Source organism: Salvia miltiorrhiza, chromosome 1 (assembly GCF_028751815.1).
Source record: "Salvia miltiorrhiza cultivar Shanhuang (shh) chromosome 1, IMPLAD_Smil_shh, whole genome shotgun sequence".
Lineage (NCBI taxonomy): Eukaryota > Viridiplantae > Streptophyta > Magnoliopsida > Lamiales > Lamiaceae > Salvia > Salvia miltiorrhiza.
Genome location: NC_080387.1, coordinates 44,204,241 through 44,265,188, shown reverse-complemented (window position 1 = coordinate 44,265,188; position 60,948 = coordinate 44,204,241). Strand labels below are relative to the sequence as shown.

Below are 60,948 nucleotides of genomic sequence, written 5' to 3'. Positions count from 1 at the left end.
TCTCAAGATAGGTGAGACGCCCAAAAAGTAAAGTGTCTCGAGATAGGTGGGACGGATGGAGTAATATTTATTTAAAATTGACCTAAATTAGATGTCTTATTATCGACCCACAAAATATTAAGAGAGAAACTGATTTATTTGAAATTTACTTAAATTAGATGTTTGTAGTTGCAATCAGTTAGTCAAAAATATTAAAACAAAATGAATTAAATAATATTTCAAAGTGTGAACAAATTATTAAATTTGCAATTACCATATAATCTATCGAAAATTTCATCATACACACGTTAGTTGTTGTGTCATGCGTATGACCACTCTTATCAGATACAAAAATCTATAGACCTGTTTTTCTAGTGACTCTTAAGATTCCCACATACAGTTGTCTGTGACTGTTTCAGGTTTCAGTAGATATAATCATACACTCGAAAGAGATTGTACCTTGACTCTTATTTATTATCATAGCAAAACAAATATTTACAGGGAATTGCCTTATCTGAAACCTAGCTAATAGAAAATTTTGCGAAATCGGATGGACTCATCATCATTCTAGCTATAAGAAACTTCTTGCCCATTTTTTTCCTAAAATTTGTTTGGCTTTAGTTACGCGTTCCCCAAGTTGAATTACTATCAGTCTAGTGTTATTGCTGTTGGGAACTTAATGTAATAGCATAATCCTAGTTTTGATGATACCAAAATCAATAGGTTTCATTTGTAATAGACTAGAACTGTTCGAACTCGTCTGTTTGAGTTCTTTCTCTAGTTTAAATGTTGTTCTAAAGACTGAAGACTGAAGAACGAAGTACTGAAGACTGATGACTGAAGACGTCGACTGTTGGAGAAGTCAAATACTGATATTTGACTTATCAGTCGAAGAATCCGTTTCGACTGATTACTTAATGTGCGCTACGTGGATTCAACGGACTGATACTAAAGTCAAGTATCAGTTAAACATTCTTCCTCGGACTGAACCTCTAAAGTTTAAAGGAAGCCACGCACTCTAGAAGTACAGCCGCATTAAATGCAGAGATCTCAGGATCATCCTTTCTCTGCAGAGGCCCTTCCTTTTGGTGATTGCCTTTTCAGAGATGTCCTATCTCATGCTTCTTAAAGTAGTCGTTCTCACCAAACAAAGGAACCTCGAAGATTAAAGCCTCAGCCCAAATTCAAATTACTCTCTAACGGAAGAAATCTTGAAGACCATCTCCGCCAACGGATCTATTCAAGACGTCTCCTATAAATAGAGCTCGAGGATCACTTCAATCTTCACCGATTCAACAACATAAGCTGAAACGTTGCCGAATTCGTTACTCAGCAAACCAAGCCTCCCCAAAGCTTGAATCGAAGAAGAGAATCACAAAGCCAAAAATCAGTTACTACTGATTACATATATTCTCTTAGAACTTAGGCAGATATTGTTTATCCAAAGCCTAGGTAAAACTGACTGCAGAGAACTTGTTCTTTGTGGTTTAGTTGGCAAGTGTTCAAACCTCCTTTCAACGGAACGAATTGAGAGTTTGTGTCGAAAAGGAGTTCAGGCCAGTGTTCTGTCTCCGTGAGATCTTAGTGCCCAGTGTGCGCTAGGAGTGAGAAATCCAACCCAGTGTGTTGGTATTGAAGATAGGCTCTTCAGTTATTTCGGTTTGTTGTGCACCCGTAAGCACATGCCCAATGAAGTTTGTCAGTCTGATCAACTGACCGTGGATGTAGGAAGTGTTTTCCGAACCACGTAAAAATCTCTGTGTTATGTACAGCTTTCAGTATTTACCTTCTTACTTGCTCAATCCTTTCGTAAACTGAAAAACTGATTAACTGCAAAGAGAAACTTAACTACTGACAACGTGTTTAATCTCACAGGCTATTTCGAAACAAAAGTTTTCCGTTGCGTGTGTTATTAGTCTAACTGATCTATTTCCGGATAGTCAGTAAGATTCATAACATCTCTCTGTTTAACAAACTCGACTGAAGCTTTACGTGTATCAGTTAAACTGATAACTCTTTACTAAAGAGTATACAGTATCAGTCGTCAACCTTCTTTTGATAAAACTCTTTTAATTAAAAAGGTTGAGTCAGTTTGTGTTTCAAGTTTCTTTTTGAAAAATAGCCTATAGGTGTATTCTCCCCCTCTCCCCCCCCCCATACACCTATTCGAGACCCTCCGGGCCCAACAATTGCATAGATTAAAAAAAAATACACTTGATTGTTTATTTATACTGAAATAATATTCATTTAATTGGAATAAAGATAATTTCAATAAATTATGCATGCTGATATAATTTATTAAATTATAAATTGAGATGAAGAGTAAAATACATGTAATCTCATATTTTTAGTTAACTTTGAAACTTGACACGTATTCCAAAGTTGAAATGAAGTTATGAAGGCATGCATAATATCATGCCGACTTCCCTTAGGGATGATCACAGAGAGTATCTGTCGAAAGTCCCATTGGCATATCTCATGACATCTTTGAGCTTCTCTTGGACGCTTCAAAGCAATATTTGTGTATATTAGTAGTTTTTTTAGATATTTAATGATTTAGAATCACATGCAACTAAAATTCTGGTGGGGACGTATGTTAAATAGGATTTTAATTAAAATTTATTTGTGAGATATAATAGTTTTTAAATATTTAATGATTTTTTTAGATATTTAATGGTTCGACGGGAATTCTTTAATCTTATATAATATAATTGTATAATGTAGTTTTTGTTAATGAATTTCATTTAACTAAAATAAAATAATGAATAATATAGTTTTTAAATAAAAAATAAATTTTTTGGATTAGATGTACTATTATTCATTACACCAAGTTATGTGTTTTCCAGTATAGCTGCAATAAAATTTGTTGCATTTCGTATAAGAATATATTCTCACAATGTCACATTAGATTCTTCATCACCAAGACTTTTACCGACAGTACCGTCACCTACTTTAAGTATCTATTGTACAAATTCTTTGGTTTCTTCTTCTTTTCAAACCAAAAACGTTTGATGAAAAAAATTATGTATAATATGTATATGTAATGATTTTCGAAATCAAAATGTACATTTATCAAATGATTAAACAATCACTAATATTTAAATATAATATTAAATGCAATATTATTAATTCTACAAATCTTTAATTTTTGTAGTTTTTTTTTTATTAAAAGGCGGTATTTTATAAAAAGAAGAAGAAAACAAACCCATGGAGGCACAGAGAAGCCAACTATGGGTCGAGCCTCGTTAAAACTTTTTTACGAGAAAGACGTCATAAAAAGGAAAAAGAGTACTCAACAAAGCAAGAAGACGAGCGGGAGGAACTACTTCAGGAACTCCGGCCTGACCATCGTTCCCAAGTAATTCCGGCTCAAAAACAGAACACCAAACAAACTAAAAACAGCCCGGAGAAGCCAAGGCAGCCACAGGAAGAAAAAAAAAAACGAGGCCACAAACAAGGCTCGACTCCAGCAAAACACCAGCACCCACGGCAAGGATTAAATGCGACGAATATGACTGTGACTAGCAATGTCTCGGATGACCGCATCCTCGATGACCGCAATTCCATAATTCCAACATCCCTCTTGTCTAGCAGGGTTTGCCATAAGATCCGCCACTGCGTTCCCTTCCAGATATATATGTGAAGCACGAAAAGTGATTTCCTGCAGACGAGCTAACGTCTCCTTCCAATAGTTGATGAAACGCCAAGGTACCTCCATCGAACGCTGCTGACGAAGACCAACCACATACAAAGAGTCCGCTTCAAGCCAAAGCTTGCGCCATCCACGGTTGTAAGCGATAGCAATGGCTGTAATTGCCGCAAGAAGCTCGGCTTCAAAAGCAAAGCCCGATCCTCCTTTAGTGTGAAAACAGCCTTGGACCATAGCAGTGTGATCCCTGAACACCCCACCACCAGCAATTAAACCCGGGGAGCCGGACGCAGAGCTGTCAGTGTTCACTTTAATCCAACCAATATCTGGCGGCCACCAATGCACAGAAACATAATCCGGAGGAGGTGCTAGCCGAGAAGAGACTCCAATGGATCTTAAAGTGAGGTAATCGCTCCACTCATTGGCTATATACCCTAGCTTCAAAGGCAACGCCTCTGCATCCTTGAAAGCAGTCATGATAAAGCTAAGAACCTTAGTTCCATTAAACTTTTGATCTTCAAAAATGCAGGCATTCCTGCTAGTCCATATCATCCAAATAACGCTGAGAATACCAATCTTCCACAATCTCTGCAGTAAAGAGCTAAAGGTCGCGTTCCACGCCATAACCAAGAAGCTATGAATATCAGGGCAATCTAAAATATGGGACTGTCGGAACTAACCCAGAAAAGTTGCCCAAATCGGCAACACCTTAGTGCAATCCCAGAAAATATGATTGATAGACTCCGCAGTAATGAGACAAATAGGGCAAGCATTGGGAGCAATAAGTCCCTGTCTAATCAAGCAATCAATCGTGGGGAGCCTTCCGTGAATGAGGCGCTAGCAGATAAGTGAGCGGCGTATAGGCACCGCCGGATCCCAAATCCACTTTCCCCAAACCACTTTGGGATATCTATTCGAAATATTAGCAAAGGCCAGAGAAGAGGTGACATCCCCGCGCAACGAAGGCTTCCAGAAACGTTCGTCCGGCGCATTACCCAAAGGAATGAGTAAAATATCGCACACAATATCCGGAAAACTTTCAACAAAGTTTGCAGAAAAATGCCAACAGCCATCAAAAAAGTAATCGGAGATAGATTGCTGCATAAAACCCCATAAAAAACTTGGGATTCCAAGTTTGTCACTAATCTTGTACCCCAGCCAATCATCAAGCCAAAAGAGAGTGAACATTCCATTCCCCACCACGGCGTAAGAATTATCCACCAGATCATTAATCTCATGTTTCACACCAATCCAAACCGAAGAGTTCGCCACATTAGCTTTTGCATAGCCATGAGGTGTAAGATAGCGAGAGCGTAAAACTTTGTGGGCAAAAGAATTACCTTTGATCATGTTCCATGCCAGCTTCATGAGATAACTCTTGTTCATTAAAGTAAACGAGCGTATCCCCAATCCACCCTCCTCTTTAATAGTACAACATCTGCTCCACTTAACCGAACAAGAGGGTTTTTGTTCAGTATTCCCCGTCCAAATAAAGTTCCTACATTTTCGATCAATCTCATGGAGAAGAGACTTCGGCCAGCTGTAGACCATCATGGTGTGAGTTAAAGAGCTCCGGATGACCGAATTCACTAGGCAAATGCGTCCGACCATAGAAAGATGCAAGCCAGCCCATCTGGAAAACTTTTAAACAATTCTATCTTTGATGCTTGTGAGATGAGAGACCCTCGGCTTCCCCACAAACAAAGGCGCTCCCAGATAAATAATACGATCACTTCCCTGAGTGAAACTCAAAACATGATTAATTCCGCGCTTCATAGAAGTAGAGACCCCTTTCGCAAAATAAATGTGTGATTTCTCCAAGCTACAAACTTGCCCTGACAACTCACCATAGTACTCCAGAATGTGTTTTATCGTTTTAGCATTACGAATGAAGGCCCTACAAAAGATGAGAATGTCATCTGCGTACAGTAGATGCGTAGGAAATAACATCGTTCTACTGAAACTCATCGGAGTAAGACGTCGCGCAGCAACACAATTCAAGATCAGATGACTAAGCAGGTCTTCGGCTATACCAAATATAATAGGAGAAAGAGGATCTCCTTGTCTGACCCCTCTGGTGCAAGCAAAGTAGCCACTGAGATGCCCATTGTATAAAATGGAAATTCTAGCAGAGCTAAAGATGATGGAGAGCCACTGGATAAATCTTTCATGGAAACCCAAAACACGAAAGACTTTGAGAATGAAATCCCAGCTCATGGTGTCAAAAGCTTTCTTGATATCAATTTTGCAAGCCATGTTTGCGCTGCAATTGGTGCGATTCATGCAGTTAAAGCCTTCTGAACCGAGTATGATGCAATCGTGGATAGACCGACCGCTGATAAAGCCAAATTGATTCTGGGAGACAATATCAGAAGCAACTCTGTTGAGCCTGACCGCCATAACTTTGGAGATGATCTTGAAGAAGAAATTCGAAAGAATGATCAGCCTGAGATCCAAAACCGAGGCCACCGCCTCAACTTTAGGAATCAGGACAAGAGTATTAGCATTGCAACCATTAGGAAGATAGGAACTCAGGAAGAAACAACGCACAACTCTAATAGTATCCTCTTTAACGATGTCCCAACAACGATGAAAGAACACCCCCGAGAACCCGTCAGGACCCGGAGCACTGCTAGCCTCCATGTCATGGACTGCCGCCGTGATTTCCTCATCATAAGGGATCTCAATCAAGCCCCTATTATGATCTTCATTGACCTGCAAATCAATATTAGCTTCAATATCAACCAAATCCACGCTACTGGCAGCCCATTGCGAGAAAAGAGTAGTAAAATGTTCCACAATGTGACGCTCAATCACCGACTGCTCGTACACCACGGCACCCGCAATGTTGAGATGACTAATGACTAGTCCAGATTTCCTCTGACGAAGCGCCTTATGGAAAAAAGTCGTGTTTCTATCCCCGTCTTGTAACCACTTAATACGACTTTGTTGCTGTAGCTGGACGTTTTTTCTGGTAAGCATCGTATTTATGACAGCTTGCTTAGTAACTTCCTCATCGAAGCTAGCGTCCGTGTAGCCATCTCTAGAAATCCGAGCCTGAACCGAGGCAAGCTCCTCCTGGGCTTCAGCTAGTTTAGCATCCAAGCAGCCAAAAGTAGTTTTATTCCACTCCCGGAGAGCACTCTTTAACCTTTTCAATTTTATCATCACGTTATAAATTGGGCAAGGTATGTTAGACGCAACGCCCCAAGAGGCTCGCACCAAATCCGAAAAACCAGGATGTTCCACCCACATGTGTTGAAAACGAAACGGTCGCTTTCCTGGTGCCAAATGAGGTTTGCATTGCAGCACGATGGCCGAATGATCCGACGTAAGTCTCGGCAGCACGTGAGTATTGACAGAGTCCCATAAAATATCGAAAGACGAAGAGACAAGAGCTCTATCCAAGAGCGTTTCCACGTGGTTGGGGAAGAACCTTCTGCCCGACCAAGAAAATTGTAAACCCGAGGTGGAGGGTTCCAGGAAACCCATATCATCAATGAATTTACAAAAATCCTCACAAGAACTTCGAGAAGGAAGCACCCCACTAATTCGCTCATGAGCTCCTTTCACCGCGTTAAAGTCGCCAATAAAAACTGTGTTCCCATCAGTAAAATTAAGAAGACCAGCCCAAAGTTTCCGTCTGAGAACCGCATCATTGGCCCCATGTATGATTGCCACTCTGAAGCGAAGATTCTGCCAAGAACAATCAGAAATAATCACCTGATCAGAGGAGTAAATAATCGTGGTGGCAACAGAAGGCTGAGCCAAAAACCAAATATTAGAACGACGCGGCAATCTACAATTCTGATGTCGTGGAGTGACGTTCAAAGAATGCCAGAAATTCATATGTATTTTGCGAAACTTCGATTTAGGTTCAACGATACCCAAGATAAGAGGAGAAAAGAAGCGACAGTGCTCCTTGAGAAGTCGTTTAGACTCATCCGTAAGGCCCCAGACGTTCCAAACGAGTAAATTCATCAGAGAGAATTAAAAGTCTGGTGATGGGGTGTCCCCCATCTCCATTTCAGCGGCCCAACTCTTAGCTGCCATATTATGCATGGTTCGGATACTCGGCATGTCTGGTTGCTCAACAACAAAGTCATGCACCTTGTGACCCAAGTCAATGGATTTGCGAAGCCTGTTCTTGATTGAATCAGTTGCCGGAGTGTGTAAAGTTCTTCCTCCTCGTCCGCTTCCTGGCGGTCGTCCACGACCCCGCTTTGCAGCATTTCCTTGAGGAATCTCTTTAAAAAAAGATTCGAGTCTCTGGATTTTCACGGCATTCTCAAGAGCTAAAGCTTTTAAATCCGTCTCCTGTAACGTACCTCCTTTAAGAAAAGAAGAGGGTTCCCCTTCCGTCATCTCCGTTGCCGGATCATCTGCAATAAGGGCTCCTGAAGAGGAGTTCAGGTGAGATATCTCATTATCCATGTGGTCCGTAGTAGGAATAACTTCACTATCCTTTGCAGCCACCAAGATTCTCTCAAGCATATCAGGCCCAGAATTACCACTCCGGTCCTCCTGTAAAGACTCAGGATATTTCTCAGTTGTGCCATCCGTTTTCCCAACGTCCAGGTCTTCAATCAGGCCATCTACGTTGTCTCCCGATTGTGTATCATTCACCACTTCTTTAGGTTGCCATGCAGCCGCTGCCTTCTATTGCAAACTATTGTCCCTCTACTGCACAACCTTCTGTTGGACTTTATTTAACCCACCCAACGAATCCGGCTTGGGTTTGTCGTTCCCCCCTCCTTAACTTGACCGTCCTCCGCTTTCGTTCTTCGACATTTCTCGATAGAATGCCCTGTGATCTTACAACGAGTACAAAAGGCAGGTAGATTTTCATAACTGAATTCCACATATAGAGAGCTATCATCTTCCTTGTAGTTAACTCTATCCAATTCATCTTTCACTATTTTCTTAGTTAACTTGAGAACTTGACATGTATTTCAAAGTTGAGATGAACTTATGGAGGCATGGATGATGTTATGCACCAAAGCAGGTTTCAATACGCAAATTATAAAGCTATTATTACTGGCTCTTTATTTTCACTTAAACTGTTTTCCATAAACATTTTGAGTTCATCAGCATATTATTCCCACAATACGCAAGTTACTCGTGTGCCACTGCTATAATTAATAACATAATTAAACATAAAATAAATAAAAAATCTAAATCATTATTCAACGAATTTATCCTTGTCATGTTTCATTCTACACAATCTATATTAATATTTTCGGTCTTGTCCTCCCCATGAATGCAAATTAAATTCAAATTCATGAATGATATAAGCAAATTATATAACAAAAGCATAAATTTTTTTATGTTATATATTATACTTATCAAATACAAATTTGGTATCATGTGAGTGGATATTTCTAAAATGAATGAAATCAAATCCAGTAACAATATTTGGGCGTTCAATTGATTTAAAAACAATTGTTCTAAGGCTAAAACTAGATCTTCCACTTATGATTGACTTTTGCATCGTGAAAGTTAAGCTGGTTTTTTAGTACTTAGAAGTTCTTAATAACTCTTATATATCTCTCTTTAAGAAATTCATGAAACTTTCTCTTAAACCCTATTGAGACGGGTACTTAAATTTTGTTGCCCTACATTAAAAAAAAATGTTTATTTATAGGTTGTATAATTTGAAAAATAATGCTAACACTTACCCATCTCATCAATCACAATCATTTTCAATGCTTTCTTACCCAACTTTCTGAATCCATAAGTATAAAATTATGATAACCATATTTTTATTATTTATTTTTGGTTTAATGACATTTAAATGGATAGCTTCATTATTTGTCCATATTTTCTATATTTAAAATAAATATATATAACCAATATGTTAAATCAATTATCAAATACACACAAGAGATACATACATATATGCATCTAGCAATGTAGATACTAACGTCTCATACATTCTGAGTTTATCATGTCTTATATTGATTTTATGTGTTAAAATTATTATGAATCATTCTTTGTGTAAATAGATAATTTTGCTTTTAATAAAATTGTAATGACCCGACTTCTCCATGGCAAGAAGAAATAGGAAAATAATTGAAGAACTTAATTGAGCTGAATAAACTTGCCAATTTACCCGTTAAATCGGGTATGCATATCTAAATAGATAAGATGAAAGGAGATAAAATGAAAGGCATTAAGAGATGCTAATCAAATGACAATATTCGAACTCAAGATCGCATAAGTTTAGTTTCTTGACTCTGATCATAATCAGTGATAGCTTCATTAAAAGAAATATGGGTTAAGAGTCTAAGCCCAACAAGATAATATTATACCACACAATAGAAATTCTCAATTTAGGGGATGGAGGATGAGGTGACAAGATAGTTATTAGCGGAAGCAAAAGACATCGTGGAACCTTAGCCTCAGTTCAGCCTCGTCTGCACCAACTGATCAACCTGAAAACATTTGAAAATAATTTGGGCTGAGTACTAATGTACTCAGTGGGCACAAGTTTTTGAAATATTTTATGAAGTAATCGAAGCAATTTATCCAATATCACAATCATGACTTAGAAGGTTTTAAACGGAATCCCACTTCTAAGCATGACAAAACTTTTCTTCATTAAGTGGCGCGCCATGTACGTTCGATTGTTACTCACTTTCTCCCCCACGTTCACTGATCTCGGGACACACCCAGTCAGATCCAAAAATATGTTATTGATCTCGGGACGCACCCGGTCAGAATCAATAGTCTTAACTGTGCTCCGGATAACCTCCTGTCAAGCACCCACCCTTATAACGTTCTAAATCTGTTAGTGCGCGATGGCGATCAACCCATCGAGCCACTAACCTTGTGTACACAATCCTCATTTAGCGTGTTAGGCCAAATGAGAATCTCGATCGATGCTTAAGTGAGCCTTAAACAATTACAGAACGCACATAAAAATATTTATATTGGATAAACAGATAATTTTCATGAAATATCAGAGCTTATATAACTCAAGATACATTGTATGCAAAATATAACCCACCTCGAAGTGGAGATTCAGTGCTTGCTCTGCTTGAAGCTCTAATGCCCTTGGTTACTCGAACCTACAAGAAATCTATTCTTAAGTAGGTCTCGAGGTGTCATCCTAATTTCTAAGTAAAATGGGAATCGCTAACTATTGATACACTTTGCTCGAATTAAGGAATACATATTCATTGAGGATCAAAGTTCCAAAAATAATTAATAACTTAATGAAAATTAAATAAATAATGAATTTAAAATTTTTAAAATACTTAGTAATTTAATCAAAATATAAATTTAATCCATGAGGAATTAATAGACTACTTAAGTCTCATTTATAAAATAATAGAGTCCAAAGAATTTAATATAAGAAGCCTGCTTAATTTAAATGAGCCCAGGTAAAATAAATAAAGACAGCCCAGTCAAAATAATAAAATCGGCCCATTAATAATTAAGTGGGAGCCCAAATTGAAACCCTAAGTTAAACATCTCTCCTCTCAAACGGCTCTCCCCCTCTCCCTCTCTATCTTTCTCTTTCTCCTCCTTTCTCCCTCAAAACCACCGCCCCTCTCTCTCTCTTGGCCGGACGGCCATCGGCTTCTGCCTCCGCCGCTCCAAGTCCGGCGAAATCATCGCCGCAAACCACCTCCGGTCTTCCCTCCCATCCGCCTCTCTCACTCTCTCTCTCTCTCTAAAACTTCTCTTTTCCTCTCTCTCTCAAAACCACCACCTCTTCTCTTCTGCCTCCATAGATCCGCCGCCGCCGCCGCCTGCTCCAACCCCGGCGAAAATCGCCAGATCCGAGGCCTCCCTCACTCATCGCCTTCCCTCGCGTTTCGGGCAGCGGACGGCCAAGGAGGGCCGCCGCCGCCGCTGCTCCATTCACGCCGCGTTAGCGGCGCTTGGCCTTCGGCCGCGCCGCCCCAGCCTCGCCCACGACGCCGCCTCGCTCCGACTCCGTCTGTCTTGGCCGTGGGTGGCCGGCGGGCTGCTGCAACGCATGCAGCGCCGGCAGCCGCGGCCTTGACAGCTCGGCGTCGAGCGCGGACAGCCCGCACCCGTCTCCCTCTCGTCTCTCACATTCAACAAGGCAACGAAAAGAAAAAAATCTCAGATTTGGAAAGATTTGATTTTGAGTGATCTGTTTCTGAAATTTCTTAATGAAAGCTGTCAATTGTTTTTGTTTTGAACTGATCCTTCTTCTCTCATTCTTTGGTTTAAAGATGAATTGGTATGTGAGTTCTCATTGTGAATAAGTCATGGAAAAGTATATCTTAGAGTTGTACTGTGTGAGTCTATGCTCAAGAAGTGAAGGAGATGAGAATAGCATAAGACTGCAGAGAATTTTACCTGGAAGCTGGAGCATAAGCTGAAGCATAAGTGGTCTGTATGGTGAGGTGAAAATGAAGGTGTGTGGTGAGGTGAAAACGAAGGCTGCAGTCATTAATTAGGATTGATGAATAAATCTGAAAATAATGGCTGAAACAAGGCTGAAACTTGGCTGTAGGCCAAGTGTCACAACATGGTTGTTGAAGAATATCTTGGAAAGGAAAAGAATTTTCTGCAGGATCACTTGTCAAGATTTGGAGATAAAATAAAAATTTGATGTTGGTGGATTCTTGAGTAAAGAATAGATGTTTCATCTCACTTACGTAGGTAGAAAAAAAATATTAATCTGATCTTGGGCTCATAAAATAAAGTCTTCATATGTTGGGCTTAATGCCTCAAAAATAAATAAATAAGTAAATCAAACCAAAGCTTTTAAATATATAACTATATATATTGGGCCTTAGACTCAGTGGAATAAATAAATACAATGATAGATACTTGAATAAATAAAATGAAAAATATTTGTAATAATATTTCTCATATAATTTAGTAATGTCTCGAAATTTTGATTGATCAAAATAATTATATTGAATATAAATCTATATCAATCTTCTTGATATAATATAATTATAAAATATCGAACGTGTATCAATAGTATACTTAATTAATGGTCTTCTATATTTCTTATGAAAATGTCGGGATGTCACAAAAATTATAATAAAAATAAAAAATTAATAAACATATAAACGAATAATCTGGAAAAAAAATAATAAAACAATTTTTTTTAATAATTAGTATATTATTATTATTTGTAGTTATCATTAAATTTATTTTAAGCAAAATGATTATATGCATAAAAAGAAACAAAATCGAAAACTTGTGTAAGTAAATTTGAAAACTCCACCCATTAATTAAGACGTAAACAATTATTTTGTAATTAGGGTATATAATTTTTCAAACTCCAGATTTTAGTAATAAACATTAATTATATTATATTAATCTTTATTTTATGATGAATGTAATAAAAGTAGTGAAATAAGTCATGAGACTCGTAAGTAGTCACTTATGAGTAGTTGTCTGGGGTACTACATTTATCCAATGATATTTATCTGTTGACTGTTGTTATTATATATCAATGTATTCGATATATATGTACGAATATTTTAATGGGTGAAGTTTGATTAGGAGTGGATATTGATTAGAGATTTTTTTAAAAATTAGAAAAAAAAATAAGAATGAATGAGAATTGAGGAAAATCAGAATGAAGATTTATTTTGTTATTATATATATATATATATATATATATATATATATATATATATATGTATGTGTGTGTGTTGGTCTATCTATAAAAACAAATGGGTGACTCTAATCATAACCCCATTTTATTTTTATAATCATTATTTAAATTGGAGCAATAAAATATAAAGTAAAAAATACTTAATTTTTTTAAAAGAGTAAGATGGAGCAATGAGTAAAATCGCCCAAGACAAATTCTCTCGTACGCTCTACTCTGATGTGTGTAGAGATGTCAATCGGACCAACCCACTGAATTTCAGGCTAACCTTTTCGGATTACGGGTTATTCAGATGCAAGTTAATTGAATTGAAATTTTTTTCGAGTTAGAAATTTTCAACCCTAATTTTAAATGTTCGAGTTTCGGGCTACCCCATTCAACTAATCGGGAACAAAAAATTATTTTTTTTAAAATAACTAATAGTATATTTTTATTGACAATATTATATTTGAAATAAATAAATACACGCATAAATAAGTATCATTTCAACATCGACTTACATAGTAACTAATATGCAAGTCTTATATATATATATATATATATATATATATATATATAGGGGTCGCTCCAATGAGACCCCCTAATTTTAGTGAGATCTAGGGCACGATCTGGTGCGTTTATTTTATCAATCCTATGGCTGAGATTGTATCTGGAGGGTGATTTTTTTTCGCAGGGTTCGAATCCTGGAGGGAGCATAATATTTTAAATTTTGTTATTCATCAGTATACACTGCATTGTTCATCAGTATATACGGCCCTGTTCATCAGTATATATATCTTATTCATTACGAATTTTTTTAATTTTATTTTTCATCAGTATATACATCTTGTTCATTAGATATACGTTTTGTTCATTAGTATTATATGTCTTATTCATTGTACTCATGTTACACGAAAAATAGGGGGTCTCACTGGAGCGCGCCCCTATATATATATATTTATATATATATATATATGTATATATAAAGATGCAACAATTTTATTAAATAAGTACTATCATTTTTTAATTTTTACACCTAAATATTTTATGTTATGTATTGAATTAAAAATACAGAGAAGTGAAATGGTGAGTATCATCTTATTATACTAATTTTCATAAGTAAAGTAATGAAGTTGAAAATCAAATGACGAGAAAATTTTCATATAATCAAGCGAACACATTACTTTCAAATCAACCTTATAGAATTTCGAGTTAATTTTGGGTTGATCCTATCGAGTGTCGGACTATTCAAATTTGAATTTTTTTAGCCCTAATCCTCTCGAATTAACGGATTAATCGTGTAAGTTCATAGATTTCGAATTGAATTGAGATCCCTATTTGTGCGCATTCTAAACTCTAACCACCCACTTCCCATTCTCTCTCTCTTCTCCTCTTCCACTGCTTTTTTCATTTAATGTGATGATATCTGTAGTGGGTGGTCCTCACATTATGAGGATTTGGGATTTAAATTCTTCAACATTGTACCCTCGTTTGGTTATTTAAGCTCTGTTTTGGGTTGAGATGATAGGTGAATGAGAAGGGAGACAACTTTTCTTGAAAAGCATTAGACTACTGCAGGCAGAATTTCAAAGGCAACCAAGAGTGACCGAATATATTCTCCTAAGTTCTAGTAGTTTTTAATGCAACCAAGTGAAGAAAAATATATTGGTTCATTATATAATTCTTTAATTTTAAAAATATTTTTTCTAAAAAAAATAGAATTATTTTTAATAAAAAATTGTATGAATAATTACTTATATATATGAAAAATAAAATTTCAAATAATTTATGCAAGGTTACCTTAATTTTTAAAAACTATATATGATATGAGCATTTTTAAACTTCTCCCCCTTTCAACGTGAATAATGTGTCTCTTCTATAACTTTACGAATGAAAAAAAAAATCCATCAAATAGGAGAAAATTAAAAATGCTAGTACCTTTAAAAAAAACATAACTCAAATATATTATATGCATTTTGAAATCTTTATAGTACATTTTTCTCATAAAAGTTGAGAGATTTAAAGTCTCATAAATATAGAACACACACACACACACCTATATAGGGTGTGGTTCTAGAGAGAACTACATTATTTGTGAGAACGTGAGAACCATCAAATCTAATGCATCCACTGTAAAAATTAAAGCATTCGTTGTTAAAATTAATGCACTAAAAAAAATAAAAAAAAATTGCTCCTTTCCGGATTCGAACCCAAGATCTGCATTCATCCAACAAGATGATGCATCCACCGTAGATCTTGATCATCGAATGGCTGAAAATGATTCCCCGTTCTTTTTTTATTTAGCGGTTCTTTCTTGAATCTCTCCCTATATATATATTTATCTTAATATTATATATATAAACCTTTAAATTATTTAATTTCACGTCCGTGCATAGCAAATTAATTTTTTAGCTTCGCTAATTTTTTATGAAGGATTTTAAATAGTAGTTTGGGCCAAAGGAATTATTTTCAAGCAAATTAAGTTTTTTCTGTTGGCGGTTTGCATTAGTATTAGATTAGAGATAAAGCGTTTGAGCTATTTATGGTTATGACCAAAGCCCATTATATGTCCACTTAGAAATTGAAGTGAACTAGAAGCAAATCATACTTGTGAGTAGGGAAGTGGGCACAAAAAAAAAATGGTGGATTTTTAAAATATTGAGCTCGTAGATTGCAATAAGCCAATCCTTGTGCTAGTCAATTGGGTCATAAGTACATCAAGCTCTGTACAAAATGCCGATAATTTAATAATATTAATAAATTAAATAGAGAAAAAGGATTAAATTGTGAGTGCTTAAGCGCCTCCCTCCCCCCTCTGCGCGTTCACTTTGATGGGTGAGAAAATGAGAGATAACGAAAATTTATACTTTTAAATGTCTCATTTTTTTTTTTCATATTTTACACAAAGGTTAAGTTCACAATTTCCCTTCCTTATTTTTACTTCAAGTAGGAATAATATTATCACACCAAAATGGAGGGATAATATTATCCCTCCTTGAAGTAAAACTAAGGGAGGAAAAATGATGAACTTCTCTTTTATGTAAAATGTAGGATAAGAAAGAAGACATTTAAAGGCATAAATTTTTATTATTCCTCCTTTTTCCATCCAATAAAGTGAACGCACCCTATAGTTTATATTATTCTACTTCGTTACGATCGAATTGTGCTTACTTTATTGTTCCTTTGTAAGATTAGTTTTAATGTTCTGTCTTTATTTCTAAATAATAATAATAATAATATGGGAGAGAATAAATTTGTTTTAACTTCAAAAATATGTCATGTGTGCAGTGATCAAAATATATTTTAAATTTATCTAGAATTTGCTTAGATAAGTTTTTGTCTAAGTTTAACTCAACATATTTTGTGGGAAGAATGGATAGCACGATATGAAAGAAGTGAGCCTCGGTGGTCGAATAGGAGCCATGCACGCACAATACAAAATTAGGCCAATTCACCCAACAACAATTCAAACTACCAAATAATGTTAAGGCTGTCGAGGAAATCATTTTTCTTATAACTATAAAACCATCAACCAATCACATGACTTCAATATAGAGTCCCTAAAGGAAGATACTATGGTTGGAAAAATATACCAAAAATTCAGTATATCAATTATATCATAAAACACTACTAGAAAAACGCTCATAGATAACGGATTTTATCCGTTAACTACGGATTTTATCCGTTATCTATGAGCAAAAAAACCGTTGTATATAGTGGTGTTATCTATTCTATACGTCATACACAACGGTTTCAAAACCGTTATGTATAGTAGCATAGATAACGGTACGATGCGTCATACATAACAGTACACATCTGTTATCTATAAAGGTTATACATAACGGTTTTTCACCGTTATGTATTAAGATTTTTTCGTTATGTATTAATTTTTTTTTATTTTTTTATCATAGTTAACAGTTTTTTGCACTTTTTATAACGGTTTTAACCGTTATCTTTGATAGAATACATAACGGTTTTTCACCGTTATGTATTAAGATTTTTCCGTTATGTATTAATTTTTTTTTTTTTTTATCATAGTTAACAGTTTTTTGCACTTTTTATAACGGTTTTAACCGTTATCTTTGATAGAATACATAACGGTTTTTTGCACTTTTTATAACGATTTTTTGCACTTTTTATAACGATTTTTGCAGTTTTTATAACGATTTTAACCGTTATCTTTAATTAGAATACATAACGATTTTTTGCACCTTTTATAACAGTTTTTTGCACTTTATATAATTGTAGTATATTTTTAAATTTTGCAATTTTTATAAAACGACAAAATGATAAAATCAACGATAACAATATTATATATCATCCAAAAAATTCATACATTATTATACAAATGAACCAAATATCAAGTATACATCATCATTGCATATTCCGATTCAAAATTAAAAATACCAACTACCTTATAGCTAAAACAAAAATCTATCATACTATGTATTCTAGCACTAAGTCCTCAAGAACTAGTTGCTCTTTCCTGAAATCCTTCTTCCTCATGAAAGTAATCTGCAATAGAGATTTAGTGAAAAATGAAGAATGACCGCTACCTTCAGAATTATTAAAGTGACAAACTAAAAAAATAGGCACCAAGATAGGCAATCGTATGAGGTAGCTTAAAGTGCACCTGAGCCCTTCTTTTCTCTTCCATCTCTTCCTTGAGGTCACAGAGCCCCTTGAAAGTGGGTTCGAAGTCACCCCAGATCTAACGGGTGGAATATTAGCAGGAGAAGAAGCAGCCCAGATGCAAATGCCACCCCTATCATAAACCACAATAAGATTTTAACTAAACAACAACGTTCAACGAAAAAACAAATACACGTTAAACAGATTCTTTTTGTGGGACTAACTTGCATGCAACAGAAAGGGTTATCCCTCCATTTGGTCTCCACTCAAGAATCTTTACATCTTTTTGGGACTCATGGGACAAGATGCAAGGAGACTTTCCATCTGATTGTTGACAAAAGTAAAGAGGAAATACATCGTTTATGATAGGATCAAAGTGCATCAACAATCTTGAAGCACCAGAGGGGTAACCAAAAATCACCATCAAGAAATTTCATGGCATTTACCGGAATCATTGTAGTCACAAATCGTCACCTGATGCGGTGCAGAAACAAATGCTAAAATCTGTTTGTGGTCGTGCCAACTTACACTGTGAAGGTCAATACCATTTAAAAGTTTTACCTGCAAACAAACATAGATAGCAGACACATTAATACTTCTTGCATCTAACCATTGCCCTCCTCTCAATAACTACAAATAGCTATAGCATGCAATCTCAAAACAAACACTAAAAACATTAGAACCAAAAAGCAAGTAGATGTATGCACAACAAAATGCAAGTCAAGGATGATAATTACATCGGCAGGCTGCAAAAGAGGCCTGAGGGAGCCACTCAACAGAGCCTCTAGTGCCACAGATAGAATGTCTAAACTACCCTTCCTCCGTTCAACTGATTCCTGCTCAGTCCCCGTCCCTAATAAGCTGTCTGATTCGAAAGGGATCGGACTGAATACAGTCCCCTGCAATTACTCCCTTTCTAAACAGAATCAGTAGTATATCATGTCTATATGTAAGTGGAGCTTATTAGTCATCTAGTGTAAAAGATTTCCATTTTTATTCTCACGTCACTACTAGAATAAAGAGAACTTAAGAAAGAGAGTTTTCACTTTATTTATGCAGATGTAAGGGAACGAAAATAAAGAGAACTAATAGCACTTGATTCATGTTGATTAGTGAGAATTATCAAAGTCAAACAAGGATATTCCCAAAGCAGTTAAACTCATCACCAATTGAAGATGTCATACTTCTCTACGACAAAATTCATCACCAATTACCATTATCTTCACAACAAAATGCAACTATCAGCATCCACACTATGACTTCTCAAAGACTAATATCAGAAAACAAAGAAGGGAGAGAGAGCACAGAGCCGCACCTAGCAAGTTTGCATCACATAATACAAAATTCCCACAACCCTTTCTCCAGCAACAAGCTGTTGACTTTCGACATCTCTTTACTCTTAAATTATACATACCATATCTGTAGAGCAAGATCATGGGGCAGGTCGACGCATTCCGACAGCATGGGTATTAAACAAACAGGCACCTGCACATATTCAAGAAATACAACCTGCATTCACACACCAATATGGCTCCAGTCTCCAGACAGAGACTCGAGAATTATGAAGAATAGTTTAACAGCACGACATTCAGCTACTCACATTCTGAAACCAGAAGGCGGAGAGGAATTCATAAAACAACACGGGAGTACACAAAAAAGCCACACAAGTTGTAATTTGTAAAGAATTTAGGAATCAATTCCAATATAATGTAGCAAAAATAGATGTAAACAGGATTCTTTCCTCTACAACAAATCTAACATTACGCAAACACAAACTCACCAAAGAAACACCTTAGGCTGCTTCAAAAAAGCATTCTCGGTAGAAGCAAAAACCCTAGTCCGCAGCAGCTGAGAGTGAACCATGTGATTCAATTAATCAAAGCAAATACACCCTCTCTATTTAAGCTTAAATATTTCCCAATTATTTCAACTCCAACAGCAAAATAAACACACCTTATCTATTCAGGATCAAAAGCCTTTCTAAATGACAGCAAATCAAAAAAGATGAGAATAACAAAAACCCCCAAAAAAGAGAAAACCTCTTCAAGTGTGGTTCGAATGAAATAGACAAATTGCAGCTAAAATTCCAAAATTATCAGAAATAAATAAATAACAGGACAGCAGCGGCTCGACCGCCGCAGAGGCGCGGGCTTGCGGCAATGACTGCCAGCGCTGCTGGATCCGCGGTAGCCGCCATGAATGAGACGGAGAGATAGGGAGAGTGAGAGCAAGAGAGAGAGAGACAGAGAGAGAGAATACCGAGACGTACCGTAGCGGCGCGAAGAGTAATTACCGGCGTATGCAGTGGCTGTCCGGGGCGGAGGTCGTCGGCGGCAACAATAGTGTTTGGGGATTTTAGGTGAGGAAGAATTTGGGGATTTAGGGATTTTAGGGCTTCACCTCCGAGAAGAAGGGGATGTAAGATACCGGCGGCGGGCGGAGGAATGGCAGCGGGGAGGTCGTCGGAGGAACGGCGGCGCAGAGGTCGTCTGTCACAGCCCGCCCTAACTAAGGATAGTTAAGCCGAGTGATCTACGACTAGGGATGGGGTTAAAGAAGAAGGGGAAGAAAAGGGGCGTCATTTATAGCCGTAACACTTACTCATCTTAATAAAACTCGTCATTTTTATTCATGAATACTCAATTGAAAATAGTCTATGGAAGACAGCATAAAACTTAATTAATATCATTAATCAAGTTATACATCATATGAAACCATTCTCTTAAGACTCAAAGTATGACATAACATACTATAACATCAACAACATCTTGCAGCGGAAAGTAGCTAGACATATGTATGAAGACATATTCTAGACAGGTTAACTATTTATTAACAACCCTGGAGACTCCGCTCATTGCAGCACCATCATCACATCAGCTCAACCTGCACATTTAGAAAACATATGCAGGGCTGAGTACAAAAGCACTCAGTGGGCACGTATGCCTAGGTATAAAAATACATGCTTCAAAACTGTAAATTGTCATGCCATCATAAACAGTACAGCAAGGGAGTTTTTCGCTAAAAAGGCCCATGCTTACTAAGTTCATTTGTGATTCTTAAAGTTCGTCTGCAGACTAAGTTCTCTTGTAATTTATCATATCTGGAACTGTGTGCCGGAGAGGTGGCCACCTCTCACGGTCACTTGACCGGCCAACCCGCTAGATGACTCACGGTCACTGGTGTACACTAGTCCTGGCAGGATAGCTATCAACTGCTCAGGACCCGAATTCGATTGCATCATTGGCAAAGCCAAAGCAGATAGATATCATACTAAAATTTAAACATTTTATGGCAAGACAATACTTGAAATAACTTTAACTCAAAGATTTTGTCATGAAATAACTTGCTCAAAGGTAGCATTAAACTCGTTTGATAGATATATAAAACTGAAATTAACGGTTAAATCATCTCATGCATTCATTCGTATAAGAGGCCTACGACAAGCAGGGGATCTCTATATACGTATAGTAAAAGTAATGCCCACCTGATTACAGTGTATTGCTACTTAAGACAATGATTCTCTTTCCTTAGCGCGATAGGTTACTCAGACGCTTTTGTTTATTTGAACCTTTGATAACACGAAAACATGTGTTCGAGTGAATAATAGAAAAGATAACAACAAATGCAGTGAATCACTATTCACTCATTTTTCTAACTACCCATATTTCCTTAAACGACTATATCTAACTCATATACAATCGTTCTTCCTTTATCAAAATATTTCATGTACCTTTGAGGATGTAGGAAATTCCATTTTATATTATTCATTTATTTATCTATTATAAATAAAGAATAATTCTATAAACATAAAACGTTTTCCTTTTCCCCATTTAATAATGCCAATCACCAATATATATATATATACACATCAATAGCTCATTTATAATCTAAAAGTGATATTTTATCAACAATAAAACTTTAAAATCCTTAATAGGAATTATTTTGAATCATTTCCATCTCAACAAAACTGTATAGATTCAACTTCAACTAATAAACTGCTTTTACTCCGAACTCGTATGGAGTCGAATTTTATATCAATAGAAACCTCTTTGAGTCTAGTTTAATTGAAAAAAAAGTATGTTGAAAAACTCCAAGTAGTTTAAGAGATATAGCGATTTTCCCATCGCCTACCAGATTCGGCAGTTTCTGCCAACTGAAAGTCCAGATTTTTGAAAAACTAGCAAACGTTACCTGAATGAGCTCAACTTTTATATGTAGATAGCTAACACATATATATTCATACAATAAAAATTTGAGAGCTAAATATCAACACATGGTTACTGAAATAATTACCCTAATCATCTGCCTCACGACAGTTTCAGCAGATACTGGCAGTAGACTTCTCAAATTTTAAAAGGGTAGTAAACGAAGTTCAAATAACATGAAACTTTGAACAAATATTCACCACACTCCCATCTATACCCCAGAAATTTCCCATAATATAATAGAAACGGGAATGCATCGAAATAAGGGCGTCAACTTACCCTTGTCCAAGTGAGCACTAATGGAAGTTGTCCGTCGGGGGTTTTCCGGTCGTCGTTCCGCGATGGTGTTTAGCCGCGAAGGTCTACGACTTAGTTTTCCTCGTGCGAGGTAGATCAGGCTACACAACGGTGGTTTCTCGATCCTTTTTCGTCGTAAGGATAGTGAGAAACGAAGGCCGTAAGTTGGCCGGTGGCTAAGTCGGGAATTCGACGTTGGCCGCCGAAGGATATTGCGGCCTTTGGTCAGGAAAATATAGAGAAGGCTTCGGCCTTTCGATTGTTGGGTTTGGTAGCCTGAAGATGGAGGAACGAGTACACGTTCTCGGTTCAGAGCCTAGTGGCCGGTCGGCGAAGAAACAGCCCGGCGAAGGGAGCTCACTTGAGCTCTTGCAAGTAAGAAATTTAAAAAAAATTCTCCTAAACTCTCTCTTGCCTCACACCTCTTGCTGCACTTCTATTTAACAAAGGGAGAAAAAATATACAGTGTTTACAACACTCACAACACTCAACTCACAACCCGTTATACCCCGAGAAAATTACTATCTAATTTTCTCACACCAAAAGCTTCTAACTAAGCTTTTGTCTCAAACCCTCAAACTCTCGTATTTGAGATTTTACTTCAACTTACTCTTGCTCTCTCTAACAGAAAGAAGTATTTTCTGCTTTGGTGTGTTTTTAAACTGCTGCGAATCCTAGCAATTTATAGGCAAAACTGGAATAGTGTTACTGTAGCAAAGGTTGAAAAATCATGCGCATTAGTCAAAAGCAGCCAAAACTTTTCTGCAAAGCACCAATTTTTTTGACAAATTGTTAGCACCAACTTTTTGACTAACAAGGGAATAGTGTAGGAATTGATGTGTTGGATGAAAAATCGAGACATACGTGTAGTGCCGTGATCTAGTTTCTCCTAGTTCCTGTAATAATTCTCCAATTCTCGTTTAATAAATACTCGTCGTATTTATATAAATTAAATCCTCAATCTTGAGATTTAATACGTGAAAGTCGAAATTAATTCGCGACTTAGTACTAAACATATAAAGCGTGAAATAATAAAATTATTATTAACATAAACTCGAGTTATAATTCTAGCAATTCGATTTAAATAACACGATTTATGAAATCGGTTATAAATCTAAAATTTCTAATACTATTGATTAAATCAATCAACTGGTAATGCAAGGTCTCAAACGTGTAGCTAAACCAATAATTTAATTATTGGTTTGATTCATGATTGAATATTAAATCGCAGCTCTGTATCTCTTATACAGACTTTTGCTGAAATAATATTATCTGAATAAAATAGTCACAATAAATAATTAAAAGAATTTTATAACTAATGCACATGTTTAATCTAATATATATTTAAAAGAGCGGGGCATTACATCATCGGAGGAGTTCGTGCGCTGAGAAGAAATAAACGGCGGGAATTGTTGGAGAGGGAGCGAAGAAGAGAAAACTTAGTGAATTCACGATTTTATTTGGGTGAAAATAATTAAAAGATGGCATAGATAACGTTGGCTTAACGGTTTTGTAATACCGTTATCTATGCAACTAATAGATAACGCAAAAACATAACGCATTTGTTCAAACCGTTATCTATGCATTTTGACAACACTACATAGATAACGGATTTTCGCAAAACCGTTATCTATTCCTAAAAGTGCGCTCATAGATAACGGTTTTTGAAAAAAACCGTTATCTATTCACTGTTATGTATGTAAACTTTTGTAGTAGTGAAAATTTAATATATCGATTATATCATATCGAAAAATATAAAAAATTATCGAATTTAATGTATATTGTACTGTTCCACCTCTAGAACATACAATGTAAGAGATTTGAAACATCCACGAAAAACTGTTTCAAGATGTTGTATATGACCTATCCGTGGATACTTAAATAATTAATAAGGGCTAGTTTGAAGAGAGGGGTTCAAGATTTTAAATACCATTTTTTAAAAATGATATGTTTTTTAGCCCCTCTTTAAAAACAACTCTTTTGTATACCAAAATGAATTAAAAGACTAAAATACCCTTTACGGTCCCCACCACTTTAATTTCCGCGCAACATGACACGTGCGCACGATCGTGGACACGATGAACACGATCGTGTCCACGTACATTGTGGGCACGATGGGCATGATCGTGTCCACCATCATGGACACGATGAACACCATCGTGCCCATGATGATGGACACGATTGTGCCCATCGTGGACACGATGGTGGGCATGATCGTGTTCACCATCGTGATCATGATCGTGGGCATGATCGTGATCATGATCGTGGGCACGATCGTGATCATGATCGTGCCCATCGTGGACACGATGGTGGACACGATCGTGTTCACCATCGTGATCATGATCGTGGGCACGATCGTGATCATGATCGTGGCACGATCGTGTCCACCATCATGATTATGATCGTGGGCACGATCGTGATCATGATCGTGGGCACGATCGTGTCCACCATCGTGATCATGATCGTGGGCACGTGTAATGTTGCGCGAAAATTAAAGTGGTGGGAACCGTAAAGGGTATTTTAGTCTTTTAATTCATTTTGGTATACAAAAGAGTTGTTTTTAAAGAGGGGCTAAAAAACATATCATTTTTAAAAAATGGTATTTTTTTATAAGTTTCCTCTTGAATAGATGACCTATTCCTAGATACTTCAATTTGGGGCTCTAGGCTTGTGGCCCTTCGTCATTAAATTTAGTTTTTGTTTTCTCTTTAGTTTAGTTTTATGAATTGAAGAAATATTAGGTTATGATTACCTAGGCTTTATGAATTTAGTTTAGATTAATAAACATTAGGTTAATTATGGTTAACAGCCTTTATGAATTTAGTTTTTGTATTTTCTTCAATTTTAATTCATTATATATATATATATATATATATATACTTTTAAGATGATTAATTATGCATGGTTCACTAATTTTTTCACAAATTATTCATTAAAAATAAGAATTAATAATTAAAACACATTAACGATAGGAAAATTCAATTTCATATTTATAGTGTGACATACTTTTGGAAGTTAAGAGGGGATTTTCAGTTAAGTAATTTAGATTGATTTGGAAATTATAACAAAAGATTTCGAGCTTGTAAAAATGGGACATTAATTAATAAGTAAAGCACCCGCAGAATAATTCTCAGTTCATTTTAAGAGTTTCGGTGTCACAGCCCAAAACCGTTTAGTTCCTTTGCAATTTTTATTTGAAAATTAGTATATTTTTGAGTTATTAAAATATATATATCTACGAGTCAAGCTCGTAAATTTATCTAGCCGCGCCCCTAGTTAGATGAATAAATTTTAGATTATTACTTTATAAAAGTTTTAGGCTCAAAGATTGGGCTATGAACAAGTACATGCATGAATTCTTTGTTATTGGGCTTTTATTTCTTTATAGATTAATTTCTTTTGGGCCATATTTATTTGGTTGGGCTCGAATAATATATATAAGCCCATTAGCTTTTAAGTTATCAGCATTCATTTATTATCACTGTGTCGAAAATTTGACAGCTTCTTTATTAAAAATTGCTGAGACAGCACCGTGTTTCCTTTCTCAAGAAGCCACCATTTGTTTCCATTTTTAGCCACAAATTTTAACTCTTGGCAGCCAAGTTTTCTCCTCAGCCATCCAATTAATTTTCTCAATCTTGTGGAATTCATTTTATCTATTCCACCGCCTCATTTTAGCTTATTAAGCTCTTTCATTTTCTAAAAACACCACACCACCAAAACCCAGCAATCAACTTCTTGTTTCTGTTGCTTTCGATTCAAGTGGTAATTTTAATTCTTATGCAGAAATTATGTAATCTTATTCCAGCACATCAATGATTTCTTCATTGTTTTCATATCTGCCCAAAAATCAAAACTTTACAACAGAATTCTGTTTTCAAATCAAAACATGCATACATCGATTTTCTGTAATTTCCATAAGGAAATAGAATTAGTGTGGAAAGAAATGGAGAATTAGGGAGAAGTGGAAGGTTGGTTGGGGGGAGGGAAGACTGTAGTCGGAAGAGGGAAGCAGGAGGCGGCGGCGGCGACCTGCCCACTGCTGTTGCCTGGCATGGCGGCGGCGATGGCAGCCGTTTCTGCCGGCCGAAGGAAAGAGAGGGCGCCAGATCTGGAATAAGGAGGCGGCAGCTTCGGCCTCGCCGATGGCTGTTCGGCTGAGGAAGAGAGAGAAAAGGGGAGGCGGCGGCTGGGCTATGCTGCTGTCAACGCGGAGGCGGCGATGGTGGCAGCTGCCGTCCACCAGAAGAGGGAGAGATGAGAGGAGTGGTAGGCACTGACAAGGCGGCGGGAGTCACCGGAGAAGGGAGATGGCCGCGGCAAGGCGCGGCGAGGAGAAGGGCAGAGGGGGCGAGAGATGAGGAAGAGGGAGAGGGAGAGATAAGGGAAGAGGGAGAGAGGTTGAGGAGAGGACAGGGGGAGGCGGAGCCGCCGGCCTCCGGGGACGGCGCTGCCGTCCGGTGGCGGCGGCAGGAGGCCGAGAAGAGGAGAGGGAGCAGGGCCGAGAGAGGGAGATGAGGGGGACTGCGTGAGTTGTGTGTGTGTTGGGTGTGAAAGTCAAAATGAGGTTTTAAGTTAGGGTGAAGGGAAGAATGGGCTTGGGCTGGGTGGTTTTTATTCTTATGGGCTCAGATTTATTGATTGGGCCCAACTTTTAATTCTTGGGCTGCAGATTTTATTCTAAATAAGTTGCACTTGATTTTAAGTATCAACCCATATTTTAAAGAAGCATGCATTTTATTATTTTGAATCACTAAACCGATGATTATTTTCAAATGATTTTATGATAATAAATTCTTAAGATTTAAACTATTATTATTATTATTATTATTATTATTATTATTATTTAAGTTTAATTAGACCCTTATGTTTATTATTTGAATTTATCTGACTAGGTGCGGCGCGACTAGGACGTTACTTTTAATTGAATTACTCAAGTTAGCTTTCAAGTTCAAGTTGAAGTTCAAGTTCAAAGTTTCAGGTGTGGGATTTATTTCAGTACATGCCCGTGGTTAATTCTTGTCCATTTTAATATCATGTGTTTACCATATGTGAGTTGCATTAAATTATATCGCTAGGGGCCCGCTCAATGGGTCCAGGACTTCACCGTCCTTGGTATGCCACAATGCGATTTCATGTTAAAGTTATGGTTGCAACCAGTCGCCAGGGGCCGGCTCAATCGGTCCAGGACGGAAAGGTCCTTGGTATGCCACCGTGCGACTTTCAGTTACGAATGTATTGATCATATGTGATTCTCATTTTATTAACGTGGACAATGATTGCATGTTCCCACACTGAGTGTACCCTGTATGCTCATCCCATATTTAACATTTTCAGGTTTTAAAGGCCGGAGGCGCGTGGAAGGTCGAATGGCGAGTCAAATATTTTGAATTTAGTTTTACTTAAAAATGTTATGTTTAGTAAAGTATTTTAAAATAAGATATTTATTTCTTTATTTTCACATTAAATATTTATTTATATTCATAATTTTTCCGCGTGCGTTTTCATTTAAAATTAAAAATGGATTTGGGTGTCACAAGGTGGTATCAGAGCAGGTCTACTTTCCTGTAGACTCTGCAAAATATTTTACATAAAATTTTTAAAAGTCATGTGTGTGAAAGTCATTCGACCAATGCGCGCTCCGACTTCTTGGTAAAATTATTTCCAAAACTTTTAAAGGGAATGAGTATAAATTATTTACGTTGAAAGTATGTTGAAATTTGCTGCAATGATTGAAGTTATTATGAGAAATTCAAGTTCAGTATGCAAGTTATTATGAGAAAGTTCAGTATTCAAATTATTATGTTGAAGATTATTGCAGCTATGACTTGTCAAATTTCGAGGACGAAATTTTTTTAAGTGGGTAGGTTTGTCACAGCCCAAAACCGTTTAGTTCCTTTGCAATTTTTATTTGAAAATTAGTATATTTTTGAGTTATTAAAATATATATATCTACGAGTCAAGCTCGTAAATTTATCTAGTCGCGCCCCTAGTTAGATGAATAAATTTTAGATTATTACTTTATAAAAGTTTTAGGCTCAAAGATTGGGCTATGAACAAGTACATGCATGAATTCTTTGTTATTGGGCTTTTATTTCTTTATAGATTAATTTCTTTTGGGCCATATTTATTTGGTTGGGCTCGAATAATATATATAAGCCCATTAGCTTTTAAGTTATCAGCATTCATTTATTATCACTGTGTCGAAAATTTGACAGCTTCTTTATTAAAAATTGCTGAGACAGCACCGTGTTTCCTTTCTCAAGAAGCCACCATTTGTTTCCATTTTTAGCCACAAATTTTAACTCTTGGCAGCCAAGTTTTCTCCTCAGCCATCCAATTAATTTTCTCAATCTTGTGGAATTCATTTTATCTATTCCACCGCCTCATTTTAGCTTATTAAGCTCTTTCATTTTCTAAAAACACCACACCACCAAAACCCAGCAATCAACTTCTTGTTTCTGTTGCTTTCGATTCAAGTGGTAATTTTAATTCTTATGCAGAAATTATGTAATCTTATTCCAGCACATCAATGATTTCTTCATTGTTTTCATATCTGCCCAAAAATCAAAACTTTACAACAGAATTCTGTTTTCAAATCAAAACATGCATACATCGATTTTCTGTAATTTCCATAAGGAAATAGAATTAGTGTGGAAAGAAATGGAGAATTAGGGAGAAGTGGAAGGTTGGTTGGGGGGAGGGAAGACTGTAGTCGGAAGAGGGAAGCAGGAGGCGGCGGCGGCGACCTGCCCACTGCTGCTGCCTGGCATGGCGGCGGCAATGGCAGCCGTTTCTGCCGGCCGAAGGAAAGAGAGGGCGCCAGATCTGGAATAAGGAGGCGGCAGCTTCGGCCTCGCCGATGGCTGTTCGGCTGAGGAAGAGAGAGAAAAGGGGAGGCGGCGGCTGGGCTATGCTGCTGTCAACGCGGAGGCGGCGATGGTGGCAGCTGTCGTCGACCAGAAGAGGGAGAGATGAGAGGAGTGGTAGGCACTGACAAGGCGGCGGGAGTCACTGGAGAAGGGAGATGGCCGCGGCAAGGCGCGGCGAGGAGAAGGGCAGAGGGGGCGAGAGATGAGGAAGAGGGAGAGGGAGAGATAAGGGAAGAGGGAGAGAGGTTGAGGAGAGGACAGGGGGAGGCGGAGCCGCCGGCCTCCGGGGACGGCGCTGCCGTCCGGTGGCGGCGGCAGGAGGCCGAGAAGAGGAGAGGGAGCAGGGCCGAGAGAGGGAGATGAGGGGGACAGCGTGAGTTGTGTGTGTGTGTGTTGGGTGTGAAAGTCAAAATGAGGTTTTAAGTTAGGGTGAAGGGAAGAATGGGCTTGGGCTGGGTGGTTTTTATTCTTATGGGCTCAGATTTATTGATTGGGCCCAACTTTTAATTCTTGGGCTGCAGATTTTATTCTAAATAAGTTGCACTTGATTTTAAGTATCAACCCATATTTTAAAGAAGCATGCATTTTATTATTTTGAATCACTAAACCGATGATTATTTTCAAATGATTTTATGATAATAAATTCTTAAGATTTAAACTATTATTATTATTATTATTATTTTTTAAGTTTAATTAGACCCTTATGTTTATTATTTGAATTTATCTGACTAGGTGCGGCGCGACTAGGACGTTACTTTTAATTGAATTACTCAAGTTAGCTTTCAAGTTCAAGTTGAAGTTCAAGTTCAAAGTTTCAGGTGTGGGATTTATTTCAGTACATGCCCGTGGTTAATTCTTGTCCATTTTAATATCATGTGTTTACCATATGTGAGTTGCATTAAATTATATCGCTAGGGCCCGCTCAATGGGTCCAGGACTTCACCGTCCTTGGTATGCCACAATGCGATTTCATGTTAAAGTTATGGTTGCAACCAGTCGCCAGGGGCCGGCTCAATCGGTCCAGGACGGAAAGGTCCTTGGTATGCCACCGTGCGACTTTCAGTTACGAATGTATTGATCATATGTGATTCTCATTTTATTAACGTGGACAATGATTGCATGTTCCCACACTGAGTGTACCCTGTATGCTCATCCCATATTTAACATTTTCAGGTTTTAAAGGCCGGAGGCGCGTGGAAGGTCGAATGGCGAGTCAAATATTTTGAATTTAGTTTTACTTAAAAATGTTATGTTTAGTAAAGTATTTTAAAATAAGATATTTATTTCTTTATTTTCACATTAAATATTTATTTATATTCATAATTTTTCCGCGTGCGTTTTCATTTAAAATTAAAAATGGATTTGGGTGTCACAAGGTGGTATCAGAGCAGGTCTACTTTCCTGTAGACTCTGCAAAATATTTTACATAAAATTTTTAAAAGTCATGTGTGTGAAAGTCATTCGACCAATGCGCGCTCCGACTTCTTGGTAAAATTATTTCCAAAACTTTTAAAGGGAATGAGTATAAATTATTTACGTTGAAAGTATGTTGAAATTTGCTGCAATGATTGAAGTTATTATGAGAAATTCAAGTTCAGTATGCAAGTTATTATGAGAAAGTTCAGTATTCAAATTATTATGTTGAAGATTATTGCAGCTATGACTTGTCAAATTTCGATGACGAAATTTTTTTAAGTGGGTAGGTTTGTCACAGCCCAAAACCGTTTAGTTCCTTTGCAATTTTTATTTGAAAATTAGTATATTTTTGAGTTATTAAAATATATATATCTACGAGTCAAGCTCGTAAATTTATCTAGTCGCGCCCCTAGTTAGATGAATAAATTTTAGATTATTACTTTATAAAAGTTTTAGGCTCAAAGATTGGGCTATGAACAAGTACATGCATGAATTCTTTGTTATTGGGCTTTTATTTCTTTATAGATTAATTTCTTTTGGGCCATATTTATTTGGTTGGGCTCGAATAATATATATAAGCCCATTAGCTTTTAAGTTATCAGCATTCATTTATTATCACTGTGTCGAAAATTTGACAGCTTCTTTATTAAAAATTGCTGAGACAGCACCGTGTTTCCTTTCTCAAGAAGCCACCATTTGTTTCCATTTTTAGCCACAAATTTTAACTCTTGGCAGCCAAGTTTTCTCCTCAGCCATCCAATTAATTTTCTCAATCTTGTGGAATTCATTTTATCTATTCCACCGCCTCATTTTAGCTTATTAAGCTCTTTCATTTTCTAAAAACACCACACCACCAAAACCCAGCAATCAACTTCTTGTTTCTGTTGCTTTCGATTCAAGTGGTAATTTTAATTCTTATGCAGAAATTATGTAATCTTATTCCAGCACATCAATGATTTCTTCATTGTTTTCATATCTGCCCAAAAATCAAAACTTTACAACAGAATTCTGTTTTCAAATCAAAACATGCATACATCGATTTTCTGTAATTTCCATAAGGAAATAGAATTAGTGTGGAAAGAAATGGAGAATTAGGGAGAAGTGGAAGGTTGGTTGGGGGGAGGGAAGACTGTAGTCGGAAGAGGGAAGCAGGAGGCGGCGGCGGCGACCTGCCCACTGCTGCTGCCTGACATGGCGGCGGCGATGGCAGCCGTTTCTGCCGGCCGAAGGAAAGAGAGGGCGCCAGATCTGGAATAAGGAGGCGGCAGCTTCGGCCTCGCCGATGGCTGTTCGGCTGAGGAAGAGAGAGAAAATGGGAGGCGGCGGCTGGGCTATGCTGCTGTCAACGCGGAGGCGGCGATGGTGGCAGCTGCCGTCGACCAGAAGAGGGAGAGATGAGAGGAGTGGTAGGCACTGACAAGGCGGCGGGAGTCACCGGAGAAGGGAGATGGCCGCGGCAAGGCGCGGCGAGGAGAAGGGCAGAGGGGGCGAGAGATGAGGAAGAGGGAGAGGGAGAGATAAGGGAAGAGGGAGAGAGGTTGAGGAGAGGACAGGGGGAGGCGGAGCCGCCGGCCTCCGGGGACGGCGCTGCCGTCCGGTGGCGGCGGCAGGAGGCCGAGAAGAGGAGAGGGAGCAGGGCCGAGAGAGGGAGATGAGGGGGACAGCGTGAGTTGTGTGTGTGTGTGTTGGGTGTGAAAGTCAAAATGAGGTTTTAAGTTAGGGTGAAGGGAAGAATGGGCTTGGGCTGGGTGGTTTTTATTCTTATGGGCTCAGATTTATTGATTGGGCCCAACTTTTAATTCTTGGGCTGCAGATTTTATTCTAAATAAGTTGCACTTGATTTTAAGTATCAACCCATATTTTAAAGAAGCATGCATTTTATTATTTTGAATCACTAAACCGATGATTATTTTCAAATGATTTTATGATAATAAATTCTTAAGATTTAAACTATTATTATTATTATTATTATTTTTTAAGTTTAATTAGACCCTTATGTTTATTATTTGAATTTATCTGACTAGGTGCGGCGCGACTAGGACGTTACTTTTAATTGAATTACTCAAGTTAGCTTTCAAGTTCAAGTTGAAGTTCAAGTTCAAAGTTTCAGGTGTGGGATTTATTTCAGTACATGCCCGTGGTTAATTCTTGTCCATTTTAATATCATGTGTTTACCATATGTGAGTTGCATTAAATTATATCGCTAGGGCCCGCTCAATGGGTCCAGGACTTCACCGTCCTTGGTATGCCACAATGCGATTTCATGTTAAAGTTATGGTTGCAACCAGTCGCCAGGGGCCGGCTCAATCGGTCCAGGACGGAAAGGTCCTTGGTATGCCACCGTGCGACTTTCAGTTACGAATGTATTGATCATATGTGATTCTCATTTTATTAACGTGGACAATGATTGCATGTTCCCACACTGAGTGTACCCTGTATGCTCATCCCATATTTAACATTTTCAGGTTTTAAAGGCCGGAGGCGCGTGGAAGGTCGAATGGCGAGTCAAATATTTTGAATTTAGTTTTACTTAAAAATGTTATGTTTAGTAAAGTATTTTAAAATAAGATATTTATTTCTTTATTTTCACATTAAATATTTATTTATATTCATAATTTTTCCGCGTGCGTTTTCATTTAAAATTAAAAATGGATTTGGGTGTCACAAGGTGGTATCAGAGCAGGTCTACTTTCCTGTAGACTCTGCAAAATATTTTACATAAAATTTTTAAAAGTCATGTGTGTGAAAGTCATTCGACCAATGCGCGCTCCGACTTCTTGGTAAAATTATTTCCAAAACTTTTAAAGGGAATGAGTATAAATTATTTACGTTGAAAGTATGTTGAAATTTGCTGCAATGATTGAAGTTATTATGAGAAATTCAAGTTCAGTATGCAAGTTATTATGAGAAAGTTCAGTATTCAAATTATTATGTTGAAGATTATTGCAGCTATGACTTGTCAAATTTCGATGACGAAATTTTTTTAAGTGGGTAGGTTTGTCACAGCCCAAAACCGTTTAGTTCCTTTGCAATTTTTATTTGAAAATTAGTATATTTTTGAGTTATTAAAATATATATATCTACGAGTCAAGCTCGTAAATTTATCTAGTCGCGCCCCTAGTTAGATGAATAAATTTTAGATTATTACTTTATAAAAGTTTTAGGCTCAAAGATTGGGCTATGAACAAGTACATGCATGAATTCTTTGTTATTGGGCTTTTATTTCTTTATAGATTAATTTCTTTTGGGCCATATTTATTTGGTTGGGCTCGAATAATATATATAAGCCCATTAGCTTTTAAGTTATCAGCATTCATTTATTATCACTGTGTCGAAAATTTGACAGCTTCTTTATTAAAAATTGCTGAGACAGCACCGTGTTTCCTTTCTCAAGAAGCCACCATTTGTTTCCATTTTTAGCCACAAATTTTAACTCTTGGCAGCCAAGTTTTCTCCTCAGCCATCCAATTAATTTTCTCAATCTTGTGGAATTCATTTTATCTATTCCACCGCCTCATTTTAGCTTATTAAGCTCTTTCATTTTCTAAAAACACCACACCACCAAAACCCAGCAATCAACTTCTTGTTTCTGTTGCTTTCGATTCAAGTGGTAATTTTAATTCTTATGCAGAAATTATGTAATCTTATTCCAGCACATCAATGATTTCTTCATTGTTTTCATATCTGCCCAAAAATCAAAACTTTACAACAGAATTCTGTTTTCAAATCAAAACATGCATACATCGATTTTCTGTAATTTCCATAAGGAAATAGAATTAGTGTGGAAAGAAATGGAGAATTAGGGAGAAGTGGAAGGTTGGTTGGGGGGAGGGAAGACTGTAGTCGGAAGAGGGAAGCAGGAGGCGGCGGCGGCGACCTGCCCACTGCTGCTGCCTGGCATGGCGGCGGCGATGGCAGCCGTTTCTGCCGGCCGAAGGAAAGAGAGGGCGCCAGATCTGGAATAAGGAGGCGGCAGCTTCGGCCTCGCCGATGGCTGTTCGGCTGAGGAAGAGAGAGAAAATGGGAGGCGGCGGCTGGGCTATGCTGCTGTCAACGCGGAGGCGGCGATGGTGGCAGCTGCCGTCGACCAGAAGAGGGAGAGATGAGAGGAGTGGTAGGCACTGACAAGGCGGCGGGAGTCACCGGAGAAGGGAGATGGCCGCGGCAAGGCGCGGCGAGGAGAAGGGCAGAGGGGGCGAGAGATGAGGAAGAGGGAGAGGGAGAGATAAGGGAAGAGGGAGAGAGGTTGAGGAGAGGACAGGGGGAGGCGGAGCCGCCGGCCTCCGGGGACGGCGCTGCCGTCCGGTGGCGGCGGCAGGAGGCCGAGAAGAGGAGAGGGAGCAGGGCCGAGAGAGGGAGATGAGGGGGACTGCGTGAGTTGTGTGTGTGTGTGTTGGGTGTGAAAGTCAAAATGAGGTTTTAAGTTAGGGTGAAGGGAAGAATGGGCTTGGGCTGGGTGGTTTTTATTCTTATGGGCTCAGATTTATTGATTGGGCCCAACTTTTAATTCTTGGGCTGCAGATTTTATTCTAAATAAGTTGCACTTGATTTTAAGTATCAACCCATATTTTAAAGAAGCATGCATTTTATTATTTTGAATCACTAAACCGATGATTATTTTCAAATGATTTTATGATAATAAATTCTTAAGATTTAAACTATTATTATTATTATTATTATTATTTAAGTTTAATTAGACCCTTATGTTTATTATTTGAATTTATCTGACTAGGTGCGGCGCGACTAGGACGTTACTTTTAATTGAATTACTCAAGTTAGCTTTCAAGTTCAAGTTGAAGTTCAAGTTCAAAGTTTCAGGTGTGGGATTTATTTCAGTACATGCCCGTGGTTAATTCTTGTCCATTTTAATATCATGTGTTTACCATATGTGAGTTGCATTAAATTATATCGCTAGGGCCCGCTCAATGGGTCCAGGACTTCACCGTCCTTGGTATGCCACAATGCGATTTCATGTTAAAGTTATGGTTGCAACCAGTCGCCAGGGGCCGGCTCAATCGGTCCAGGACGGAAAGGTCCTTGGTATGCCACCGTGCGACTTTCAGTTACGAATGTATTGATCATATGTGATTCTCATTTTATTAACGTGGACAATGATTGCATGTTCCCACACTGAGTGTACCCTGTATGCTCATCCCATATTTAACATTTTCAGGTTTTAAAGGCCGGAGACGCGTGGAAGGTCGAATGGCGAGTCAAATATTTTGAATTTAGTTTTACTTAAAAATGTTATGTTTAGTAAAGTATTTTAAAATAAGATATTTATTTCTTTATTTTCACATTAAATATTTATTTATATTCATAATTTTTCCGCGTGCGTTTTCATTTAAAATTAAAAATGGATTTGGGTGTCACATTCGGGCTTGGAAAAGTAGGACACTAATTAAAATGAGTCGAGTTGTCTTGCGGGTGCATTACTTAATTATTACTAATTAGTATCCTATTTTTACAAGCTTGAAGTTTTTTATCTCAATTTTCAAATCAGTCTAAATTATTGTTCTAAAAACGCTCTAACTCTACTTTTGGTATCTGTCTCAAGAAAATGGGAGTATTACGTTATTTTAGTTACAATTGATAAGTTTCTAAAAATAGTAATTCCTTGCTATCTAATACGTTAATTTATAATATTACGTTATTATATTTTAATTAATAAAAATAATAAACCTTTTTTTAATCTCATTCTGCAAGTACATTTCATACTTCTTAATTAGATCTGATCTTGTCTAGGGTTGAACTGATCAAACTGATTAGTAGTAAATATTAAATTCCAATTTGTTGCCGTTGATTTTATTAATGTATACGGGTATTTTATTAATATATATATATATATATATATATATATATATATATATATATATATAGGGGGCGGTTATTCAATAAACCACCCTTATTTTAAGAATTACGAACTAGCAAAAATGCATGAATTTTATGTATAACACGCATGAATAAACTGTATAAAGGCATGAATTGCGAAAAATAATTTTTTGCTACCTTTGGGATTCGAACTCAGGACCATGAATTTATCCAACAAGGTGATGAATCAACCGTAGATCTTGATGATCTAAGGGCTGAAAATGGTTCCTAATTTATATTTTAAGAAGCGTTCTTATTTTAGCCTTCCCCTATATATATATATATATATATATATATATATATATATATATATATATATATATATAGGGGGCCGCTCCAATGAGACCCCCTAATTTTAATGAGATTTAGGGGACGATCTGGTGTGTTTATTTTATCAATCATATGACTGATATTGTATCTGGAGATATATTTTTTTTCGCAGGGTTCGAATCTTGGAGGGAGCATAATATTTTAAATTTTGTTATTCACCAGTATATACTGCATTGTTCATCAGTATATACTATCTTGTTCATCAGTATATATGTCTTATTCATTACCAATTTTTAAAATTTTATTTTCCATCAGTATATACATCTTGTTCGTTAGATGTACGTCTTGTTCATTAGTATTATATGTTTTATTCATTGTCCTCATGTTACACGAAAAATAGGGGGTCTCACAGGAGCGTGCCCTTATAAATATATATAGGGTGCGGTTATAGTGAGAACCACAATTATCGTGAGAACATAAGAACCAATAAAATTACTGCATCTGCTATACAAATTAATGCATCCCCTATTAAATTTAATGCATCCAAAAAAAATAATTTTTTTGCTCCCTTCAGGATTCGAACCCAGCATCTGCATCCATCCACCAAGATGATGCATCCACCGTAGATCTTGATGATCCAATGACTTAAAATGGTTCTCTGTTCTTATTTTATTAGTGGTTCTTATTTGAACCTATATATATATATATATATATATATATATATATACTCCCTCCGTCCCATAAGTTTAGGCTTGTTTTCCTTTTTTGAGTGTCCCATTTATATAGGCTTGTTTCCATAAAAAGTAGTAATATTTTTTTACTCATTTACTATTATATCCCTATTTAATTCTTTAATTTACTCCTACTTTAATACATCATTAAATAATAAATATGGGCATACTAGGAAATTTACTTATATATTTTTATTTCCAATGATTTTTCTTAATCTTTGTGAAAATCACAATCAGCCTAAGCTTATGGGACGGAGGGACTATATATAAAGCAAGAGAGAGAGAGAGAGAGAGAGAGAGAGAGAGAGATGCTATTTTGAGAATGCTAAATGTGTGGAGAATTGAGAATTCTCTCAAACAAGTCACAAATTTTGATGAATAAGTCAATAATTTTTATGAACAAACATTTTTGTATGAGTTCGAATCCTTGAGACTATCAATATTGGCACCCAAGTTGGCCTGATCGACCGTGCCACATCAGATAAAATTATTAAAAAAAAAATTCATAGCAACAAATAAGTTTTCAACCAACCTAGGTCTCTTGAGTCTCTTCCAAACCAAATGAGACCATCTGGTTTCTTCCTTTTAATTCAAAAGGTAAGCCATGTGTCACTTTTTGACTGGTTTTAATTTATATTATAATATATATATATATATATATATATATATATATATACACACGTGTATATATTGTTATCTTTTTTCTCTCTATAAATAGACATAACACTTGCAATATTTTTGCACACACAAAAATCATCTTCTTTTTTTCACGTATTTTATCCACTGTTAATCACTAAATTTTCATCTTTTAATCATAATTTTATTATATTATTTTTAACAAAAATAATTTTTAAAGTCTAAAAGTTAAAATATAAATAATTATATATAATGTTGTGGTTGGGTGGTCATGGATAAATCATTCAGAATAGATGTGGTTGGATTGAGATGATTATTAATGATGTGAAAGAGAGAGAAATTAATTAAATATTGATAAGGTCGGGTGGCTGGGTGGTTAGAATGGTTATTGTTATTCATGATTTGAGGGGGCGAGATTAATTTTCACATATTAAATAAATACACTTGTTTATCAGTTTTATTCATTATTCTCAATTCTCAACACATTTAATTTTCTCAATAGAATCACATCCTCTATATATAGCACATTTCTTTTCGGGCGTGGTTCTTGTGAGAGCTACAATTTTTGTAAGAACGTGAAAATCATTAAAATTATTGTGTCTGCCGTAAAAATTAATGCATCTGCAGTTAAATTTACTACACTTAAAAAAATCTATTCAAACTCAAGTGTTGCATTTATTCACCAAAATAATGCATCCATCATAAATTTGAATGATGAAAAGCCTAAAAATAATTCTCCGTTCTTATTTTATTTAGGGTTAATTGCACCAAATATCACCAACTTTGCCTGAATTCCATTTTCCCCATAATTTTAAAAAATTCCATTTTTTATTATCACATATTGAATTAGTCGTTCATTTTTCCCACGATTTTTAGCTCTGGTGATCGGAAAGTTGACGTGGTGCTAATGTGGATTTAAATTTACACCTAACATTGATGTGGAATATATATTAATTTAAAGTTACTCAAATAACAAAATCACACACACTCTCTCTCTTGTGGTTTCTCTCTCCCGTTCCATCTCCCTCGCGTTCTCTCCCTCAAAAATTTAAGGCGGCGGCAGCGGCGACCCTTCCTCTCCAGCAGCGGTTCGGAGATTTCCTTTTCGGCGGCAGCGGCGTTGACTTTCCTCCGGTGGGCGCGACTTCCTTCAGCGGTGGCGCGACGACCCTTCCTCCATCAGCGGCTGCTTCGCGGCTTCAAAGCCCCTCTGCCCTCGGTTTTTACACTCCAGCGGCAGCAGCACGTTCTTCCGACACGACTTCTTCGCCTCTTTCCCCCTCCTACACTGTACTCTTTTTCTACTTTATTCTTTTTTCCCTTCAATGAATTATTTTTTATTTCTGATTTCGATTACTATGTGTGTTCTCTTATTTTTTTGGTCTTCATTCTCGCCACCCACTCGCTGTGGGATGGCCAACTCCGACGCCGACGGCTGAAATCGTCGAAGCTCCGCCGGCCTCCACCCCCAAGCTCAAAAATAAAAAATCGGATTGTCCCCGTAAGGTCGTAAATCATCGCAAAACCACCAATCGTCGGAGTGAAGAATGAAAAATTGGCGTGTGCCGGCGAGCCACATCAGCGCCACGTCAACTCCGATCTGAGGGGAAAAATCATGGGAAAAATGAACGACTCAATCTGTGATAAAAAAAATAGATTTTTTTTAAAATTATGGGGAAAATGAAATTCGGCCAAAGTTGGTGATATTTGATGCAATTAACCCTTTTATTTAATATTACTTACCTTGAGCCTCTATATATATATATACATAGAGCTAGGTTCTTCTCGTAAAAAAAAAACAAAAAACAAAAAACAAAAAACTGTAATGTTAAGCCTAGTCTTCACCCTACGTCAACATAAACAAAAATATGAATAAATGCTTCAATCATAGAGTCTAGTACTGTTTTTATTATATTATATATGAGCTATATATATATATATATAGGGTTAATAGCCAAAAAATACACGAAGTTTGCCCGAATTTGCAAATTGCACATGACCTTCAAAATTGGCCTCAGAATACATGACCTTTTGATTTTATCGTGATTTGCACACGGCGAGAATTCCGGCTATAATTAAAGTTGACCGGCAACGACGTGGCAATACGCGTGGCATTTTTAATGCTGTGGCAATACGCGTGGCATAAAAATTAAAAACAATGTAATTTTTTTATACATGTGGCATAAGAGAGAGAGAGATACAGAGAGAAAGAGAGACATACAGAGAGAGAGAGATACAGAGAGAGAGAGAGATACAGAGAGAGAGAGAGAGAGATACAGAGAGAGAGAGAGAGAATCGCCGGTGACGAAGTTGATGAACTCCACGCGCATGGAGAGAAGGATTGTGGCTTCAGATCTGGGGATTTCTTCCCATTTGACTCCGATTTTCCCTCACCACTCCTTCGATTTCATCCGGCTCGACTTCGATTTTGGAAGGTTGGAGGCGGAGGAGAATTGTGGGAAATTTGTGGATTTGGGGGTTCTGCAAATTTGGGGATTGTCGGCTCTTCACTACTGAAATTCGTGGCATGGTGTAGTGCTTGTGTCGTGTTGTCGCGTTGTGTGGTGTTTGTGTCGTGGTGTGGTGTTTGTGTTGTGGCTGGTGGAAGGCGGCGGCTGGAGACGAGGCCGCGCTGTGCGGTGCGGCGAAGATGGAGAATGGCGGCGGATGGAGGATGGAGATTCAGGGAAAGGGGCGGAGGATGGAGGACGGCGGTGAGGCAGCGGAAAGAAAGCGAGCGATGGCCTGTGACGGAGAAGAAGACCGCGCTGTGCTCGGCGGTGGCGGTGGTGCTCGGCGTCTGGAAAAGACGGCGGATCTGGAGACGGCGGAGAAGAAGACCGATATTTTCCTCTTTTTTCTTTTTCTTTTTTAACTTCTACTCACTCAAGAAACGACGTCGTGTTACTTGCCCGGCGGTTAGTCCACGTCTGCAATTTCCGGCAGCCACGTCAACTAGGCTTAAAGTTATGGTCAACGCATGTGCAAATCACGATAAAATCAAAAGGTCATGTATTCTGAGGCCAATTTTGAAGGACATGTGCAATTTGCAAATTCGGGCAAACTTCGTGTATTTTTTGGCTATTAACCCATATATATATATATATATGTATATAAATATATTCTTCTGCGGCCAATGAATAAAGAGTTAAGTGATTTACATAGTCCAGGCCGATTAGATTATTAATTCAGCATGTACAAATACAGTAATAATATGCTGATTAAATGAAATATAAAATTTAATAAGGATTAGAATAAAATACATCAAATCGTCCACTTTTATAGTCAGAATAATTAATTTACGATAGAGTTGTTGATCAATAGATTATTAACCTATATTATAAGTATGAATTTCTTTTATAATTTCGATTTGGGCTCGAGAAAGTTTGAATAACTTTAGTGTTTTTATTCAATAAACCACCCTTATTTTAAGAATTACGAACCAACAAAAATGCATGAATTTTATGTATAACACTGCACGCATGAATAAACTGTATAAAGGCATGAATTGCAAAAAATAATTTTTTGCTACTTTTGGGATTCGAACTCAGGACCATGAATTTATCCAACAAGGTGATGAATCAACCGTAGATCTTGATGATCTAAGGGCTGAAAATGGTTCCTAATTTATATTTTAAGAAGCGTTCTTATTTTAGTCTTCGAATGGGATCATGTAGTATCCAATGCTTATAATAGATCCGTAGATCCAAATCTAGATCACACATTTATGACATGTGGCGCATCAAGATGCATAAAGGCATTTCAAGGCAAAATATGGAGATGGGTAAAATTGGAATATAATTTTCGGATTTAATAATTAAAAAATATATAATTTTTTTTTAGATTTTCTCAAAATAGATATATTTTAGATGCATATAGCTTCACACAAAGATGCATAAAGTTTTCACATGAAATGCATCACTTTGAACATAAAAATGCATTTGATTTTTACAGTTTTGGTATTTTCACCACCCCACCCCGCACCACCCCCCAACCCACCCCACACCACCCCCCAACCCTCCCCATTACCACCCCCCAAAATAGTCATGTTTCACATGCATATAAAATCAAACAAAAGTGCATAAAGATTTTACATAAAAATGCATTAAATTATACAAAAAATGCATTTCATTTTAATAAATCTGGTATTTTCGCCACCCCACCCCTGCCCCACCCCCCAACCCCCACCCCCCACCCAATTTTTTTTTTTTAAAAAAAAACTGATTTTCTGACCACTGACCCCCCACTCCCACCCCCCCAAATTTTTTTTTTTCAAAACTGATTTTCTGATTGTTGAGTCGCTGACCCACCCCCCCTCCCCCGCACCCCCCACCCACCCACCCACCCTCCAGCCCAAAAAAAATATATTTTTTCAAAAAATGTAATGCATTTTTGTGTGAAAGTATATGCATTTTTGTGTGAAAGTATATGCATTTCTGTGCGAAAGTATATGCATGTAAAACATGTAATTTTTTTATGCATGTAAAAATCAGTTTTTCAAAAAAAAATAAAAATTTTGGGGGGTGGGGTGGGGGGGGTCAGTGGTCAGAAAATCAGTTTTTGAGAAAAAAAAAAAAATTGGTGGGTGGGGGTGGGGTTTAGGGGTGTGGGGGTTGGGGTGGGGTGAAATCTTATGCATTTTTATATGAAACTTTATGCATTTTTATATGAAAGTTCATGCATTCTCGAATGAAATTTTATGCATCTAAAATATACCTATTTTGAGAAAATCTAATTTTTTTTTTAATTTCGAAAATTACATTCCAATTTTACCCCTCTCCAGATTTTGCCTTGAAATGCCTTGGCACGTGTCACCATCTTGATGCGCCACATGTCATAAATGTGTGGTTTAGATTTGGATCTACGGATCTATTATAAGCTTTGATACTACCGGAACCCAACCCTATATATATATATATATATATATATATATGGTGTGGTTCTAGAGAGAACTACATTATTTGTGAGAACGGGAGAACCATCAAATCTAATGCATTCACTGTAAAAATTAATGCATCCGCTGTTAAAATTAATGCACTCAAAAAAATAAAAAAAATGCTCCCTTGAGGATTCGAACCCAGGATCTGCATTCATCCAACAAGATGATGCATCCACCGTAGATCTTGATGATCGAATGGCTGAAAATGGTTCTCCGGTCTTCTTTTATTTATGGTTCTTTCCTGAACAGTGGCGGTTCTGAGGGTGTGCGGGATGGGCGACCGCACAGGGCCCCGAAAAATTAAGGGCCCCCGATTATATATAGGTCTATATATTTATATATACTTAAATAATTAAAAAATAAATAACTTTATTAACTAGTTCAGTGGAAAGATGCTCTCTTCAAGTTATGTGGAATCTTGTTGATGTAGGTTCGATTCTTGAGAGTTACAATTTTACATTTTTATTGCTTTGGGGCCATTTTCCTTCATTAAGTGGTGTGTGAAATTGATGATGAAAGTGTTATTAGTGATTTTGTTTAGTTATAATTTTATATTTTTATTGCTTTGGGGCTCTTTTCCTTCATTAAGTGGCGTGTGAAATTGATGATCAAAGTGTTATTAGTGATTTTGTTTCAAAATTTACAAGGAGAGCAACATTTCTCAAGTAAATGATTTAGTTTTTACATGCTTATTGTATAATAAAATAATAATAATAATAAAAACTATCGCTCGTTAATATATATTTTTTTGTTTTATATTTTTGATACATTTTTAGCTATAAAAAGGGCCCGATTTTAAATTTCGTACCGGGCCTTCTGTAGGTTAGCCCCGCCCCTGTTCCTGAACCTCTCACTATATATATATATATATATATATATATATATATATATATATATATATCAATTTAACTTCAATAATTACACAATATTACTATATGATTATCATGTCTTAGAAATATAAGGAGGTAAAGGAATCGTCATACTTTTAAATATTTTCTGACCTTGTACATACTTTTAAATATGACGAGTATATATGAGTTAAGAGGTAAAAAGGAAAACATGATGAACAATGAATGCTTCTAAATCAAATCTGTCAGCAGTAAAGTTAAGATGATGAATATCATTGCTCAACACTTTTTTTTTATCGGACAAAGTAATGTTAGAAGTTAACAGTTAGTACCCCCAAACACTCCAATAAATCACCAAGCCAACTCTCCAATCACCAAATTCGCTCCCAATGGGGATCGAACCCGAGTCTCATCACTAAAGTGAGGACCCGGTGGCCATGTGAGCTAAGCCCCCTGGTTATCATTGCTCAACACTTAACTCATATACTATGTCATTTTCGAACTCAGATGATATATGTAAGTAGTTGATTCAATGCCGCATCGATATATATTTCTGTCGTTGCGACAAATGTAATTTCGAAAAGAAAATGAAAATATATAAAAAATGAGCAAAAAATTAAATATTTCAAAGCAGTTAGTTAAGCTACATAATAATGATAAACTTTTGGTCCGTACGATGGGGCTTTACTGGAGTAAACTCATATTCAATTAATTGGAGCAGATACTTTTTTTTGTACGAAATAATATGATCACGTATATCCAATTGATTGATGAATACTACTCCTACGTATGCATTAATTTGAGTAGGAAATTGATGAACATTAATAGGTTAAAAAAGAGGTAGTTTACGTGTTTTGGGCACTTGTTGCCTAAGTTATCTGTGTGCGCGTGTGCGTGAGCTGCCAATTTCTCATATTTGTAACCACGACTTCCCCGCGGTTTAAATCTTGTTGTTCCGCATTTCCAATTCCGCTTATATACCAAACCTTCCCCTCCTCTCCTCTTTACTCTCTCTCTCTCTATACCCAATTATAGATACACCCTTTATACGTACGACACTATATATGTATCTACACACTTAAATATATATGATTATCCACATCTTTCTAACATGAGTCAACAACACAATTCTCCTTACCCTACCCCAAAACCCACCACCTCTCCTCCTCCTCCTCCTCCTCCAACTCCACCACCGCCGCCGCCCGCTCCTCTAAGTCCGCCGCCGCCGCCTCCTCCTCCGCATACTAATACCGTTCACTCGCCCAAGGACCAATCGCAGCATTCGCAACCCACTATCGGTATCGAATCACTACCATCTCCCAAGAAGGTGAAGACAACCGCCGCCGCCGCCGCCGCCTCCTCGTCCGTCCGACCGGCCGGAGGGAAACACCCTATATACCGCGGCATTCGGAGCCGCGGCGGGAAATGGGTTTCGGAGATTCGCGAGCCTAAGAAAACTACGCGTGTATGGCTCGGCACCTACCCCTCCCCCGAGATGGCGGCGGCGGCCTACGACGTGGCCGCCTTGGCGCTCAAAGGCCCCGCCACAGCAGTCAACTTCCCGGATCGTGTCGGCGAGTATCCGGTCCCGGCTTCTCCGTCGCCGTCGGATATTCGCAAGGCGGCCGCCAGCGCGGCCGCCCTGATGAAGCCGGAGGAGGAGGCGCCGCCGGTTGATGAAACCGCTGCAGCTGATGGTAATGCAGAAACTGCGGCGGGGGAGCATGAGTTCATCGACGAGGAGGCGCTGTTTCATATGCCTAATCTGCTGGTGGACATGGCGGAGGGAATGCTCGTCAGCCCGCCTAGAATGGCGTCGCCGCCGTCGGAGGATTCGCCGGATAATTCGGATGTCGAGAGTCTGTGGAGCTATTGATTGATTGTCGTTGAGAGAAAAACGAAACGATTGTTGTACCATTTATTGAGGATTAATTATACAAACACACAGAAATTTGTGCACTAGTAGCTAGGAGAATTGGCAAAAAAATTAATGCATGTAAAGCACGAATCCAGTTGGTTTCTTCTTCTTCATCTTCTTCTTCTTCTTTTTTCTTGCTCTTGTTAATTTATCTGTTTGAAGATTTGCAATTGATTAATTAGTTTCAATCCGACATGATCTTTAGGGTTGCAGAAGCCGTAGCTTGTAGAACGCGAGTGATCGAAATTTGAAATTAAGAAGAATACCATGTATACATAGAATATTATTTATCATGTGTTGAAATGAATTAATATTGATTTCTCTGTGTTTGGGAAGATTAATTTGTCATAATGGAAAATATATGCATGGAAGAATTACATCTAAGCTTCTAATTGTGAACTTAGAGTGTGTTTGGCTTTGAAAAAAAAAATTATAAGCTATTTAGGAGTTATAAGCTCTTTCAATATAGCAAAATAAGCTCCTTCAGAGTATGGGAAAATAGTTACTAAAGAGCTTATAATTAATTTGTAAAAATAAACTTTAACAGTTTATAAATTTTCCCAAAAATAAATTCATTTATGCCAACTTATTTTTTTATTATCTTATAAGCAATATTTATTTTACAAAAATAACTCAACTAAGATTTTTTATTTGAGTTTATTGCATATAAATACACTAACTTTGGCCAAAATTTATTTTTGGCGCGTACTTTGAAAGGATCAATAAAATACACGAACTTTATTAGTTGTTCAATTTTGACTCCGATTTCATCTCCCTCAAATTAAAAAAATGACATGATGTCTACGTGGCTCACCGGAAATGACATGGCGTCGATGTAGCGTTTATGTGACTCATCGAAGTCAATATTGAACAAATAATAAAATTTGTATATTTTATTGAACTTTTCTAAGTACGCATCAAAAAATAGATTTTGGTCAAAGTTGGTGTATTTACATGCAATTAACCTTTTTTATTTTCATCATATATCATTCTAGTTTTATCTCTCTTCGATTTTCTTTCTCTAACTAAAATTACTCTTTTTAACTAATAAGCTCTTAAAAAACTTCATTTTATAAATTATTTAAAATAAACGTAGTCAAACACCCTCGAAATCTCGTTACATTTCTTTTTCTTGGGAAAACATATAGGAGATGTAACATACGTGCAATATGTTAAGTTGTTAACCCATGCTTGAAGGACACGAGATAGATAAATCATATTCAAATATTCAAATTTGATCAATTCGATTTAGAAAATATTGGTGGAATTCAAATTTAAAAGCGTTGTTTGCACTTGAAAGCGTTATATTTCTTGTTCTCTTTCTCACGTTCCTTCCGTTAACACTTGTTTTCTCTTTTAAATTTTAAATTATTTTCCATGTTGATTTGAAGTAGTGAAGTTGAATTTGATCATGACAGACAAGACAAGGGTTTCAACCGATGAATTAATTTGGGACAAAAAGGTTTCGTTGATGATATGATGAGCAACAAAAAAGGCCTTTCCGAAATTTTAGAAATTTTATAGTCAAACCAAATCGTTCTTATAGTCGCTTTTGGCTCAAGCAAAAAACCCATATCATAAAAGAACACTACTAATCACTGTCATCATTAAGCATTGATTTATATATATATATATATATATATATATATATATAGGGTGTGGTTCTAGAGAGAACTACATTATTTGTAAGAACGGGAGAACCATCAAATCTAATGCATCCACTGTAAAAATTAATGCATTTGCTGTTAAAATTAATGCACTAAAAAAATTTAAAAAAATGCTCCCTTCAGGATTCGAACCCAGGATCTGCATTCATCCAACAAGATGATGCATCCACCGTAAATCTTGATGATCGAATGGCTGAAAATGGTTCTCCGGTCTTCTTTTATTTATGGTTCTTTCTTGAACCTCTCCCTATATATATATATATATATATATATATATATATATATATATATATATTTAACTACAATTCACACTCACATTCTCGTAACATATAGTATCTTATTTGGTACGAGTGATTAGAGTGTATAATAGTATATCTTTTCTTTTTAATAATATTAAATAAAAAAATTTAAAGACTACACCACATAGGACTCGAACCCAAGACCTTTGATCTTAGATATTTTAACCCTTTACCGCTTTGGCCTTAGATATTAGAGTGTATAATATACCTTTTGACATGCTAATATCTTGTTTGATAAAAAGTAATTATATGAACCACACGGCTATTTATATAAATTAAAAGTTCGAAAATATTATACTAATTTGATTTTGAGGGATTCTGGTGGTATACGTAATACAAATCATAATTATAACTATTACTAACTTTATGTAATTTTAATAAATCATACCAAACATGATATTAATATGCATGATATAAAGGACATCTCATTTAAATATATTGCATTTATCCCATACCGTGTACCAAATGAATCCTCAATTCACTAACATTCATACTCACACTCATGTATTGGGTGATTCAAAATCTCGATTTAATTACGAGTTCCAACTGAGTACTTATATTTGGTTGTCAGATATGATTAACTAAAAACACTTCTTAATTATGTATGTAATCTTCCTGTGTCGAATCAATGACCAATTATTAAATTTGAATTTACTGGAGTATATACGTTCTTTACCCTTTTTGGAAGATGTATAATCATTTGGCTTTTTTTAATAAACTTTATTGGGTATATACCATACAAGATCATTTATAGCTAGTTAAAGGGACGCCATTACTTCCGAGAGAGAAAATTATTGGTCAAAAGTCTTAGAATTTATAGTTTTCTAATAGTTAAAGCATTAATTATTTATATGGTGGGCCTCATTCTGAATTTACCCTAGGTTGAAAAGATATTAGTATTTAATTTTTTAAACATCAGATTGACTCAAAAAAGATCTTATTGTACAATTTATGTTTTTTTATTTTAATTTATTTTCTTTTGGGGGACCATGCTATTATATATATCTAAGTTTGTAATATTGACGAGTCTATTAGTTGAGTCAATTAAACTCATTCGACGTGAAAGATCGTGAACTCGTTTTTCAATAACTACAAGAAAGCTTACCATTTTTAGATGTCAAACATTTATTTTGATTTTTTAATTTGAACACGTACTAGTCAGAACATCATGAACTGTTATTACAATGTATGTATATATACGTGTGGGCGCTCGACACTACATTGACTCTCTCTCTCTCTCTCTCTCTCTCTCTCTAGTACAATTCGATAGAGAGTTTACCATGAAAATAGTGGGGAACACAACGTGCTCTTGTCAACTCGACTTTGGGAAATGCCCCCAAGTTTAATAGATTTGTCTAGTAGGGGTAACCCTAGTTGCATTTTACCATATTTCAAAGTGAGATAATTATAGAGCTTTTATTTTGTATGATTTAAAAAATATATAATTAAGTATTTTTATTTTTAAGATTAAAATTCCCTTATTCTTATTTGTTTCAATGAGATATGAATTAAACAAAACTAATGAAAATTATTAAGGGTTTTGTGATATGTATATCCCAAAGATCCAATTCATCTTATTAAACAATGGATTATCATCATTATTTTTATCTGTTTAGGTCAATCTTCAGAAATAAATATTTCATTGGAGGACGTTTACTTTGGATGATTAGCCTTGATAGATAAAAATAGTAAATTATTGATCTCTTATTTACTTTGATGAATGGATTGAAACTTTGAGATGTCCCAAATCCTTTGATTATTTCTATAATTTGAGTTAGTTTTGTTTGATTTATATCCCATTAAAATGATAGAATACTAGAATTGAAGAAATCATACTTTAAGGGTGCGTTTACTTTGATGGAAAAGGAGAGAAAATGTATATTTTCACCTATTTTCCATCATTTTCACACGTTTACTATGATTGAAAAATTTTCTTCGGACACGATGGAATATTTTCTCGGGCAGCCCATTTTCACTCATTTTCTCTCCAATATCGGATAATATTATCCTAAGGTAGGGGTGTGAAAATATTTTCCAACATTTTTTTATCTTTTCATCTCTAGTAAACATTTGATAAAAACAATGAGAAAATTAATATTTTCTCGTATTTTCTTATCCATTCTTTTCGAATGAAAATTTTACAACCAAAGTAAACGCATCTTAAGGATAAAAATATTCAACCATGCATTTATCGATCATACAAATTACCTTATGTATTATACATGTCTTCTAAGGTGGTTTGTTGAATATTTTTATCTGACATGTGCCGGTTCCTTCTCATTTGTTTAAGGAGAAAAAAATTGTGAATATCCAAATGTACAATGTATCCATCCTGCATGTTTAAATTTAATTTGCTTTAGAGTTCACCGATTTTTTAATTAGGATTTATTAACTTTTAATTAGAGTTTATTAATTATAATTATAATTTAGTCATAAGAGATGACCGGACTGTGCCCATGGACGGAGCCAGGGGGGGTTAGAGCCCCCTCCCAAATTTTGAGTTTTTTTTTTTTTAATTTTAATTTTAATTTTAAAATATATAGATATATGTTTATACCTATTATAAAATAATTTTGTTTTATAAAAGAGTATTTGGTTATTATATTCTCTCATATATATACTTAATTTAAGGATAATTCTGTTATTTAAAACTATATAATCTATGAAATATTGTTTGTTATTATTACTATTGTACTTGTCTTTTAATAAAAAATGCCTAATATGTATGAAATGCTAAAAAAAATTATAATGTATTGAAACTAATTTGTAATATATAGAAAATATATAATCTACGAACATGTTGTTTGTTATTATTATTATTATGCTTGCCTTTTAAAAAATGTCTTAAATATACGGAATATCCAAAAAAAAATTTGTGATATATTGAAACTATAGAATCTATGAAAATATTTTTCGTTATTATTAGTATTATGCTCGTATTTTAGTAAAAAAAATATCTTAAATTACAGAATGCCCAAAAAAAATTTCTCAGTGGCTACCGCCCCCGAACCCCCGTACAGTTTCAGCCCCCCCCGAAATTAATTCCTGGCTCCGTCCCTGACTGTGCCCCCTTATTATAAAGAAGTTGCGACTTGGCTTGATTTTCGACTGAGTTGGATAGTTTTATCTGTCGAACTACTTTTATTTATTTTATTTTATTGTACTTTTTATTTGGAGAGGATGTCGAATAGAAGTTTGCACTGCTTGGATGTCCCCGACCCATCGAACTAGTTGGAAGTCGGAAAATACTTAAATAGTAGCGAATGTAAGTCAAATAATATGATGTTAAATCGATAATAATAATGAAACGCTTATTTCGTTAAATAATTCAAATAGGATGATCAAGGTTAGAGCTTGGAGTTGGAATAAAATCTTTGGTTTAGTTTATAAAGTTTTGGATTTTGCACAGTGGTGCTCTAACGGGCTTATACCACGACTGCTGTAAGTTTTCTTGGGTACCACTGGTACCTTTTCTTTTATCTAATTCACTTTTGCCTGATCAAAAAAAAAAAAAAAAGGATGTTTAATTGTATTATACTCTCGCCTCTCGGTCGCCTTTCGTTCCTCAACTAGATCTGTTCAAATTCTTCTTAAAACAATTTCATATATCATGCTTTTAATTATATCTCCTTTTTTTTTTTGAGGGATTTAATTATATCTCCTAACTGCATTAACTGGATATTGTCATTTAAATTGGACTTTAATTCATCATTTTTTAAACGATATAATTTACCAATGAAGATTTTGTTTCCTAGCTACCATGATCTCTATGTGTAACATTGTGGATATAGTGGGCATAATATAATTATTTTCTTTAATTAATAATATTCACATCACTAAGACATCATAATGAGCCTAGCTTCATTAAAAAAGCTAAAGGTAATATATAAAAAAATCTAGTATCTTCTAATTGCTTAACTTGTAATATATACATTAGTGAGAAAACTTGGACTTTGGCGCCGAAGGTTGTACGATATGTTAGTGCTTAAATGGAGATATTTGCGTTACAAATTCATACCAAATAAAGTGGTTAATTTCGAGCAATTTTCAAGATTTTATTATCACGATCCCACTTAATTAATTATGTATATAGCTAAAATCTCGAACTTTTTGACAAAAAACTATAGGTTTTTGGTAAGAATGTTAAACTTTACTTTCAAGATTTCATATTACACTAGTTATGTATACATGGATTGATCCAAAAGTTGAGGTGTCAAAAGACTCTCTCTTTCAAGAGGTCATCGACTCAAGTTTCATCGGTGGCGTGTGAGTTGTATTTTATTTTGTTTATTAGGTTATAGCTTTAATTAATTAGTCGGCATGTTTTTGGAGCCAGGGCGGATACATGGGGGCTGAAGCGCCCCTCCCCCCCCAAAAAAATTGAGTTTTTTTTTTAATATATATAAGAAATGTAAGATGGAATGTAATACATTGTTTTAGATAGTAATATTTATGTTAATTGTTGCTTAATATTTTACCGTGATATGTTATATTAGTTTGTTAAATTTGTATTAATTTTTACTTATTTTCATTTCTTAGTTAATTTTCAATGGTGAATTTGAGTTAATCCTCAAGTTAAAGTAAAGTTATGAACTATTAATAATGAAGATTAGTTTATTTTTTAAAAAGATGGAATTTTTTTAAAAAAATGTATAGAAGTATGTCTTTATATGCTTTCAATGTACTTGTTGAACTAATGAAATGCAAAAATATATTATAGTAAGTGACTAAGTTTTAATTTTAAGTCCATTCAAATGCTACTTGGACATAAAAATGAACGGTACGGAATGCTAAAAAAATGGCATAAGTCAACAATTCATCCCCCTAATAATAATTCCTGGATCCACCCCTGCAGTCTGGAGTACGAAATATAAAATTACAGGGTTATTGGAGTCTAAATACACCAATTTTGGGTGTAGTTTGATTTTGCGCATGAACTTTGAAAGGAGTAAGAAAATATGTGAATTTTAATATTGAGTAATTTTACCATAAATTGATTAATTTCTAGATATTTTAAGAACCCAAAATTATATGCATATATGGAAATGTATGAAGAAAAAGAAAATTATATATGGAATGTAAGTAAAAAAATACGATACTATTGATAATAATGATGATAAGGAAAAGAATTAAGAATTTCCAAAGGATGGTGTCGACGGTTGAATAGATTAGAGTTGGTAGAGGGCGGCCAATGTTAGAGAAGTTATTTTTTAGTATTCCGAAATTGGCATGTGATATAATTAATGTGTATATCTTGTTATTGATTATAAAATCCCATTGAGTAATATGCAATTATTGTAAGGGAAAAAGGAAAAGAAAAGTTAATATTTGGTGGGGCTTTCTGTCTAATACAGAATCTCACAAAGAGGAAATAGAAGAAAGCCGGAAATTGCTTATGTTTGGATGATTGAAAGAGGTTACCTTTGACTATTGAAAACACACATATCTATGGCCGACATCCAAATACACCCTCTCTTACTCTTTTGTTGCTGCTGGTGGACTGTCTTTGTCTACGATACGATTTTGTAAACCTAAAATATATTTATTGTGATAATATAATTAATTTTAGTGTTAATTGTAGTTTATAGTCCGAATTTTAGAATTATTAATTTGTTAATATAATTTGAACTTAAAATATACAAAATAATAAACTGAACTTTGAAATTGTTTAAAAGTTTGTATAAATAACCTGAACTTTAGAGTTATTTGTAAAAATGACATAAAAATTGAAAATATAAAAAAAAATGGCATGAACTTTGAAATCGTTTATAAAAATTATACGAACTCTATAGATTCAAAAATGACTTCAATTTTCATAAAAATTATAAAAATAACATGAGCTTACACTCTCATATTCGAATTATGACAATATGGAAAGCTCAAAGTTGACGTGAAAAATTCTAAATTCACTTAGAATATTCCTAATAAATATAATAATTTCTTGATCTCATACGAATCATAATCTCGCACAAACAATTTTTCTATGTTCTTAATAATGCGATTTGTTTTAACTTTGAGCTCATAAAATTCTAATTAGCATAGATAAAGAAGGAAAATTTGTGTTGAAGACACAAATTATTTCATAAATTATTCATTAGTTTATCACGAGTATGACCAAAAAAATTGCAAGAGAAAATAAAATTATCTATGATCATAGGATTTTTTTTTGTATTTATGAAAGTTTTGGCCCTTTTAGATTTTTTTTTAAAATTTTGGTCATTTTTACAAATAACTTGAAAATTCAAACTATTATATATATATATATATATATATATATATATATAATATTAAAGTTCAGGTAATTTTTACAAATGATTTTAAAGTTCGGGTCATTTTTACAAATACTTCAAAGTACGGTCCATTTTTACAAATGATTCCAAAGTTTAGATTATTTCTCTCTAATTTTCCAAGTTTAATCATTTTTACAAATGGCTTCAAAGTTCATTTTTTGTATTTTTCTAAGTTCGGACTATTTTTACAAATTATTTCAAAGTTCGCTATAATTAACTCATAATTTTACAATAATTTTATAAATTATTAATACTTTATTCAAATTTAATTAATTGAATATAAGTTAACTTTTAGGTCAAAAGTGATTTTCTGCGTTGGAATCACAGTTGGCAAACAGATTTGACATACGGTTGCATGCAGTGTGGTTGAAACAATGATGTCTTTTAAAAAAAAAAAAAAAAAACTAAAGCATTGATGATTATTTAATTAACTAAAATCGTTACAAAGCTATATTATTAAGTTAAATTAGTGTATTCATGACTTCAAACGTAAAACGACTGCATTTTTCGTCCACGTTAGCAGCCGCGCATGTTAGCTTCAGTCGCCAACAGCCCGGAAATCACTTTCAGACTAAAATTAGATCATATATATGATTTATTGGGTTTAAACTTGATGATGTTTTAATGAATTATTAGCATTATCATATTATTATGCTAAACCAAAGTATTTTTCCCTTTTGCAAATAAGGTTGTATCTCTAAAATATACTGATTCCACGTATATGTTTATGCATAGATGTACCTCGACATAAATCCTACAACTTGATACGTTTTTAAAATATTAATTATGGATCACAGGATTTACAAGATGGACTTTTTTTCAATAGATTTGCAATTCAACAATAGTCAGGAAAGATTACATGAATTAATGATCAGTTTGGTAAAACTTGGAGTTATTATATAGTGCGGAAAATATAATATATCATGATGTGGGGTTAACTATATTCGTATATAATCTAATCAAATTAAATCAAATAGGGACAAGAATGAGATTATTATATGGGAGGAAAGAAACATAAGCTTGAAAACCTGCAAGTGGGAAATGAAAAGAGAAGGAAAAAAAAAAACGACAATATTCTTTCAGCCTATTTTGAATGTTTTAAAAAATGAATTACGACAGCATTTTGAAAAGAGGCAGGATTAGGTGACGGGGGTAATACATCAAGAATAATCTTATGGTATTCATGATTAAACTACTTATAGGTTTTGTTTATTCTATAGTAGAGTTTATTCCTAAGGAACATATTTTTGTCGAGCAATTAACCACTTAATTAATTTGAGCAGTTATTTTTTAAATTTCCTTTTTTTTTTGAAGCGTTTTAAATTTTCGCTGTTAATTGTAAATTAATGTTTTTCTTATACAATCATATACTATATAATTGAGGCTATTCCGGTGCATCCCTCCTAACTAAACCATAATCATGCTCTAATTAAAAGTTTAAAATTATAATTAGATTTTTAATTAATTAAGGAGTAGTAAATTAAAACTCTAATTACTAATTAATTAATCACTAATCGCGGCCGGCAGCGCCGCATGGAAAATACTTTTGGTAAGTAATAACTTGATCATGTTCTTCAGCATAATTGCATGTTTTGTCTCATAAAATTTTCCAGTACGAATTTTCTCAACTCGATCATATTTTTTTAGTATTTAAAAATTCCAAATTTTCTACGAAGGGAAAATAAGGCTGTAAAATTATTCGACATTCGCTACGATTTATTTTTTCAAATTGTACATATTTGTGTGTGTAAAATGTAAATTGATCAGAACGACAACATCTACATCATGCATGACCCAGCAAGTTTTTTTATTTGTATATTTTTGTTTGTTTTGTTTGAATTATATATAGATAGGGTGAATTGGTTTGGAAGAATTCAGACAAATATTTGAATATAAAACTAACTGCCAATCTTGATTCCCAAAAATGGGCCTATCGAAATTGATCATATCATGAAATCCTATCATTTTTATTTTTATTTTTTATTACCAATATTCTATTTCTGGAGGCTTAGAACATGCATGAGATCAACTACCTGCTTAAAAATATTGGTGTCCCCATGCCGCCACACTGATCAGAATAATTAGGTTTTATTCACGATGAATTTTACATATTTTATATATAAATAACAACTAAAAAAACAGATATATAATGACCTCATGATTATTCTCAGAAGATCAAGAAGATTGTGCTAAAAACTCACATGTATTTAATTGCTTAAAATATAAATTTATTTTTGAATTAATTGCTTGTAAATACAGTAGGCCCAAATTTAGATTTTAATTAATCAACACTATTTTTGGTCAATTAAACAAAAACTTTGAAATTTTTAGAGTTTGGTTTGAATTAAAATTTCAGCTACATTGAACATCGAAATTTTATTACGTTGCATTTTTATATGAGTTGGCTATGAAGCGGCAATCTAAGTGACAATTTCAATTAAAACATGGTTTAAATTGTCGTACTGACCACAAATAAATTGGCTATGAATTGTCAATTTCAATTCAGAAATCTATGTTTCAATTCAAAATGCCACTTAGACTGTAGCGTCATAGGCAGCTCACATAAAAAATACTTATAAATTTTAAATGTGGTCGGAATTTTAATTCGGGCTAAATTTTAAATTCAAAATTTATTTATTAATTGATCAAAAACATATTGGTTAACTAAAAATCAAAATGTAAGTATACTTTGTGTATTTACAGATAGATAACTCATTTATTTTCATTTTATATAAACACATATATAATTAAGTACATTAGTTCCAAAAATATTATAGCTCAAATTAATAAAGATTCTGATTGATTTTTTTCATTTTTTTATTTTATATTGCCATTTTTTATATAATTAATCTATAATTTGGGACGTACGTTCTTCATTTGAGTTTTTTTTGTAACCCCAGCTTCATTTCCTCTTATTGCCTTTTTTATCCTTAGTTATTTAAGTACTTACGTAATTAATTATTTAATAAAGAAACATATTATAACTAAGTAAAGCTATATGAATCAATAGATTTATAAGCTAATGATATCAAGTAGCAAATGTGAGGCACCCAAAGACTCTCCTTTGTGAGAGGTCTTGGGTTCAATCCCGCCTGCATGGGGGTAATTTTTCAATTTTTGTGTGGATAGTAGTCTCACTTGCGTGCGGGTAGTTTTCTCATCTTTTTGTGGTGTAGAAGTTCCTCCTGCGTGCGGATTATTTATTTGATTATATAATATATACCTCTTGTAATTATTCTATTGGAAGATTCCAGAATTTAATTTTATCTCTTGGAATATTATCTTTCTTATGTTACATTTCTTTTTTTATCCCACGTATATTTTTTCTTCACAATCCGTAGTTTTAGAAAATTCAACAAAAATATTCTAACTTTCTAAATACACTTTATATAATCAACAATTATCATGAAAAGAAGTTTGATTGTAATACATAAAAAAACATCATCATATAAAAACATTAATTATTTTATATAAAAAAACATACGTTATGCGGAATATAGGAGCGAGTGTATATATATAGACTGTCTAATAATTTACATCAAAACTTTTCTCCAAAGTCCAAATAACATTTTCCTAAAAGGCTCACAACATTAGTGGGTGAGTTAACTAACTATACCTTTGTAGCCACTGAAACAATTTGAGATTGCTTAAAAAAAACACCCTGAAAGGAGAAATAATAAAGTATTAAGATTCTCGATTTAATCATTGACTTTCAAGTATTTGGACACATAAACATATTGGAGCAATCTATGAGACAAAAAAGACATATCCTAATGAGGATACATTATTTCTCTCTCTCATTATATAAAATTATAATTAAAGTGGAATACTTAGCTAAGTGTCAACATTTGAACCGTTATTGGCCCACCAAAATATGTCCCCTAGTTACCGAAATTATTATGTCCATCCATCCATATAGTACTCTTATTTTCATTTTGTTCCTCACCTTTCCCTTTTAAAACTTTATATTACAGTTAATCAACTGAAATGATTATATTTAATGTATTTCATTTTCAAATTAATTGTTTTTGTTCTGGGACAACTACTTCTTGTGTACAGTCATCATTTGATGCTTCATTTTGGAGGGAACTATTTATGCTTAGGCAATTCATGATCGGAAAGTAAATATTGAAATTGTATTGTCGATGTGTCGTGCACATACAGATGACAACACGTCTTCATATATATTTCGTGTTGGAAACATTTATATCATATATATCTGGAATGATGATAATTGTAATTGAGTAAATGTGTGTTGATTTTGCTTTCATTTCAACAAGAATGTATACATCACTTTATTTTTTACATAAAAAGATTGAGAGGACAAAATAAGCTTCATTCGCAATTGATATTAGGGATGGTAAAATGGGTTCGGTTAATCGATTAACGTATAACCAATGTTCACCGGTTCGATTCGATTTTTAGTTATCGAATTCTCTAAAATTCGGTTAATCGATTTAACGTGTAACCAGTCGGTTTTTAACCGATTATCCGAATTAATAATTAAAATAATATATTTTACTTTAAAAAATAAAATTAAGAGTGTTCATTATATGCATAATTCCAGGTTTTATTTAAAGTATCATTTGTATATTGAAGTAGTGTCATTGTGAAGCCGGTTTCACCATAAAACACGTTTCACAGGAGTTTTTGTGTAAGTACTTTTTGTTCTATGTAAGCATAAATAACATGTTGGTGGATTGGATAAGAGTTTTACCATTCTTTCAAAGGTAATAGATTCGAATTCCTGTGGTGGCGTCCAACAGAAGTGTTTTTTTTTTTAAGAATTGAACAGATCGGTTATTTTTTGTTACAATTAGTGAATTTGGCTCTATTCGATTTCGATTAATCGAAAAATCGATTTTGTTATACATTGAGAATGATTAAATAAAAAAAATCATCTCCTTTTAATTTGATTTATGCTCTATTTTGGACTCTCAACATTGTATAATCTACAACTATTATATACAGATGCATTATCATGAAAATACATTATTATATACTCCATAAAGATACATTAGTTTCTTTTTTATCACAAAAAAAAAAAGAATTCCTTTTAATTACTGGTACCAGGAATACCGATAGTTACGGAAACCAAAGTTTGAAGAACAACAAAGTTTGAGCACTCCCGCACTGATCATGATCAGTTGGAGAGGCTTGGTGCTAGGAACCACAGCTTCTAAAATCCGAAGAAAATGATGGCAAGTTGAAAGTACTCGTCTTCCATTCCGACAATCGCGATTTTATCTCTGCGACCATCCTCTCTTTACTCCACTTTCCTTTGTTAAACTTGCAATCGTTTCGCCCTTTCCATATACACCAAATCAAGCATATTCAGACTCCAAGCAAGAAGCGTTTATCATCTTTATTCCCGAGATTAATAAAAGCATTAAAATGATCTTTTACTAGGTGTTGAAATGTCGTCTGCCTGCCGAGCCATGAGACTATATCTTTCCATACTTCATCTGTTTTTTGGTATGAGAAGAAGAGATGCTCGATTGATTCCATCTTCGACTTACACAACACCCAAAGAGCCTCCGAATGTTGGATAGCCACCTGCCTTTTCAAAAGGTTATCACAAGTAGCCAATCTACCTCTAAGCACTTTCCATGCTATGGAAATTGCCTTAGGTGGAGCAGGGGCTTTCCAAACAGTCGCCATCTCAATCTCTTCCCTTCGGATGATGTTGGGGTTTGCCGTCAAACTAAAAACCTTATATGCCGTTTTAACAGTAAAACAATTGTCTGTAGATTCTTTCCACCTCCATTCGTCCGGTTTCCCTTCAGTTACACGAGTTTTGCTAATGAGGGCATTTAGGCGCTGAACCTGGGCTTGCTCTCTATCCAGCAAATCTCGATTTCATCTAAGATTCCATACCCATTCACTATGTACCCAATCTCCCATGCTTTTTATGGATCCTCCCTGGTTACTGCTGAGACGATAGAGTCGCGGGAACGAGTCTAAAAGCTAGATATCTAATGATTTGAACCCACGACATATTAGTTGGAAAAGAAACGTCTTATCAACATATTGCTCTTCATTGTCGAAGAACTCATCATTTAGTTTTATGCAAAGAGTTAATTGTTGATTAGTGCATAAATTTCCACCCATCTTTTATTGTTAATACGACAATTGAAACGTTGCAATATTACCATCTTTCAAACTTTTTAGCCATCGAAAGTCGATATATCGAGCATAAAATTGATCAAATTGAAAATATCGAAGTTCTGCAATTGCAATTTGGTAACACCAACTACGGTGAATCATATATGTTACCTTAACTCTCTGATAACTGAAAATTTTGAGATATTTAGGAACAAATTAAAAGGTGGTGACATTATTGCAACATTTTTTTTTTATTAAAGTTACAAATTCAATGTGTGAAAGTTTATACGTTAATTGGCAATTAAAACTTGCGAAAATGAGTAAACTTCTTATACATGAGGGATTTAGTTTGTTCTAGCGCGAATTTTGTTCGTACTATTATATATGTTAATCAAATTAAAATCCTCTTGAATTGTTTGATTATTTAATGGGAAAACATGTAGCTCAATATTGGTCATTTCTAGTTCATTTGTCGTGTTATTACTAGTATAGCTTAGTTTTACTTGTGTATAGGTCGGAATCATTTGGTGGTTTGGGTTGGTTACTAGAATGGGGTCTTGTTGCAATATTAAAAGTAGTCTTACATTATCAAAAGACGAACCATGAGTATTTCTTCCGTTCACTAATCAATTTTTTTGCTATTTTATTTATTCATAAAAATTGTGGTGCTTTTATTTATATTTTAAATTTTATTCTCACTCAATTTATATAAAAACTCAACTATTTAACATG

The 60,948-nt window shown here is 35.3% G+C and overlaps 2 protein-coding genes and 4 long non-coding RNA genes across 7 annotated transcripts; 3 read left to right on the top strand and 3 right to left on the bottom strand.

Annotated features, from left to right (window-relative positions):
* Positions 1 to 4,465: 4,465 nt before the first annotated feature.
* LOC131008538 (uncharacterized) lies at positions 4,466 to 8,507 on the bottom strand. Its single transcript, XM_057935450.1, has 4 exons — positions 8,394 to 8,507; positions 7,739 to 8,284; positions 5,463 to 7,324; positions 4,466 to 5,168 (listed from the first exon to the last, which is right to left on the bottom strand). Exons 1-4 carry the CDS (start codon positions 8,505 to 8,507, stop codon positions 4,466 to 4,468), a joined length of 3,225 nt encoding a protein of 1,074 aa, XP_057791433.1.
* A 1,269-nt stretch (positions 8,508 to 9,776) lies between these two features.
* On the bottom strand, positions 9,777 to 12,210 carry LOC130985062 (uncharacterized). Of its 2 annotated transcripts, XR_009088878.1 has the most exons (3): positions 11,966 to 12,206; positions 10,638 to 10,698; positions 9,777 to 10,062 (listed from the first exon to the last, which is right to left on the bottom strand). It is a non-coding gene; the product is annotated as an uncharacterized LOC130985062 (long non-coding RNA). The 2 variants fall into 2 exon arrangements; XR_009088887.1 differs by lacking the exon at positions 10,638 to 10,698 and having other exon boundaries at positions 11,966 to 12,210.
* A 5,676-nt stretch (positions 12,211 to 17,886) lies between these two features.
* On the bottom strand, positions 17,887 to 18,751 carry LOC130985055 (uncharacterized). The gene is made up of 4 exons (XR_009088872.1): positions 18,590 to 18,751; positions 18,299 to 18,413; positions 18,077 to 18,176; positions 17,887 to 17,985 (listed from the first exon to the last, which is right to left on the bottom strand). It is a non-coding gene; the product is annotated as an uncharacterized LOC130985055 (long non-coding RNA).
* An 8,501-nt stretch (positions 18,752 to 27,252) lies between these two features.
* LOC130985050 (uncharacterized) lies at positions 27,253 to 30,557 on the top strand. Its single transcript, XR_009088866.1, has 2 exons — positions 27,253 to 27,335; positions 29,959 to 30,557. It is a non-coding gene; the product is annotated as an uncharacterized LOC130985050 (long non-coding RNA).
* A 1,770-nt stretch (positions 30,558 to 32,327) lies between these two features.
* On the top strand, positions 32,328 to 33,265 carry LOC130985047 (uncharacterized). Its single transcript, XR_009088864.1, has 2 exons — positions 32,328 to 32,974; positions 33,108 to 33,265. It is a non-coding gene; the product is annotated as an uncharacterized LOC130985047 (long non-coding RNA).
* An 11,612-nt stretch (positions 33,266 to 44,877) lies between these two features.
* On the top strand, positions 44,878 to 45,968 carry LOC130985040 (ethylene-responsive transcription factor ERF026-like; the record flags this gene model as incomplete). Its single annotated transcript, XM_057907801.1, has 1 exon — positions 44,878 to 45,968. A coding segment is annotated over one exon (936 nt), but the record flags the coding sequence as incomplete, so codon positions are not given.
* Between the last annotated feature and the right edge of the window lie 14,980 nt (positions 45,969 to 60,948).

Excerpts from the sequence above, each read along its gene's own strand:
- LOC131008538 (XM_057935450.1), bottom strand. The coding sequence starts at position 8,507 with ATGATAGCTCTCTATATGTGGAATTCAGTTATGAAAATCTACCTGCCT. Across the intron at positions 8,285-8,393 it reads AAGAACGAAAGCGGAGGACG|GCAGCGGCTGCATGGCAACC; the intron begins GTCAAGTTAAGG and ends TTGCAATAGAAG. Across the intron at positions 5,169-5,462 it reads TACTATGGTGAGTTGTCAGG|CTGGCCGAAGTCTCTTCTCC; the intron begins GCAAGTTTGTAG and ends GATGGTCTACAG.